At 42.5% G+C, this 60,948-nt stretch overlaps 9 protein-coding genes across 10 annotated transcripts; 6 read left to right on the plus strand and 3 right to left on the minus strand.

Moving 5' to 3' along the window:
- Positions 1-379: 379 nt before the first annotated feature.
- Positions 380-3,846, minus strand: LOC102718584 (rhamnogalacturonan I rhamnosyltransferase 1-like). Its single transcript, XM_006661280.3, has 8 exons — positions 3,265-3,846; positions 2,792-2,859; positions 2,608-2,696; positions 2,356-2,521; positions 1,966-2,255; positions 1,680-1,884; positions 1,438-1,592; positions 380-1,012 (listed from the first exon to the last, which is right to left on the minus strand). Exons 1-8 carry the CDS (start codon positions 3,563-3,565, stop codon positions 769-771), a joined length of 1,518 nt encoding a protein of 505 aa, XP_006661343.3. The 5' UTR covers positions 3,566-3,846; the 3' UTR covers positions 380-768.
- A 2,515-nt stretch (positions 3,847-6,361) lies between these two features.
- On the minus strand, positions 6,362-14,790 carry LOC102718867 (protease 2). Of its 2 annotated transcripts, XM_040527632.1 has the most exons (14): positions 14,360-14,790; positions 13,124-13,281; positions 12,772-12,994; positions 12,526-12,667; positions 12,216-12,419; positions 11,681-11,815; positions 11,261-11,389; positions 9,402-9,793; positions 8,661-8,871; positions 8,266-8,459; positions 7,793-8,081; positions 7,451-7,547; positions 7,207-7,307; positions 6,362-6,567 (listed from the first exon to the last, which is right to left on the minus strand). In XM_040527632.1, the coding sequence occupies exons 1-11, from the start codon at positions 14,716-14,718 to the stop codon at positions 7,871-7,873; spliced, it is 2,358 nt and encodes a 785-aa protein (XP_040383566.1). In that variant the 5' UTR covers positions 14,719-14,790; the 3' UTR covers positions 6,362-6,567; positions 7,207-7,307; positions 7,451-7,547; positions 7,793-7,870. The 2 variants fall into 2 exon arrangements, with proteins under 2 accessions (XP_040383566.1, XP_040383565.1); XM_040527631.1 differs by lacking the exon at positions 6,362-6,567 and having other exon boundaries at positions 6,857-7,307.
- A 5,034-nt stretch (positions 14,791-19,824) lies between these two features.
- LOC102719145 (dof zinc finger protein MNB1A-like) lies at positions 19,825-21,013 on the plus strand. The gene has a single exon (XM_006661282.3). It carries the CDS (start codon positions 20,026-20,028, stop codon positions 20,743-20,745), a length of 720 nt encoding a protein of 239 aa, XP_006661345.2. The 5' UTR covers positions 19,825-20,025; the 3' UTR covers positions 20,746-21,013.
- Positions 21,014-23,995: 2,982 nt separating this feature from the next.
- Positions 23,996-26,757, plus strand: LOC102701936 (protein MICROTUBULE BINDING PROTEIN 2C-like). The gene is made up of 5 exons (XM_006660678.3): positions 23,996-24,319; positions 24,416-24,464; positions 24,757-25,041; positions 25,928-26,149; positions 26,288-26,757. The coding sequence occupies exons 1-5, from the start codon at positions 24,237-24,239 to the stop codon at positions 26,435-26,437; spliced, it is 789 nt and encodes a 262-aa protein (XP_006660741.1). The 5' UTR covers positions 23,996-24,236; the 3' UTR covers positions 26,438-26,757.
- Positions 26,758-27,291: 534 nt separating this feature from the next.
- Positions 27,292-32,016, minus strand: LOC102719422 (death-inducer obliterator 1-like). The gene is made up of 2 exons (XM_006661283.3): positions 29,914-32,016; positions 27,292-27,859 (listed from the first exon to the last, which is right to left on the minus strand). The coding sequence occupies exon 1, from the start codon at positions 31,901-31,903 to the stop codon at positions 30,089-30,091; it is 1,815 nt and encodes a 604-aa protein (XP_006661346.2). The 5' UTR covers positions 31,904-32,016; the 3' UTR covers positions 27,292-27,859; positions 29,914-30,088.
- A 1,492-nt stretch (positions 32,017-33,508) lies between these two features.
- Positions 33,509-34,273, plus strand: LOC121055295 (classical arabinogalactan protein 11-like). Its single transcript, XM_040527341.1, has 2 exons — positions 33,509-33,738; positions 33,883-34,273. The coding sequence occupies exons 1-2, from the start codon at positions 33,509-33,511 to the stop codon at positions 34,271-34,273; spliced, it is 621 nt and encodes a 206-aa protein (XP_040383275.1).
- A 5,270-nt stretch (positions 34,274-39,543) lies between these two features.
- Positions 39,544-40,565, plus strand: LOC121055357 (fasciclin-like arabinogalactan protein 1). Its single transcript, XM_040527767.1, has one exon. The coding sequence runs from the start codon at positions 39,621-39,623 to the stop codon at positions 40,410-40,412; it is 792 nt and encodes a 263-aa protein (XP_040383701.1). The 5' UTR covers positions 39,544-39,620; the 3' UTR covers positions 40,413-40,565.
- Positions 40,566-47,594: 7,029 nt separating this feature from the next.
- Positions 47,595-48,103, plus strand: LOC121055382. The gene has a single exon (XM_040527851.1). It carries the CDS (start codon positions 47,717-47,719, stop codon positions 47,939-47,941), a length of 225 nt encoding a protein of 74 aa, XP_040383785.1. The 5' UTR covers positions 47,595-47,716; the 3' UTR covers positions 47,942-48,103.
- A 3,899-nt stretch (positions 48,104-52,002) lies between these two features.
- Positions 52,003-59,127, plus strand: LOC102719703. The gene is made up of 9 exons (XM_040527342.1): positions 52,003-52,165; positions 52,771-54,675; positions 54,770-55,419; positions 55,844-57,089; positions 57,205-57,542; positions 57,624-57,815; positions 58,100-58,203; positions 58,631-58,722; positions 58,809-59,127. Exons 1-9 carry the CDS (start codon positions 52,003-52,005, stop codon positions 58,844-58,846), a joined length of 4,728 nt encoding a protein of 1,575 aa, XP_040383276.1. The 3' UTR covers positions 58,847-59,127.
- Positions 59,128-60,948: the final 1,821 nt, after the last annotated feature.

Consider the following 60,948-nt stretch of genomic DNA (forward strand, 5'->3'; position numbering starts at 1 on the left):
CCCCTCCTCACCCCTCTCAAAACTCGGTGACCCTATCCAAACAGCAGAACTAACAACCTTTATAGCTTCAAACTATCGCTCTCTTCTAGAAAACCCCCCAACCAAACATAGGGGTGATGGATTGGTGAAAGAAAAACGTTATATTTACAATTAAAAAATAATTTACAAATAATATATATATATATATATTTTAATGATCTAAAAGCTTATGCTAGAAAATAAACTTTGGTGAAAAAAATCCTAAAATCAACTATAAATTTTTAAGATTAAAAATTTAAAATTTAACCTATAAACATAAACAGACACGAAAAATGAGGTGATAGGGAAAGCAAAGAGTTTCTGTACGAACAATGGAAGAAATGTATCGCACCTCAGAAATCAGAAAAAAAAAAAGCCAATGCATGAACCACCAACTACCAGGATGGAGTACAGAGACGTACAGTGGAAGAATTTTCGGCAAGTCTGCATCTGTATGTATATGTACTGTACACGCATCGCCCGAGAGCTCAGTTACAAACAGGACAAACAACTCTACACCTGTGAACACCTATGTTTATCTTTACAACAAGAAAAAAATTACATGCTTATCTTCGGGAAAAAACCGGTAAAAAAATATGTCGATGTGTATGTCTGACAGTCGCCTAAGAAAAGGAGGCCTTTCTCTCATCTCGTGTGCTTTTTATTCATCAGTACAACTGGGGGCCTCCATTTATTGCCAATTCAATCTGCAATATAATCTGAAAGAATGTGTATAGTCGGAGGAGGGTGTCACAAAACTGACAGCGCTTCAGGTTGGTGCAAACACTCATGAGGATTCGCGTAGAAGTAGTCCTCTTCCTTAGGTTTGTCAGGAATCATCTGCCTCCTGGATGGCGCGCCCATGCGGCTGCTATGTGACACCTTCACAGCTGAGGAGAAATGGTTCCAGCTCATTGTGCCGTTTTTGTACTGATCAACGAGCTCAACTATAAGCTTCCTATCTAGCAGTACAGTCTTCTTGAATCCTAAGTATCTGTGCTCATAGGAATAAGAAAGAAATGGGTTATTCAGAGTTTTAGACATAATGTTGGAACGGTTTCAGCTTACAACATAACACAGTTATTAAGAATGCAATGACTATACATACAGGGTATTTCCATAATGTTGAGTGGAGTCTTTAAGTGTGACATTAGACGAGGGTTTAAGAACTATTGGAAGAAAGGGGTGAGATCATGCATCATCGATATGGCCGCCATTTAGTGGAGGTGCTATATGTTTCATAGTTTGATAACAAGGGCCTAACTTCTGTTTTTGTGTTACAGCAGTATACTATATTTCAGAAAGGGATTGTGTAGATATTTCTCATGCATTGTATGAGTGAATTTATCGGTAGTAACAGAGTACTGTGTACTGACAAAATATCTGGAGTACCGGAAGTCTGTAACTTGTCAAAATTACCTGCGATGGCCTTCAACAACTTTTGCCATGTTACCATCATAAGTGGGGATGAAAATATCACTCTCCAAGGAAACAATATAATCTAATGCTGCCATCTGGGAGGAATGGTTCTGGAAGAACCTGAGATCTGAAGGCAATAATGTCTCTTTTCTTACCTGATCATCAACAATAATGAATAAATTTTAAATATAGGAGACATGAAAAGAATGCAGTATCAGGAGCATTAGAGATGCTGAACTGACCACATTGGGATAAGCTGAGGTAAGGGCCGCCATTCTTCTTTGTCCCCCATAAATTTCACCAGCTGCAATGTATATTTGATAACTGCTATCAATGTCCAGTGCCTTCAATACCATTGCAGTCTCCTCTGGTGTTAATGGACAGAGCCCATCTTTCCTCTTTGCATTCGAGTCAATCACCTTCTCTTTCCACCATGGGTAAGCATATCTTCCGATTTTCAAACACAATGCAGTTGTTAATACATATTGCAAGAATTTCTCAAGAAAATTTTAGACAAAATTTAAATACCTCATTCTTGTGAGCTCATCAGCCTCCTCATTGCTGCAGCCATGTGTGCAGCCAGAGAAGGCGAGCATGTCCATTTCATATCGCAAGTGAAGAACCACAAAGGGCCCACTACGACGAAGAATTTGGACCACACGCCTACCCAGCTCTTCTATTTCAGGGGTAAATCTCAATGCAGCAAAATTGACACGGCATCTCAATTTCTGAATCTCCATAGGCAGGCCATTATTTGCAAGGCGAGCATCAGTTTTGTTCAGATGAAGGATCTTGTACTTCCTTATCAGTGGTAGAATCTGTTTTCCACAAATAAACACTTACGATCCTCCCCTGATTTTGCACACGATTTTCAGTTCATGATGAATAAATCAACGAAAGTGAGAGATGTAACCAAACCTGATTGTGGTAATAAGATATATCAGACCAACTGACAGGTGGCATGGAGCGAACATATCCCAGTTCAACTCTTCTTTTCAGCCTTGGAGGAAGCTCTTTCAGTATCCGGACCTCGTCTCTCAATGATGCTATGAAGTAATCCACATCAAATATATCCTTGAACTCACTGTAACAAAAAGAACCAAAAGAGGTTGAATCAGGACCATTCTCAACTGAATTCTGGTAAGTGCCAACTGCAAAAAGAAGGCTCACCTAGGGTCATTCCAAAATGAGGTCTTGTCCAATTCTGGCACGATAAGGGTGACGTTCAGGTATCTTGCAATCGTCACCATATCGCATATCTGACGCACAAACAAATCAAAATTTCAGTACTTTCCCCAACGCATTCAGATATTGACTTGCAATTGATGTATAATGCATTCACAAACAGACATACAGCTGCTCGCATCTGGTTAAGCCCGCCGTTGCAGGAGACCATCAGATAGCCATTGTTCTTGTAGATTCCTGGACATTAAACCAACTAAATCAAAATTATGTCCATATTTCCACGGATATCTTACAACGGTAGAAGCCCAAACAGAGTTACGGTTAGCAGAACACATGCAAGACATGACATGATTATCCCGATCATTCAACCGAATTAGTCTGACATGAACTGATCGACCGAAACTAAACAAGAACATGGTCATGAACTGAATTGGCCCCCAAACAATATCAGCAACCTATAGAGGAAATTGGGAAATTAAATCTCCTAAATTGGAAATGAAATCATTTATAATCGCCCCGAAAAGGAAGGGGAAAGGGGAAGGCATTTGCAATAAATGCTGAAATATTCCTAACCAAAGTAAGAAGGGAAGCCCAAAGAAGGAAACAAAAGCGATGCCAAGAACAAAGAAACGGCCAACTTACTCTTCGGCGGGAGCGCCGCCACCGCCACCGCCGCCGATGCTGATGCTGCTCTCTCGCCGCCCGCCCCCGCCCCCACCGCTGCCGATGCCGATGCCGCCCTCTCGCCGGCCGCCGCAGCAACCGCCTCGAACCGGCGCTCCACGACGATGAGCGGCTGGGTGAGGCAGCCGGACCACCTCCCGAGCTCCCGCGACGTCGCGAGCAGCAGCGCGCAGCACAGCCAGAGCACCACGGTGGTGCTCGCCCGCGCCGCCCACAGCTTCACCCGCGCCGCCTCCCGCGCCTTCCCGCCCTTCCGCATCTCATCCGAGCAGCCGCCGCCGCGACGCACTCCCCCCCACCCCCAAGGATCGCCGCCGTCCAAGCAGCACGCGGCACACACACACGCGGACGATGGTTCTCGCAGCACGTCGCGATCTTGCGTGATCAAACACCTCTCTCCCCCCCTCTCTCTCTCTCTCGTCGCGCTTATCGCCTTCCTGTTGCTCCTCGGCTCCCCGCCAAAGCCTGCGTGGGCGCGGCGGAGAGCGATGGAGAGGGGGACAGCGCCGGCAGCGGCGGCGACGGCGAGGGCCAAGCAAGCCACCGGCGGCGAGGCGAGGAGGAGGCCGCCGCGGCCAGGTTGGCTTATTTGTACGCACACGGAGACACGCGGCGCTGTTCGTACAGAAAAGAGACGAGGCGGACGTGTCCCGCGTGGACAGAGACCATAGACCAGTATACGGAGCCTGGCAAGTGGGCCCAGAATGTCAGTGGGTACAATCGTGTTGGTTAATGGGAGCGGGTGCATGGAGGTCCGAGTTTTGACTTCCTCACGGCGCTGTGGACCTTTTGATGCTCGCTTACACTGACATGCGGGGCCACGGTTAGACACCTGGCCCCACGTGTCAGTAACGTGCTTAACGCCTTAATACTGCTGGGTTCTCAAATGGGAAGAGGGATTTGGCGCCGAAACTATTGTCCTTAACTGCAAACTGACGGGAGAAATGGAGGTCTCGATTCTCGCTGAAATTAAACATTAGCAAAAACGGCTTATTAAAGATTGAAAAATAATTCATAAATAAAGTTATGTTTTCAGTGATCTAAAATTAAAGCTTAGAAAATAAACTAAGATAAAAAATCTCATAATCAACTTTAAATTTAATTTCTAAAATTAAAATTTTAATATGTAAGCATAAATATTAACAAAAGGACGACGAGCCAAATGTTCCTCTCCAAAACAAGCTTCCACAAGAAGGTTTTTTCTTTTCTGTTTTCTAGAAGGAGAAACTGGCTTTTAGATGGAAAAGTCCGGCCCCGAAACAAATTCTTGCTAATATGTGGATGCTAAATTTGAGTGCTGTTGATAACGACTAGTCATTTTGGTTTGCAACTTGACTAAATATGTCAAGATTGTGGTCATATAGGAGTTAGTTTAGTCTACCGTTCAAACCGGCATTCCACACTTTCAACGCGTGCGCTTATCGTATGCTTCTTTGCTTAGCAGCCATAGCTAAATTTTAATCGTTAAAACTTAGGTTTTGTTCGGTTTGCAATTTTTTTTTCACAAACAGTACATCGGATATACGGACACACATTTGAAGTATTAAACGTAGTATAATTACCAAATAAATTACAGATTCCGCTAAGAAACTACGAGACGAATCTTTTGAGTCTAATTAATCTATCATTAGCATATGTAATTTACTGTAGCACTTATAGCTAATCGCGTGCTAATTAGGCTCAAAAGATTCGTCTCATGATTTCTCCCATAACTGTGTAATTAGTTTTAATATTCATGTATATTTAATGCTCTATTTAGTTGTCCAAAAATTCGATGTGATGTTTTTGGGAAAACTTTTTGAAAATTAAATAGGGCCTTAATTCTAAGTTGATTTTTAAGTTTTTTTACATAGCAAGATATTTTCTGCTCTTAATATTTTCTCCCCGTAAAATATTTTTGGTCGATCCATTTATTTGTTCTGTATTCTTTCGTTCCATATTACAAGACTTTCTAGTTTTACGTAGATTTATATATAGTAATAAATCTAGACACATATATAAAACATATACATTAATACATGCATGAATTTAGATAAATTCAGAAATACTTATAATATAATACGGAATGGAGGAAATAGAACCTCATAAAAGCATCCCTAACAGCTCATCTATCCCATCCTCTATTCTAAAAATAGAGGACGAAGAAATTGAGTTCCAACAGAACGACTATCTTATCATTTATTTTTAGATGTCATCTATATTAGGAGAGAACCTTCATATTTGGATGATTTCTCTCCATCCTTCAAAGAGATATAGAGGATATCATATATGGATGATTTAGTAGAGTGCAAAGAGATATGAAGGATAAAACTAGTTTAGATGATCATCCAAATATAGATATAGATAACTAAATTTGGATGAGCTGTCGAAGATGCTCTAATAAACCACCAGACAACTATTTCCGACCTGCCTTACACAATGTAATGCTGATGTCACCAGAAGAGTGTATCGAGACATCGAGACACGTTCCAATCCGTGATAATATTCGCATAGCAACCAACACGGCGTCGTCATCACCAAGCAAAACGGTGTCCTACAAGTGCCAATGACAACTACGCCCTGGAGCCGGAAGCAGGCGCACGCGAGAAGCAAAGTAGCTACGCAACCAAATGGTACACTAAAAAAGATGTTTACACATCCAATCTAAAAAAAAGTTTGTGTCCTCTGGAATTCTCAAATCAAGTGTATCGACTTCCGTTCAAGAAAAATCAAGTGTGTCAATCATGGCCAGCCCAGCCATGGGGTGCATGAAAAATCATGAGATCGAAATCAACTAATCAAGTGAAATACTTAGTAGACCAGCACTACAAAACTGGAGGCAATCAGGGGACGTTCATCACATTTCCAACAAGGCCATGATGAGCGGAGCATCAACCACCGCACCAATGGTGCAAGTGTGGATTGTGGAACCCATGGAGAAACACGCTTGGTTTACTTACAATTATTCATATCTTTTCGCTTATGCTTGCTGATAAGCTAGAATTCAAATTTTAAATCTTAAAATTGGAGTTGATTTTAATTTATTTTTCAGCTTTGGCTTTTAGATCGCTAAGAATACGCTATAAAAGTTTTATTCACAAATTATTTTTTATTTGTAGATAAAAAAGCCAAACAATCACCCCCAATGATCTCCCACAATGAATCCCATGAATATACGCCATTGAGTACTCCATGAGAAAATTTGCAGAAAGAACGACTAATCTCATACTATTGAAAATGGCTTGTTTCTCGGAGTCTCCCAAGAATATACGCCATCGGGTACTGCATGAGAAAAATTGCAGAAAGAATGACCAATCTCATATTATTGAAATGACTTGTTTCTCGAAATCGCAAGTAACCAAGTAGAATATCAATTTAGATTTGGATGAGTTGGTTAGAGGCTAGAGCACCTGCAAGCACTCATGGAGACATGAACTCAGCAGCTGTTTGGGCACTTGACATTGGTGTGGAGTGTGAAGGGGCACTTTGACAAAACGGTCAATGGTGGGTATGGATGGATAACTAAGCTCGTGTTATAACTCACCCAGACAAGAGGACAAAATGAATTGAATGATTTGAACCTTGGGACTTGTAGTTGTTTATATCACAGATCCATACACAGCAAGTAATTACTGGTAAGTGCACCATGCACTACAAGCCTTAATAATGTACATCACTATAGAAAACTGGGTGGATAAGATCACAAAATGTGACCAGTAAGTTTTAACAAGTCATATGACTCATATTAAGCTATTATGTAGTTGTATTGGCCATGTGTATCTTGCAGATGTGGACAAAAACGGTCACAAGAGACCCCCAAAAAAATGTGCATATGAATGTCACATGGATGCAATCTGGTCATGCCTCAAAGTTCTTAAAAGATGGTTACAAGCAAAAAATAAGAAAGCAACATACACTGACCAGATACGTCAGGCAGAAGTCAAAAGTGATGTCCACGCTCTACTTTTGTAATGGGCTCAAATAGCTCTGTATTTAGCACCATCAGCATCAACAAGCATGACCTATCATGTTAAACGGTCAACTTGGTCATAATTCATCATGAATTGGTGATTGAGCTGGTTCGAAGAAATCTACTCCACTTGATATAACCAACAGTTTTAGCATAATATTTATTGCAGGTAGTGCAGCGCTGCAGGCTACTGACCTTTGATAGACGGAGCAGTTGATCTCCTGTTTTAAGGAAACACCACAGCACAAGATAACAACAATCTGCTCCTCTCAGAAAAGAAACAACTAACAGTCTACAATGCAGGAAATATCAAAAGATCATGTTCTTCAACCAATAATCATACAGACCATGAGCTATTTAATACTCCCTCTGTTTCATAGTATAAGATTTTTTGGCTCTACCTAGAGAGTATCAATGTAAATGTTTTATATATGTGCCTAGATTCATTAGCATCCGTATGAATCTAGAGAGGGTCAAAAAATCTTATAATATAGAAAGGAGCTAATAAATTGCATGAGGCCAGAAGCCAGATCTTACCACAATGTAACCAGTTTCTGCTATCGTGTCAAACTCACACGAACTCTTGCAGCGTCGAAAGCCCTGAAAACTACCCCGTTATTTTGCAGCTGTGTCATTGCCATCCAACCCCAAGGCTTTCATGAGAAATGCATACTCAAAAGCTGTCTCATCGCAATGCATGAAACGTCCACCCTCACCAAAATGACCACTTTGCATATTAGTTTTGAGAATGATAGACCAGGAACAGGACTGGCATGTAATATCTCTCACTTTTGAAACCCATTTAGCAGCTTCCCAGACTCCCACCCTTAAAGTAACAAAAGAAAAAGGAAAAATCAAGGATCCACAAGAAAGCTTATAGTGATTTGAGCTGAATGAATGGAGGAACAATACAAAAGACGAGCTAACAGTCATATATCGGACAAGCAATTACAAATGATCCAAGCGTATGGAAAGAAGTATCAAGAGTAGCAAATGGAGTAGAGCAAAACCTTGTATCATTAAATGAGGCAGTTACCAGAACCGGTGGGTAGCATAAGCCAGGAGTTAAATTGTCATAAGGAGAATAACTACGGATAGCATCAAATTCGGCAGAGATATTAGGGTCACCAAATTCTTCATAATCCAAGACAGTTAGAGGTAAAGTAGAATCCATCATTGTATTGCAGATATCAAGAAAAGGGACCTGTTTATGAATACATGTTATTAATAATTAATAATATATGAAAAACCAGGCACATAACTCACTAGCAGAAAATGCATAGCAACAATGGAAATAAAATGCATAGCAAAATTCCATTGTTGCTTGAGTTATTTACAAGCCCAAGAATTCTTTTTTTCTTTTGCGTAGGAATATACAGATCGGAAGATGAACTCAAAGATTTACCTTTAGAACTGCAGCAGAAAATAAATCCGGTAGCATATTAATAGCTGCACCAACCAACAAACCACCAGCACTGCAACCTACAGCACAAAGTCTATTTTTGTGAACAAATCCTTCCTTGATGAGATGCATACCACACGCAGCAAAGTCTTTGATAGAATTCATCTTGTTAGCTTTGGTGCCTGCCAGATGCCACGATGAATCCCCACCACCCCTACACGATTAAGCTAAAGAATTACAATTAACATGGAACACAATTTGCAGTTTCCGATGAAGAAGTGCATTACTTTGTTTTAATAAAAGCTATCTCAAAATAAAATGAATTAAAACAATTACATTCTTCTGTTGTTTTCTGATGAAATATGGAACATGCTGGATAAACGGCAGCTAGGATCATGCTACATAGAACTTATCAGGTCAAAGTCCATGCAGACCATTCAAAGATTTGTACCTTGGGAATCCACTGGATTGAAAAAACTAGGATTAGAATGATCTAAATTAGCTACTTTCACAATTCTGGCAGGTTACTATTGAGCCCTTGAGAGAGGGATCACCAGATCAGGAACCAGGAACCTACTCTATTACTAGGAACAAGGGAGCTGGGATTCCTTGCACGAGATAAAACAATTCCTAATTATCAAATGCAAAGGCACGACTCAAAATGTAGCAACAGGGCAAAAGGATGAAATAAGAAATACTGAAAGATGATGAAGTGCAGATACATAAGCTGAATACAAACTATACCTAACATCTGCAAATGCAATGACCCAACCTCGAGCAAGTAGACTTAACCTATCAGAACACCAACTCTTGTCCAGATCTTCTCCATAAGCTCCATATCCATACAAGATGCCAGGTGATTCTCCATGACGATGCGCTTCCCGTGAATACAGGATCACTAAAGGTACTGAGACACCATCATGTGAAAGAACATGGATCCTTTCACAAGAAAATAGCTTGGATAGATCACTCCAACTCTGTGAGTCTTCAATAAGCTGAAGGCTTTGTTGGATGCCTGTGATATTGGATTCCAGCCCAACTGTGCATTGATTTGAGGTAAGGTCAGTTACTTCCTCTTGGTGAAGGATGGCAAATGCTTTCATTCCCATGTTATAGTCCACTGTTAAGTCTGGAAGCTACATTAAGAAAATTAAAGGTTATAGAAACAAAACTTATCTCTAGCAATCCGGTTATGCATCGCCTGCATTGTAATATACACTTGCTCAATTAACTCAATTAACACAACTAGCATGGTGGTCCCCCCATATTGTGTGGCTAGCATCGCTATAAATTGTATCTGTATAGGGTTTCTTATCTTGATAATAATTATCTTTTAGTTGTTAATTCGAAATTTAGATTTTTCTAAATTGTATTTCTACATGGAACCTTATTAACTTCTATTCTAAATTGTACTTGTACAATTTCATCTTTTTGCATCATATTTATTTTATAATTCAAATTTTAGATACTTCCAAATTGTATTTATACGAATCGGAACTTTAGATGTTTCCAAACTATATTTATACATGGACCTTTTTTACTTTTTCTTTATTTTTAATTCCGAAATTGTATTTTAATTGGATTCTATTTTTTGTTTTTCAATTAATGTGGGATTTTTTTTTTGCCCATGTACTTGTACATATACTCTTTTCTACATAATATTTAGTTTTAAATTCAAATTTCAGATAGTTCTAAATTGTATTTACACATCGAACCTTCCTCTTAATATTACTTATTTTTAACCAAGATTTTAGATATTTCCAAATTGTATTTACATAGGGGCTCTTCATTCAATATTAATTATTTTTTAATTTGTAATCCAAAATTTGGATTTTGTAAATAGTATTTACACATGGACTCTTTTTTGCATTTCTTTAATTATAATTCCGAAATTGTATTTCTAACTGGATTCTATTTTTCCAATTAATGTGAGAATTTCTAGCCTATGTACCTGTACGTAAACACTTTTCTGAGTCATATTTATTTTTTATTCAAATTTTAGATACTTCTAAATTGTGTTTATGCATCAACTCTTTGTCTTAATATTACTTATCTTTAACCAGAATTTTAGATGTTTCCAAAATGTATATATAGATGGAGTTTTCACTCAATATTAATTATTTTTAAATTTTTAATCCGAAATATGGATTCTTCTAAACTGTATTTACACCTGGACTCTTTTTATTATTTTTCTTTATTTTTAATTCCGAAATTGTATTTCTAATCAGATTTTTTTTGTTTTTCAATTAATGTAGGATTTTCTAGTCTATGAGAGTAAACATGGTGGCTTGTTTTCCTATTACTTTATATATATAATAGATAAGTAATTGCAAGTAAAGAGAATTTACTGTGAAATCCTATGTTTTTTATATTTTCGGTTGTATGGTTAGTGACATTGTGCGACACTATGTAAACATAAAGAGATAGCCCAAGTTTGAGTGAGCACAAAAAAATTTCATGGGATCTGTATTAGCAGCATGAAATCCTGGACAGTAAGTTCTCAAGAAAAGAGGTTGATCCGTTAATGTAACCAACATGGGCATAGAATAAAAGTTCTCCATTCATGCAGAAAATATAACAAAGTAAGAGCATGAATGATGTACCACTGGCGATGACACGACAAGGCGATAAGTAGATGACATGAAATCATTGTTGGGTCCAGGAACAATGCTGCATAAATCTGATGGTACTGGGAAAAACCATGGATCAAGATCATCAAGTTCCTTTCGCTCCTATAAATCTCATCAGTGACATTATTAATGCAAAATACTGCTAACAATTTAAGGGTGTTCAAATATTTGATCATAATAAAATAATCAAAGAGAATAATAAAACAAATCTAACACTGAAAATCAAAGTACAACTTGTAAGGTAGAAGCCTGGAAGTGTGATAGATGAAGCCACAGGATCCTAGATGATTCATTGCATTCAACTAGCAGGTATTTCAGTGAGCTAAACATTTAAAAAGGTTGTCTATTAAATCGTATCACGAAATTTAACATGAAAAGAGCCAAAGAATATACCAGAAAGTCAACATCAGTTGGCATATTGATGGAGCAAAAAAGAGGAAGTCCCTTTTTTCGAAGAAATAGGACTAAATGTTCGTGAAAGATGTCCATATCCTGAAAGGCATAATCCGAGCCAGGGAGTGCAAAAACCTAGAAATAGCCATAGAAACACCAAATTTAAAATAGTGAGGAATCTGATTTATTATGATATCAGAATCAATCTTTATGAAACAGGAAATAAAAAACCCATAATACAGATGGCTAGATTAGTGTAGCGTTTGATGGGAAGAAGTCAATGTTGATGTATCAAGCTACCAAGCATTGACTCTTGTTCTACTTCCTGCCCTAGTTAGTAAGTACTCCAATCAATGCAACAGATTTCAATGTGTGATAGTCGATAGGGACAATTCCTTAAATTTGAAGTCAATTTTGAATTCCTTCATTGGATTTGAAGTATCATCAGCAGGTGAATCCTCCCTCCCCTATTTCCCAACAAACACACACACATACACATAAATACACAACTAGGCACAGAGACAGAGAGATAGACCTGCCATTTATCCATCATTGACCTTTCAGCCCTGCACCTGGCCAGGTAGTAGCCACCAGCTGCTGCTTCAGCACCTTCTAAGGGTGCATTAGTAAGGATGTAGAAAAACCCATTATGATGCTCCAGAAAGTACTGCACTTTGTCAGCGCGTTTCTGTACAGGCCATAAGCCACCTCTTGCATAGCCAGACTCCATCACATACACCTGCAGTGACATAAGCACATGGGAAGAAAGAAAAGTAAAAGAGAAAAAATGGCATTAAAGTGGCAAAATGCATTTCAGTTGAAAATAGATGAAAAAAAAAACCTTCCTCAGATGATGTCCTAGTGTTCGAATTGACAGTAACATACTTGAAATCTTTTGTGCTTGTGATGTCCACACAACAGTTTATATCTTTCTCCATGAAAACCAAAAAACCTGCCTCTTCTGATTGCACATTTTTACAGAAAACCCTATAACATGCAAACATATCAAAAAAAAAAAGTCAAATAGATCCCATGAGTATTGAGTTTTATGACCTTATCAGATTTTGATCTTTTGAAGGAAGGGAAATTACTGATTAGGACGTAGAGTCTCATCACAGACTGTGTAAAATAAGTTATCACTGTTGCAAGACCAAGCCAAGCTAACAATTCCCTTGTGGGGTGAGCTAAAAATGGTATTTGTTGATTGAATATCGTTCACTTCTAAGGAAAAGAATTCATCCCCAGATGTATCAAAAGTATATGCAAGGTACTTATGATCAGGAGACATTCGACAACTCCCGATGTGCACATAACCTGCATAAGTTACAAACCAAATGATGAACTTTTCATATCTAAGAAAATTAAAAAAAAAATCCTTACTACGATGATCAATAATCAGAAGCATGTGGACTCCAGAAAATGCTGCATAAATATAGCACACACCATATTTTTCTGCAATCTCGTTCCAATCGAGCAACACCTGCTCCTTTTTCAAACCGGAAATTAAATCAAGGGCTGCTCTTGCTAGACCACCACAAGACCTCAATCTTCTGGATAATACTGGGTATTCCTTACCCTCCGGAACATGTTGGTAATATAACCTGGATCCACAAAGCAAGTTGTATTCTAAATCTGGATTTACAATATACAACGTGCAATTCGAACAAGAACAGTATAGTTTATTTCATGATACTCTCCTTGTTTAATATTATTACTTTGGTCTTATCCTATGTCAAACCTCTTTTATGTTTAACCAAGTCTATAGAAAAATATACTAATATCTACAACAGCAAATTAGTTTTATTGCATTCACTATTGAATATGTTTTTATCATACATTTATTCTGTGTTGAAAATAATGCTATATTTTTCTATAAACTTGGTCAAAGTTAAATAGGTTTTGACTTAAGATAAGTCCAAACTGACTTATAATATGGAACGGACGGAGTATCATTTAGCCTGACCTAAATATTTCAGCAACAAAACATAATATAAATCTCTTTGGTTTCCTTTTTAATTTTACTTGTTTCCTTAATCATATACATATAACTGATGTTTCCAACCATAGACATAAACAGAATGTGGTATGTCCAAGATGACTAGGCCTAATCAAACTCATAATAAACATGCTTTAGCATGGCACGTGAAATTTTGATTTGCAACTCGGGATCCTATCTGATATAATCAAAATAACAACAAAAAAGAATCATTTCAATCATGCAAAGGCCAATGAAACAATGTTTGTATGTTACGTTACGGTATACGATACGTTACAGGGATCAGAAGACCAAACATACTGTCATACCAAAACAGTTATCTCATTAAGGAACAATAAGGCAAAAATTGCAATCAGAAAACAGATCGCTCCTCGGTGTCCTTCAAAATAACACTAATAAGTCTTAAGTCTCTGTGTTGTCAAGCCAAACCACAACCATATGAAGAAAAGGCAAACCACGACTAGATTGACTGTGCAAATACTTGCATAAATCCCAAAAAGCACAGAAGCAGCTAGAAATGTATGCCGCTGAAGTAACTGATATTCATCTAGACTTATGCATTGTGTTTCCATCACAGATGAATCCACGAAACTAACAAGGGGGGCCACAGCGATAGCTTAGATACAGTTTCAATTCACACAGCATGTGACCAAAGCACACAAACAGAAGAGCGCAACACGAACCAAGGGCCCCAGGGCTGAGGCGGGGAGGCGGCGGAAGGGGGCAGCCGCGCGCGCATCTCGGCCGCGAGGCGCGCGCGGAGGCCGCCCCCGCCGGCCGAGTCGACGAAGGCGTCCGCGTATGCGTTCTCCGCGCGGAGGAGCGCCGCGAGGCCGGGGTCGGAGGTGTCGCGCATCCAGTGGTAGAGGTCGCTCCACGACCTCCCGTGCGCAGACACCGTGAAGGGGACCTTCTTCGCCACCGGCGGCGGGGGGGAGGGGGGGCGATTCGGGTGCTGCCGCGGCTGCGCGATGTGGGTGTGGCGGCAGGAAGTGGAGAGGAGGCGGAGGACGGCGGCGAGGTGGTGGCGCCGGCGCAGCATCCTCCCGTGTCGACGGCTGCGCCGTTGCGAGAAAATGGACACTGTGCCACGATTAAACAGTTGTTTCGTTAGAAGAAAACGTGTTTCGTGCTTCCACTCACTTTGTCAATTTTTTCTGTTTTTTGAGTTTTTTGAGTTTTTTTGTTTATCGGTCAGGCAACCTGACGAAAATACCCCTAGTTCCAGTTAAATGAAACGTGCTGGTCGTCATCTGAGACGGCGTCTTCTCTCTCTCAGAACAGCGACTGAGCACGGGGCGGCACGGCAGCTAGGGATACGTTTCATTCAATTAGAACCAAGGGCATTTTCGTTACATCACCTAGCTGATAAGCCAAAACATTTGAAAAACTTAAAAAACTAGAAAAAAATGACAAAGTGGCTAAAAGCACTCACTCAGTATGGCATTTTATAGAAACATGTTTTCAGCATGACATTTTAGCGAAACCACTATTTAAACGTGGCAGAATGTTTGTTTTCTCTTGCTAGTGCGACCCGTGTTAGCAAATGGGTTTGACGAAACAAGAGGGTTTTGAAATCTTTTGATGGGTTTAGGGTTATTATTACCATAGAAAAATTAACTTTTTACTATTACATGTGGCAAGCGAGTCGAGCCGTTTGATCTCGGTAGAAGGGTCTATGATTTAATTTCGTAGGATAACATAAAAATAAATATATGTAGAATTTAAAACTAGACCAGCGAGGTACTGTCATGGTATGTAGAATGTTCATGCGTATAACATATCAAAACTTTGAAATGTGGGGTAAAAAATATAGGAATAGAAGATACGTGTGTTCTTTTACTCTGGTGGGAATAAAAAACACATAAAAGGAAAAGCACAAACATTTGTTGCCATCGCATGAACAAATGAGCAAAGAAAACTTTCGAAAAGATTGGAAATTGAGCTATATGAATACAATCCTATAGGAAATTATATTTCCTTTCATATAAATCAAAAGGTTCAGTAGGAATTTTTTTTACAGATAGTTGAATCGTCCAAAGTTCTTATGGCAATACTCTATTTAAAAAGGTGTGCAAAGACATGTCATGGTTCTACTGGCCCAGAGAATTAACGAAAACTTTGAATATGGTGAAAGCCATCAGAGATGGCAAAGACCACCGGATCTGATAAAGATCACTGGAGACCGTCAGGGATGACAGTGGGTTGGATTTTGGATGGGTTTTTGTAAAAACTCACCCATCACAAAATCCATGACCGTAAGGTAAGCCCATATCCATCAATCTTCATGGGTGTAAAACTAAACCTGTATCCATACCTACCGGGTACCCGAAACCCAATGAGTACCCACGGGTGAAACCATGTCAAACAAAAAATATCTTAATTGAGACATCTCCATGAGTATATTAAGGTTTTTTTGATATTTAAATGCAGGGAATAAGCAATAAACATAGTCGATTAATTAATATAGCAATAAGAAAATAAAAAAGGTACAATAGTAAGCAAGTAAAACTAAACTCGACGAATTCTAACATTCAATCATCCAATCATATCGACACAAACGACTAATCATGCATCAACAAATTCTCATGCTCCCGGCTTATAAAACTGAATAATAAGCACGCTTCATGTCGAATATTTCAAGGCGTCGCTAGATTTTTGGACCCCAATATGTACCCGCGGGTTAAATCTAAAACCAGTACCTAACCTATAACTTCACGGGTACCCATCCACACGAACCCATAGGTATAAATCTTCACCCATACCCGCATTCATTGGGTACAAAACCCGTTGGGCCCCGGACCCGTGGGTCCAATTGCCATCCCTAGAGACCGTAAACATTCCAGGAGGTGACGAATAACATTGGAGACAGCGAAAACCATCGGATGAAGCCAGTATAAAAACAATTATAACTGAAGCCGCAGATTATAAATATGCCCCATGTCTTTGTATTAAGCGAGTTTTTAAGAATTAAGAAATAGAATAACAGATCTGATGATTTAAGATATTTACTAAAAATATATATAAATGTATTTTCCCTAACTTTAAATAACGTATAATACTGTATAGATTTTAATGCGTCTAATCCGTCGGTATTTGTTGAAAGAAGGAAGAAACAAGCATGAGCAGTGGCGGACACAGAAGGCACCCAAAAAATCTTAACGCGTGTGTGTGTATATATATATATATATATATAATATATATATATATGTATGTATATAGTAAATATAAAATAAAATTATTATTTATTAACATACATAAAATCACTTTTGATTAATTTTATATTTATTATATATTATATGTTATATTTATGATAATTAAAAAATTATGTAAGTTAGACCATCCAAATAAAAATCCTAATACGTCACTGTGCATGAGCACCTTGCTTGATGCACCCGTGTATTGAGTTCATCAGGGTACGAACTACGAAGATAACTCGTTTTCTCCTATTCCCATTGCTAACCGTACTCATGAATAAAGTCATATATCTAGCATAGGTACATTGTGTCACTCTTGAACAAACTCATCACCAAAAATGGCGAAAATGTGCTCAGTGTTGATTGACACTTGCACCGCTTGAAGACCCATCGATTGCAACATTTAGGTGCAACACACAGTCATTGTTGTTTCCCACTTATTTCTCATTCACATGATTTGTTTTTTAGTTGTTGGATTTACGTGTAAATTTTTAACATTATGGTTTTTATATAAATACAATTTGTAGTAGTTATGAACCTATTGGTTGCCCAAGTTGATAAGATTTGATAGGTCGACGTGTTAGATGAATAAATGATCGACTCATGTTAGTAATTTTGAAGGCATGTAGGGGTACTTTCATTACTTTCAGCGAAAGTGCAAATGGTGATCCCTGTCACCTAGGATTTTAGATGATGCAACAAATAATTAAAGAAGAAAGTGAGCGAGAAAACGTCTTGCATGAAGCATATAGTTTACACATAAAGCATCAACTTTGGAATAAAAATTGAGTTGCTCGTCTTTACATATCAACTTAAGCTTTTGTTTGAACTGTTTTGGTGTGTACAACTCAATATTGGCATTAGAATCAAAAGTTTTGAGCTCAACTACTAGTCGATGAGCAATTAAGTAAAAATTACAACCCACTTTTGTTTCAGGCTTGAGGCTGCAAGGGAGCCTCACGTGAGGGAAAATGTTAGAATATAAAGCGAATTGATCATATGTTTTCATCGGCTTAAACTTTTGAATTGAGAAAAAAAATACAACCCGATTCTATTTCACGTTTAAGACAAGGGGCATCGTGTGAGGAAAAATTTTAGAATATAAAGTGAACTTCTCGTATTTTCTCATTAGTTTAAGCTTTTGAGTTTAACTGATTGGTGAATGCAACTCAATAATTATATTAAGAAAATGTCTCTAGTCAATAAATATGACCAACCGAGAAGCTAGAGAATAAAACAATATAACCACATTTACGTAGACACAGTATATATAGAAAATTGTTTCTATACTTGTTTTCATATGACATACACAAAGATAGACACTGATAGAGGCATTGGCTATCCGAAATGCTCCGACCGGCCGGAACTCCGCCCTACGACAGATAGTAAAACCCGGAGAAGGGGGATTTATCCGCTGTATTCCGTACGACAACGAGTTATGGTGCAAACAGTAATAGTACGGCACGTCGATTTCGCCTGGCCTTGGCTGGTAGCCGCCTCCTTTCGTTTCGGATCGTTTTAGCGAAAAAATTATAAAAATAATTTGTATAAATAAAATTTTTATATATGTGTTTTTAATGATAAAATCAAATAATACAAAATAAATTATGATAAAGAGTCTAAAATTAACTATAATTTAAAATTAAAAGTTAAATTTTTAGCTTGCAAGCGTAGGCGTAAACAAAGATGAAAAGAGATATTGTTTATATTTTTTTGAGTGAAGTGCATCAGCGGTCCCTAAACTTATATGCATGTGTCATTTAGGTCTCTGAACTCTTAAAATGCATTTTGGGTCTCCAAACTTGTCCGGGGGTGTCATATAGATCTAAACGGGCTTCGACCCGCTCCATTCGCTGACGCGGTATGCCACGGTGGCGCCTACGAGAAAAGAGAGAAAAGAATAAGGAGGAGAGAGAAACTGACACGTGGGATCCACGTGGCACCATCAACACGTAGGCGCCACCGTGGCATGCCACGTCAGCGGATAGAGCGGGTTAGAGCTCGTTTGGACCTATATGACATCTCCGGACAAGTTCGAGGAGCCAAAAATGCATTTTAAGAGTTAAGGGAGCTAGGTAACACATGCATACAAGTTTCGCTAGTACACTTCACTCGTGTTTTTTTTCCAACAAACTAACTACTACGGAAGTGGTCGTTACGGTGGCCGGAACAGCCGGCCCTCGCGGAGTTTCTGCACCTTCGCTGCGGGAGACGCGCCACCCACCTCGGCGACCGACGGCGGCGGGGAGCGAGAGCGTATGCCGAGAAGGAAAGCCGACGGTGATTCGTGCCGTGGCGGTGGACGGTGGTGGCGCCGAGCCGACCGAGCCAAACCAAACCCCGGTCCTAACTCCCATGCGCCACCCACGCACGGCACACACGCCGCCGCAAGGCCCGCCCATCTCCACCCCCTCTATGGCTCCCACGGCCCTTCACGTGGCTCCACCACCACCTCCCCCCCGCCTAACTCCGGCCCCACCCTGCAGCCGCGCCACCGCCACCCCCCATCACCGGCGCGCGCACACACGACGCACCAGCCATGGGAGGAACCATCGATCCGTGCCGGTGCCGGTGCCCCTCTCCTCTTCTCCGACACACGGCGACACGACGCAGGCCGCAGCCGAGCGAGTGGGGTGGGTCACGCTGTCGCATGGGTCCACGAGGCGGTTGGGTTGTGCAGGGCTGGTGCGGCGGTACGAGACGGGACGGACGCGTACGGCACCGCCCCTCTCGAAAGGACACAAACCCTCGGCGCCCGCGCGTACGACGAGCTCTAGTAGAAGCTACTCCCGGGTCGCAACTGTGGCGCGGTCAAGCGAAGGTGACGAGGCGTGCGTCCGTGCGGCGTGCGCCTACCTCTACCCGATCCACTGTTCCCGCCACGTACAGACAGTCGTCTGGTACATCCCCCGCTGAGGCCGACGCCCCGATCACGCGTCGCGCCCATGCGGCGAGCGGCGAAACGCCGTAAAAAATGCGCGCGACGCGCTGCACCTGACCTGAGCATGAGCCTGACCCTGACGGCCTGACCTGCTCCCTCCCACCGACTCGCGCCCGTGCGCCCGCCTTAAGACCGGGCGTGCCCCCGCGCGCGGCTACGACGGACGGGCAAACTCGCGCTTCTCGCACGGTGTGAGTGCGTGCTGCGGCAGATGCAGGAGGCGGGGCGCAGGGCGGTGCCGCAGTTCGCCGGCGTCGACCTCCGTCGGCCGAAGGGGTACCCGGCGGTGGTGGCGGTGGCGGTGGTGCCGCCGCCGGCTAAGGCGGAGGTGGCGGCCGGCGGCGGCGGCGGCGACCCGTGCCCGCGGTGCGAGTCGCGGGACACCAAGTTCTGCTACTACAACAACTACAACACGTCGCAGCCGCGGCACTTCTGCAAGTCGTGCCGGCGCTACTGGACCAAGGGAGGCTCCCTCCGCAACGTCCCCGTCGGCGGCGGCTCCCGCAAGAGCTCCTCCTCCTCCTCCTCGCCGGCGTCGCCGCCAGCCAAGAGCCCCAAGCGCTCCAAGAACTCCAAGCGCCGACGCGTCTCCCCGCCCCCGCCGGAGCCCACGCCGACGCCGCACACCACCACCGACACCACCACTACTACTACTACCGCTGCCGACGTAGCCGCACCGACGGGACCGCAAGCCTCAGCCAAGGAAGCCCCGGAACACCTCGCCGTGGCACCGACCCAGCCGGCGGAAGGTGGTGGTGGCTTCACTGACCCGTCGGTGGCGCTCGGGCTCGGCCTCGCCGACGCCGGCGGCGGGAAGGAGCTTCTGGACTCGAGCCCGTTCGAGTGGCCGTCGGGCTGCGACCTCGGGCCATACTGGCCTACCGGCGTGTTCGCCGACACCGACCCGTCGCTCTTCCTTAACATGCCATGAGGAAGCCTCCCGGACAAGAGGATGGTCAGCAAAAATCTTCAAGCTTTATTGATCAAGTTCTTGATTTCAGCTCTGTTTCCAGCTTCTGATTTTAGTTTTCCCGGCTTATAATTAATATAATCCAAATGCTAACTTAGGAAGAGGAAGATGAACTGCGTATGTAAATCTGTGCGTGCGTTCTTGGCTTTGTATTTCCCGAATGAAAACCACAACAAGATTTGCTCAAGTTGCAAGGACAATCAACCGCTGTTCTTCCTCTTTGCAATCACAAAAACGGCTTCTTTGTTTTTATCTCACTTGTCTATGAGTGTGAGTATGATTTGGCACGTATTGAGTTGGTGATCACACGACGGCACGAGTTCATCCAGTAGAGGAGGATGACGAAGATAAGCCTACGAAATGACTCAAAAGCGATCGGCCATGGATCTGGTCGGTTAGACGTCGGCGTCGGGGAGGGGCTTTAAATTCCGGGGCGGCGTGGCGGAGGCCGACGGCCCTTGATTCCGACGGCGACGCGCGCGCGGAGGAGGAGGGTGGGGGGCCGCCCTAGTGTGATTCCGACGGCGACGGGGCGCGCGCGGTGTCCGGGGTGTGGTCATGGTCATAGCCGTCTCGTCCGTTCCGCCGCCCGTGGCGCGACGTGCGGGGAGGGGGCGCCACATCGCCGCGGGGACGGCGACGTGGCTCTGCTCGTGTCCCCGCCGTGTATTCGCTCTCTCTGCCGGCTCCGGTGACGTCGACCGTGCCGACGCCGGCTGGCCGCCGGTCTCTAGAGGGTGTCGCCGAAATGTTTGCCACCAGTGTTGTCCATACTCCTACTCCGATTTCACGTTTGAAAATATTTTATTTATCTACCGTCACATATTCATACGAATCTGGAATGAAGAGAAATATCAGTGGTTGTTTGGGTCAGGGACTTTTCCATAGTCATTTGTCAGATCGGATGTTTAGACTTTAATTAGAAATATTAAATATAGGCTGATAACAAAAATAATTGTATAAATAAAAGCTATTTCATTAGATAGATTTTTTAAGCCTAATCAAGCCACGATTAGCAAATGTTTACTGTAGCATCATATTCGTTAATTATTGACTTATTAAGCTCAATAGATTAGTCTCGTGAAATAGTCTAGAGTATAAGGTGAGTTTTATTAACATTTTATATTTAATACTTATAATTAGTATCCAGATATTCAATGTGACAGGTACTTAAAAAGTCTCTGGTATCAAACAAAACTCTTAAGTACTTGAGCTATAGATGGAAAATAAATGTTGAACATATGACAATCGAGAAACGAAACGGGATCTTTTTAAATTGTGAAGAAACTTAGGTGAATTTCTTCCGTGTTCAACTGGTTTTGTCGTGCAATCGAGCCCTTTTGCGTGGCATTTATGCTAATCCTCATGGAGTGCGGTGTTCGAAGTTAGGCTTGAGCTGATCTCGCTCTCAATTACGCGAGGTTAATGTACATTTTTTTTCGATTACGTTGTACGCTGTAAATACACTTATGACACATGCACAACACAATTTGTCCCTAAAACACGTTCGAAAAGATATAAATCATCGGCACATTATTGATCTTGCTAGATTGGTGTCGATAACTCATTAATGTGTGCGTGCAATATCCAAGATCAATATATTTCTTGGTTTTTAAAATAAGTTTGTTCCAAATTTCAAATTCTGAGATGGCACGATTAGTGGTGTAGACGTGTAGTTGTAGTAAAAATGAAAATGTCGTGGTGATCGTTTACGCCATTACGCTATTGGATGGAATGAGACGATAAATTGTGATAATTATTTGAGCATACAAATAAACAATTGGCTATTGTAAAATTAAAAATAAATTTAAAAAATTCATAACAAATTCATGTATATAATATATTTTTTAAAATCTTACTATTTATGAGTTTAGAAAGAGCGTGCATAAATCCATTCACTATTATAAAATAAAGAGCATCTGCGTAAAAAAATGGTTGGCTTTGATTTTAAGTTACCTAGTAACTTTAACAATCCCGTTATTTAGCACAAAAGGGTGCATCGTTAAATTTGTAATTAAAATGTTTTATTGGCATCTTACTTTTAAACATATTCACTTTAAAGGTACTTTTAATTGTTAAACTAGAGCAAGTTCAATAGTATAGCCACCTACCGGCTCCAATTTATCTATAGTCAATCTAATAGCCAATTCATATTAGCTAAAAAACAAATACTATTATGTCTCACAAGTTTTACACACATCATATCTTGGAGTACGTGTTATAGCTGGCTATAAATCTGTAGCTCACTGCTCTTATCTCTTATCTCATTAAAATATAATTATAACCAGCTTATAGTCTGCTATTGTACTGCTCTTAACCTTTTGTCCTGTCAAACCTGATAAGTAATCGTTACCTTCCAAAATATTGCGAACTAGTATTTTTAGATTAGACATAACTAGCAGTACGAATCTAATCGAACAGACATGGTCATCTTTAGAGTGTTTAGAAGAAAATATCGAACGACATGTTTGTAAACGTAAAATAATTTACGAATAAAACTTTTATATATGTGTTCATGATAATCTAAAAGTCAAAAATTGGAAATAAATACTAATGAAAAACCTCAAAATAAACTTTAAAATTAAGATTAAAAAAATCAAATTTGGTATTCTAACCCAACCCAAAACCGAAAGATAATCTAAGAGTGTTTACCAGCTAAGGGAACATTACATAAAACATAAGTGAGAGTTTTATATTTTGCTTCCGAAGCTAGTGCAGCGTTTTTTTTTTTTGGGGGGAGTAGGGGGCGGAAGCTAGTGCAGTGTTGCTAATAATTAAGCATGCAAAATAACTGTTACCTTCGTTCCCTCTTATAAAACTTTTTAGACTTAGTTAAATTTATTTATATGCTAATAAATCTAGACACATATATAAAATATATATACCAATACATAAATGAATTTAGATACTTACAGAAAGTTTTATAATATGGAACGGAGAGAATATATCGTAACAGAATAATTCTACACATACAATATTTATATTATAACAATAACATTCATGCTACCTCCATCCAAAAACAAGACATTTTTTAGTTTACACAGAAATACTTATGGCCATATCATACACATCCATAACAACCCATTTTCTACCCATAATTTTTTTAGCCACTATACACAATGGAATGTTGGATGTTGACATGACTAGAAAACATTTGCCACTATCCCCCACAAGCAAAGATTTTATTTTATCTTACTTTTTAAAAGAACAAAAGAATCAAACAAAATCTCCTAGACAGGGCGATATGCGCACCACTACAAGAACATCCCCATGGGTCCACGGCGGCGGTAGTGGCCGTGCAGCGCAGTGAAGAGCCCTCCCGCGCCGCGCCACTTCACGGGTCCACGACGCGGCCTGGTGGAACCGGTCCACCGCCACCGCCACCTCCACCTCACGGACGCCGAGGGCCGGGCCGGCGCGGCGGCATCCGCCGCCGGAGGAGGAGGAGGAGGATGGCCGAGAAGGCGGTGGGGAACGGGCCCAGGACGAGGGCCCGGGGCGGGCTCGCCGCGGCCTCCGCGCCGCCGTCAGCCAGGTCTCGCTCCACTCGATCTGCATTTCTTTCTAGCTTTCCCACCTCCGCGGGGTTTCGGTTTGAAATCTGTTTTTGTTTCGGCGTCTCGTGATGCAGGAGGCTCTCTGCGGTGTCGTACACGGCGGCGCCGAATCTGACCAAGAAGGTGCGTGTTTTTTCTTGTGATCCTTTTTTTTCTTGAAAAATCTTTGATTCTTTTTGGGCTTTTGGAATCGCTTCTCTGTCTGTTCAGTAAATGGTGGGTTCTTGCGTTCAAAGCGCGAATCTTTACTCTCTTTTGTTGGCTTGGTTGCCAATGAGTAGCGTGATATGTTGCAAAATCTTGTGTCACTGCACACAAAATATATACTGTCTACAGTCTAGCGCAATCACCAAAAGGATATGATTCTTAATGCTGTTTCGGTGATTGATCTCTACTGACCATCTTTCATGTTCAGGTCCCTGACCCGAAGGTTGTGAAGCCAGCCAGAAGAACGACACCGGTCAAGAAGCGGCCGCAGGTAGATCAGGCGCAGAAGCAGAGAGAAGAGCTTGCCGCTTTGCAGGAGCAGCTTGGTGGCCTGCAAAAGAAGTTGCTTGAGAAAGATGAGGCTTTGAGATCTGCCGAGCATCTGATTAGCCGGATCAGTGCGGCAAACGCCGCTGTTGATGAACTGAGAGGACAACTTTCTGAGAAGGAATCGCTGATTGAGTCCACTGGATCAGAATTGCATGGTGCAAAGGTGAATTAAGATCTGATTGGCAGTTTTGGTGCGCTATGTTTTATTCATTAATATACTATTGATGCATCTCACTAGTTGAGGAATGAGGAGGACGTTCTTCTAGAAAGCACCACCTTAGCTGCCATTGTCTTTAGACCCCTGATGACAGCGAAAATCGTGATTGCTGAATGGCATTAGCTTATGTCTGCATTACCTCTGAGGCTCTGACTGCATTTTTTGTAATATCTACAAGTAAAATTTTCTCACACCATAATATTTTCATAAAAGAATGTGATGTAGCCCAAGTGCCCAACTGTCTGAGTATTATCTTTAACACACTCTAATATGATATAAGCTGTTAGGTGTGCATCATCTTTTCTAAGCCCATCGCAGTTTAGTTAGTCTGTCCATGTGTCATCAACAGTCGATTGATGATTTGAGGTTCTAACTATATTCTAACTATACTACTGCCTGACATTCAATGTGGATTTCATTTTCCTTTGGATTCAACACATATAAATGCAAAGCATGGAATTGGTCTCTATCTTCACATTTCTACTTTATCAGACATGTCTGTTCCGACCACTGTGTATTAGTCCTGTGCACAAGATTTGTACATGTTTGTCCTTGTCTTCAACTTCAGTTGATAGACTAGAAAGGAGATAAAGAATAGCACTTCTCTTTGCAGTTGAGCTTATCTGTGCTATAGTGCCATTAATATCAAGTCCGATCCTTCTGGATTGCATATTCTGATATTCATGCCAGTTTGCGCAATAAAATAAACTGCTAACCCTGTAATGTAACATCATGTGGAACCACCTCTGTATTTTTGTGGGCATGTGTTCTTATTCGATCACATTTTTAACAATAGCAGTGTTAGTGTTTGCTGATTGGCTGTTTATTGTAGATTCAATTGGCAGAGAAGCAAGCTGCCCTGGAGAAGTTAGAATGGGAGGCAAAGGTGTCAAGTACAAAGGTCGAAGAACTCCAAGTAGATGTGGCCTCCATGGATGTTGAAATCTCTGCTCTAATGAAGCTATTTAGAAAAATAACAGAAAATGATCGAACCCCTTATCCGAGGGAGAGAACCGATGATTCATCTTTGGAATGTGAACCGGTTCAACTTGATGTAAGCTCATGTTTTCCTTGTTAGTATTTCCTTTTGGTCTTCAACTCAATAGTACACCATGCAGTTTTATCCATTCGTTGATGAATGATTGCTGTTTCTCAATATACTTGGCTAAAAGTCCTGCGTGATATGGGGCAGGAAATAGCTGGCGATATCGACATGGAGAAGATGGAGCACGAAATGTCGGCGTATGTTACAGCTCTAGCTGCCGCGAAAGACAATCCTACTGACGAGTTCCTGAAGGCAGTAACCGAAGCAAGACTAAAACTCCAAGCCTTTGTACTCTAACTCAGGTGCCTGGAATCACTGACCATGCCCTTGAACTACCCGAAGGAGCAGCTCTATTACGCTGTGCCAATCACTGTGTTAGGCCGATGACATGATGCATCGAAGCTGACAGCTCTTGCTTCTGGATCTCACATTACAGAGGATCCATGTTTGTGTTGTGTCGTTTTGGGTCTGGTCGATGATGTCTCTGAGCTTCTTGTTGTAACTTTGTAAGCTATAAGAACTGTATGACCGAACATTTTAGTAGATGTCACACGTACCATTTTAGTGAAATGAACACCAGGTGGGTTCAGCTTGCCTGAACGACCCAATTATTCTCATTCTCGGTGGTTCGAAGCCAGCTGAAGGATCTGCTTGGTTGAGCTTCCGATAGCTGAAGGCCTAGAGCTATTTGCAAAATTTCTTGTAGCCAGAAGCTGGGTTTTCCAGCCAATTGCTTCTCAGAATCTCCGTATATTTAAACAGGGCCAACCTGTGATGCAGTATTTCCAGCCGGTTTTGTTTGCGAGTCGCATACCACATTCTCCAGTTTTTGGTCAGCTGGTAAAAATCTGACAAACGAAAGCCAGGACCAGGAGCTAGCGCATAATGACACATTACACATTTTACCGATTACGATTTTAACATAAGCGCCAATAGTATTTCAGACCATTCCAACCATAACAAGCAAGACCTCCGGATCGAACTATTTCAGAACCATTCCAGCCATAACAAATAGGACCTTCGGATTGAAGGATTTTCGTGGGACCTCAGAGAATTCTATTCCATGGGTTTTAAATTGGAAAACAAGCTTAATTCGAATGAACACTGGATTTCAAAGGGGGCAAAAATGCTGTGAACTGTAGAAAGCAAAGTGGAATCAACTATCAAGTGTGTAACCACCAACATAAAGAGCGCATATACAGTTGGTGTTCTCAGACATCTAACAAACCTAACAGAATTCTCTGCCTGGTTACATTTCTAGAGTTACAACATCAAAAACAGCATTTTTTGGGGGTCAGATACAGAAAAAGCGCTCATGATTGGCATGATACACACAACATATAAAAACAAGCAAAATCAGACATTCCCAAGCTACCTTCAGTGAAGGACCACAGGAATGTTGACTGTCGAGTCCTCTGTCCGCCATCAGCAGAAGGGAAAACTGAGCAAAGCCAAGTCACGAGTTACAACTCACAAAACAGACCAGAGGATCATCCTAATACAAAGTAATAGTACAGAGTTCTCTCATCCCCCACAAGAAACAAAATTAAGGAGAGTACTTAGGGGAATCACGATACATGGACAGTTTTTATGACATTATGTCACTTGAGCACTATATTATGGTTAATGGTAGGGGTACGGAGGCAGCAGCTACATCTTTGAATCAGAGAAGGCAGGAAGTCGAAGTCACAGCCATACTTATTCCAACTGCTTTTATAACTGCAAACAAGAGAACAAAAGTCAGTATTCGTTAGTTGCGTAGAAACAAAAAGGGTGAAGAAATAACACCAGAAAATTAGTAAATGAGTGTTCCTAGTATTTTGTATAAACTACTGGTATGGCACATGTGTAACATTAAAGATCTCGCTAAGCGTAACATATGAAACCTGATACATAAAAATGAACGTGCAAAAGAGAAGCATCTGACTAAACATTTTGCAACATATTATCTAATGAAGTGATGATAAGATAAACATCAAAATATTGGTTGAACCCTCCACCATAAATTTTACATAAGGAAAAATTTTGCACTGTCCCGATGACCATATTAATACCCAACAAGACATATAACCATCTCGACATCAACTAGAACTCTACGAAATGCTAATAAATGGGCAGATGACCCAAATAAGTCTATGTGATGACCATCATGGGTTTCGGTTAAAAAAAAGAGTATTTGAACAAAGAAAAGGAATGGTGATTATTGTTAGTATTTGAGATAGTCAAAATTGCTCATATATTCTTTATTAGGATTAATTAAACAATACTAACTTGTTATCACTGTAATGCTCCAGATTAGTTTTTAAGTCATTCAACTATGGGGTTACAAGGTAAGTTCTACACACCATAAGGGATTAATACCAGATAGAGAGCAGATTGCCCCCTAAAAATGACATTCCTGAAACCCAAGAAAGTTTGTGCTAGATCATACATGCCTATGGACAGGAAATAAACTATGGAACAATTGCGTTCATGCAAATTTCAAACAAATTTTGCATTTGAGCAATACAAAAGAATGTAAATGACAAAATAAATCTATCCAATAGTAATGTGGTACAGATCAGTTTATCCTGGTGCATATTTTAATTATGCAAAACAGTATGTGTATAATATAGTTATATGGCTAAGGTACACCCCTTTCCCAAGTTAATCTTGTTTAGCTAATGGAGTGGCAGAAGTGCAAATAACCAAGAAAGCACCGATGCGCAGTATAATTGTACAAGTATTGACTATTGAATCGCCATATGCTAACAAACATATTTAAATATGAAAACCACTGACACATTGAAAACACAACAATTGAGCTTGGATCAGTACAGCTGTAGCATGGAAATTAAGTTAGTGAACTTGATTTTGGTACTGGAGTACTGATCAGTGCTAAGTACAACTGCCAAAATGTAGCATGCTCCATGAAGTTAAATTGTGCATGATTTCACATATTTGAAGAAAGAAATTTTTTTTTCTATCAAGCACAGCTAAGTTCAGTTGCATAAAGATGATGGTGCTCTTTTATGATTTCCGTTGTTATACTTGCAATTGTGCTTGTACACCTTGCATACTAGACTTCAAACATTGGCATTTCAATATACACATGTTATTATAGGATTTTTATCCCAAGACTTACTACTATCTTTATACTTGGATAATACGTTAATTTTTCATCGCTTGCTTTTCATGTGATACTATCCAGTCCGTAATTGTATACTTCCAGAGGTACATGTTTAATATTTCAATGTGCAAATACTATGTCTGCTACTGAAGAACTGATGGCAGGTTGACCTAATTGGTAGTGACTTCTCTATAACCAAAAGGAAAGGGATGATACATCAATTCCAGATTCCATAATACTACATATATATCTTTTGACAAACTTACAATAAATTCAAAGGACACCTGCTTCGATACTAACCCAGTTTCTGGAGCATATAGACCACTTGTTACAAAGCCATTTGCAGAGCTGAGGATGAAACCTTTACATTTTGTTTGAGAATACAAATGATCAAAAATTGGATTACAAAAAGTTTCCTTCCTACATTGCTATAGTTACATGTTAAAACTTACAAACTAATTACATTCTCAGCCTGAGCAATTCCTTTATGCTACAAAAAGAATAAATGAAAAAAGAATAAACTATACACAACAAAAACTGGTATACATGATGGGGTTACATGAATATGAGGCTATACACTAGTACCCAACAGGAAATTATATACGGGCATAGAACAAAATGGAAGAATATTTACATAAAAAAGGAGAACGGATTAAGAACTTACATCTCAATTAATGCTACAACAGATCCTTGGAGACAGGCAGGTAAAATCCACCGATGCTATAAGCAGTAAACAGTTGACAGTTGCAAGCTGATTCGCTAACCAAAGGGCATGTGCAAAAAAGATGCCGCCGCGAATTGCCGATACCCCTACACTAAACATATGCCATACAATATTATTACTCAGGCGACATCCGCCGCCGCTTTGAGTGGTCAACCTCCCTTGATCTGCTACGCCGTCCAGATGATCTTCCCCTGTCCCAGTCTTCATTGCGATCTGACTCACGCTTACCATGCCTGTGATAATCACCATGGCGATCTCTATCATCCCGGTACCGTTCCCTCTCCCTGTCACGGTCTCTTTCCCTTTCCCTGTCTCGGTCTCTTTCCCTTTCCCTATCTCGGTCTCTCTCCCTCTCCCGCTCCCGTTCCCGACCCACGTCCCGTTCATCACGGTGCCTCCTCTCTGGCCAGTCTGGTGGTGGGGGCAAATCTTTCTCCCTCTCCCGCCTCCTCTCCGATGCCCCCGACCATTCCCTCTCTGGCGGCCTCTCCTTACCATGGCTCCCACCTTCACCATATTGCTGGTCTGATGCTGCATCATCACCATAGCTTGATTGTTCCTCCCCACCCCAACCACCACCCATGCTTGGGTCTGGCCACATCCCAACACCACCGGCACCCATACCACCTCCTCTCCCAAAGAATGCTGGGTTTACATGAGGTGCAACTACAGGTGGGAATGGCTGCATTAAGCCAGGGAATGGAGCAGCCCCAGGTCCACCAGGGAACCCGCCAAACCCGCCACCCATCCTCCCCATGGCTGCACCATATCCAGTTGGGTCAAAGCCCTGCCCTAACATGCCCCCAGGATGAAGCATAGGTGGTGGTGGAGCTACCATCCCTCCGTTCCCCATTAGACCACGTCCACCAACCGGACCCATCCGATTCCTCATATTCCCAGGTTGACCTCTACCCCCCATCCCCCCGCCGCCCCTTCCCCAGTTCCCACCACCACCTCCACCTCCACCACCACCCGGTCCACCTCCTCCGCCTCCACGACCACCACCATAATTCCCACCAACCTGAGCCCCACCCGGACCTCCAGCTGCACCACCTCCTCTACCACCCTTCTGCACACCTGAGTTTTGCTGAGCCATCGATTGCTGGTTCTTCACCTGAGCTTCCCCCATGCGGCGCACGGTGTGAGGCGATGCAAAGGCCACAACACAGGGGCGTCCATTGAACAAGTGGCCGTTCATGCCCTCTTTGCAAGAGGCAGCAGCTCCAGGGTCATAGAAATCAACCTGGCAGTATCCCTTAGACTTCCCACTCGCCTTCTCGTCGAAGAACCTCACCTCCTTGACCTGTCCATACTTGCTCAGCTCCGCCTCTAGATCGGCGTCCGTCGTCCACCAGTGGAGCTCCCCTACGAAGAGCGTCGTGCCCCCCGGGCCATCGCCGCCCCCACCGTTCCCAACCACAATCGGCCCCCCGCCGTAGTTTCCCCCTCCCTGGCGGTGGAAACCGTCGCCTCCTCCAGGCTGGATCTGGTTATGTGGAGGCGGCGGAGGCGCCACGGCCACCGGAGGCTGAGGCTGCGGCGGGAGATGCGCTGGGTTGGGCCGGTCGGGGACGGGGGCGGGGACAGCCGCAACTCCGGGGATGTGCACCTTCTCCGGCTGCCGCTGCGGCGGAGGAGGCGGGAGCGAAGGGGGGGCCTGCAGCTGTTGCTGCTGCGGCTGCTGCGGCGGCGGCGCCTGCAACGGGGGCGGCTGTTGCTGCTGAACCGGCGGCGGCGCCTGCTGCACAACCGGCGGAGGGGGCGGCTGGGACTGCGGCGGCGGGTGGGACGACTGGAGGAAGCCGTCCCCGACGTTGACGTCGTTGTAGAGGTCGTCGTAGTCGTCGTCGTCGCCGTAGTACTGGTCCACGTCCTGGACGGCGGAGATGGCCTCGTTGCGGTGGAACGAGCCGTCGCCGTCGGGATCCATGGCGGCGGCGGCGGGCGGCGGCAAACCCTAGCTAGGGCTGGATCTACAAGGGAGGTCAGGGGAGAGCGCGAGGAGGAGGAGGAGGAGGGGCAAAACGCAAAAACGAGCTCAACTAATCCGGCGATTGATTGGGGGGTTCGGATTTTGGAGGAGGTATCCGTGAGTATGACGGGTGGGCCCGGCCTCCGAGATGGTTCGTCGCAGTGGGGGAAGGGGACGTGGCGGGCTCGGAGTGCACGCGTGGGTTTTGACCTGACGTCACGCGTATCGTCGTGGATCCCGTTCCTTTTGGGCCTTGTTTTTGCTGGGCCTTAATCCTGGCCCACGTACAAGGGAATGGGCCTAATTTCGGCCCGAAAATAACAAGGCCTTTTACAAGATTAACATGGTATTATCCCTCCATCTCGGGAAAAAGTCTGGCTATAAACATATTGCCCCATTCTTTTCCGCGTAATAAGATTAGCCACTCTGTTGATATCTGTTAACACATCTCTTGAATTACTAAATATAATGCATTTCGTGTGAAAATTTATATATATATATTTGTTTTTAAAAATTAAATAAATCTATTTTTCAACTTTTTAATATTTACTAATTCTCAAATAAGCATATATGAAACATATTTCTCGTTTTGGATCAGGATATTTGGCTAATTAAAAGAGTTAGTAGTCGATTTCTTTAGCTGCGGAGAGAGTATGTTGACACACATAACCTAAGACTGAGTATCTTCAAAAGGATTTACTCCAACGTAGGACTGACTCCCCATATGACATTTTGGTTTGAACAACTCCAACAGATTGCTATCCCTCCTCTCCATCATTGATTTTTTTTTTCTATCCATGCTCCCCATCATTGATTTTTAGCAATTTAAGAAAAACAATCTTCAATTGTTTGTCATTCCTCCTCCCTATCTTTGTCAAATTCGCCTAATCCCCTCCTCAGCACGTGTATATGAGCGCTCATGATCTGCGCACATCCAATTGCGCGGATATATGATAAACTATTGGAGATTAATTTTTTTTCTTTGGTATAATATTTGGGGAGTTGACAAACTTCAATATTGAGGAAACAAAAAAAATCTCAGATAGTTGGGGTTGCTATGTGGAGTCGAATTACGCTTTGTGCCGTTTGCATGGGAGAAATGATTAAAAAAAAATTTGGACAAAACCGGGTCACGTACTCGCACCGTACAACGACCTCACTTCATCCAAACCGCCCGTTGCCGACGGAGCACAGATCGAACGGCTACCTACCGCCGCGCGCCGTCCCTGCTAAGTATGGGGCGCTTCTTCCCCGCCGCTTGGCGCGCGCCACCTCCCGCGCGCGCAATGGCGCGGCTCGGCCATGCCATGCCAGCGCACACGCGCCGCGCCAAAGATAGCCACCGGCTCCGGCGCCTCCCCGTATAACTGCGCCATCGTCTCCGGCCGGCCGTCCCTCCCCTCGATCGCCTCCAACTGATCGGTCAGCCCCACCACGGCGTGAACCGCCGCTCGTCGGAGTCCTCGCCGCGCAGCCGACACCGCACAAGCAAGCGTCGCCAAGAAGCGGCCGGCCGGGACAGATCGCCGCAGCGGGTTTTGCCGCGTCCGTCTCCCCTGCACGATGGCCCGAGCTCCCGCCCTCGCCGTCGTCCTCCTCCTCGCCGTCCTCCTCGCGATGGCGTGCGCCGTGCACGCGCTGTCCCCGGCTGCCTCGCCCAAGAAGTCCGAGGCCGAGTCACCCGAGGCGTCCGAGTCCGAGCCCGAGGAGGACGAGGACGAGGAGTCGCCGGCGGCCGCTCCGTCGATGGAGTCCGAAGAGGCCGGGACGGCCAAGACGATGGACATGGACATGTTCGACCACGCTCCGTCGAAGAGCCCAGCCGCTAAAGCACCTGCAGGAGCCGCCGCTCCGCAGGAGGAGGAAGAAGAAGAAGAAGAAGAAGAAGAAGCATTAGACGAGACCGCCACGGCGCCAGACGTTGCGCCCTCCGCGAGCGAGGAGCCGGAGGAGGAGGAGGAGGAGGCCCCGGCGGCCGCCCCGGACGCCGAGGACGAGGAGGCCACGAGCCCTTCCGCCGCCTCATCCGAGGAGCCGTCCGCCGCAGCTCCCGCACCAGAAGAGTCCGGCGGCAAGGTCAATCCCGACCCGACCGACGCCGACGGGAAAGCCTCAGGGGAGCCCCCCTCTGCCGAGGCCGCCGCCGCCAGCCCGGAAGGCGCCGCCGACGTCTCCGCCCCGTCCGCGGCCACCGTCACCGAGGGCCCCGCGGGGGCTCCCGGACCCGCTGCGGCCGACGAGGAGGAGAGCGGCGCTACCGCCACCCAGCGTGGCAGCCTCGCCGCCGCCGCCGCCGCGCTGCTCCTCGCAGCCGTCTTTGCCCCGTGAGACGTGTCCGGCCGGCGAACCGGCGGTGGAGCTACCTTGGAAGTGCGTGCGTGCGTGCATGCATGCACTTCTTTCTCTCTTTTTTGTTCCACTACAGGTCACGTGTACAAATATTGTACGACGAGTTGTTGGTTCGATGAATCCATGCTTTTTTGCTTGCGTTCTGCCCTTCGGTGTAGCCGCTACTTCAAATGTCTATAATTATTTTACAAATTAGCTCGTAGCATTTTTTAATATTATGGAATAATCCATATTTAGTTTGAATAAGTAATATTAGTATAGTTAGTAAAAAATTCTTATAACATTTTATAATACATTTTCATAGCAAAGTATGTGTATTTTACTAGTCTTAGAAATGGACCTAATAGGTCTCTTCGTGTAAACGGTTGTAAACTTTTTAAGACAAAATAGAGCATAGTGACGTACTACCTCTGACTGTTTATTTGACACGAGTTTTAAATTTATTTATGTTTGACTATTCTCTTGTCTAAAAAATCTAAAACCTATTGTGATATTGTTATTATTAAATATACTTTAAGCATGGATTATAGTTTATTATAATTGTAAAAAAGTTAAGTAAGTTGAATCGTAAAATATACATTCAAATATTAACAGCATCAAATAAAAAAAAGAAAATCTACTTTATACCATTAAGTTGGCATCGATTCAACGATCTGTCATTGACTTTGTCGAGTTCTAAAATATACTCTTGGTTAGCAGTTTTCTCTACAATATATCCTTAGATCCTACGCATTTATAATAAATATCCAAAATGCTCTTTAGACATCAAGATTAACTATTAATTTATATTAATTTATCGTGTTAGAAGATCGAGAAAATTATGAAATTTTTTCCTAGCATCCTAACAAATCATTATAGTTTGTTAGTATGTTTTAAGATCGAGAAAATATTTTTCCAAAAAATAAAATATGAAAAATAATCTTAAAACATATCCGCAAACTATAATGATTTGTTAGGATGTTAGGCAAAAATTTTCATAATTTTCTCGATATTCTAACAGGATAAATTAATAGTCAATCTTATATGTCTAAAAGGTATTTTGGATATTTATTATAAATACATAGGAGCAAAAGGTATATTGTAGAGAAAAATGATAACCGAGGATATATCTTAGAACTCGATAAAGTAAATAACATATCTTAGAACTCGACAAAGTCAATAACAGATAGTTGAGTCGATGTAAACTCAATGGTATGAAGTAGATTTTCTTATAAAAAATCCTTAAAATCAATTAAATTTAATTTTAAGTATACAAATATACTATATAATAAAAATAAAAAGAAAAGGGTGCTCGAGTGATTTTGCCGTCGCCCCCACGCGCAGGCACATGAACACAGAGAGAATCAGTAGCGCCTGACGAGAGGCCTGCGCTGCCGCATGTCCTTCACGACGTTCACGTCAGCGCCTCACACACTCCTTGTAGTAGCCGACGGCCCCGATGTCGTGGGCCTACGCTACACAAGTGACAAGTACCAGTAATACACGCACGCCTACGTCGCACTCAGCCTCGTCCGTCGGTGCCATTTGTCGCGTCGCACGCACTCCCTACTGTTCCATCTCCCGACACTGGGTGCAGCATTTGTTACCCTTAGTCCTTTTTGTTTTGTAGATAGAGTACATGGTAGATGAGATGCTAGTCCTGTTCTAAATAAGATTAGTTATTCCATTAATATCTGCCATCATTTTCTTTAACTGTTAGTAATTCATTTTGTGTAAAATTTCTTCGTGTTTTTAGAAAATCAAATAAATTTAAGTTTTATTTTTTTAATATTTAATTTTTAATTAATCATACGTCCATCACCACATAGCTCGTGAGTGGCTCCTATCATTTCGTTTTCTGGAGAAATATACGAAAACGCGTTGTTGTAAACGAAAAATAATTTATTGATAAAACTTTTATATACGTATCCATAGTGACTCAAAATCGAAACGTGTAAAAGAAACCATGATGAAAAAACCACAAAATCAAGTTCAAAATTAAGCTCTAAAATTTAAATTTTGGCTTATAAGCAGCTGCAACCGCGAAACGATGGAGCCCATTAATTCTAACCGCGGAAAAGAGGTGTAGCGTGGGGCATCTCGAAGCTTCCACGGTGCCCTTTTTCACGTGGTTGAAAGCTGGTGCAGCGTGCAGGGCCGAGGCCGGCAGGCACGCACAGCCGTCGGATGGTGGGGGTACGCGCGATCGGTTGCGTGCGAGCCCCCTCCCGGTTGGTTCCGCCTGCGCCGCGACGGCACTGCGTGCGTACACCGAGGTTAGCAGAGCATCAGATTCGTGGAGCCCTTTGCGTCTCGTCAGCCTCGCCGCGGATCCGAATTCCGATGGACGGCGACGCCGGCACGTGCACGGGTGAGCCGCTGTCTACCGTTGCTGCTGACGCTAATGCTCTCAAAATGGTAATCACTCGGTCTTCATTTCCCTCTTGAACGTAAATCGTTAATAACCCTTAAATAATTAGTTGAGAGTTAGCGAAAGTTGCACGGTTGCACATCACACACCACTAATATAAAATACCTTTAGATATATGTAATATATTTTAGAAAAAGATGAGAGATCGAAGTTAATAAATAATTAGTAACAGATGATAATTATTTGAAACATGAGATAGTAGAAAAATACACATCTTTTCCTATAAAAATACATTTCAAAGTATCATGTATTTTTTATCAACCATGCTAACATTATTTATATGAATAAATTGTGGACAATTTTATAATATCAATAAATACCATGAGCTAATATGTAAAAAAAACTATAGAAAGCTATAGGTTGTAGATTCATTGTTACATCAGCGGAGGCGTTCAAGGTAGTATAGATATATTTAGTAATTAGTATAAGAATTTACTGTGCCAACATACGTGAAAGTATAATTGTAAAAGGTACTTTCGAATATTGATATTAGTAGTGATTTCATGTTATAAACAATATATAATTATAATTGAGTAATATTTAGTTAACTAAACAAATACACAGTATATTTAAAATTGGGGAGTACCAAGGAGTAGCTGATGGACCCGGTGTATGGACAGATTTGTTTGGAATCAAAAGGGGTCGTCTGCCAATTCAACTCTTTCAAGTGCAAGAATTCTGCTCCAACCGAAATTCAGTGGCGCGAAGTTGAGAGTTGGGACCTGCGTCCGGTCCACAAGCGGTTGATGGCAGTTGCGACTTGAGGAAAAGCTCGCTCTCACCGCCGTCCTGAGTTTATACTATCTAATTTTATAACCATTGACTTTTAACCCAAATTTTTAAATCTACGTTTAATCATTTATTTTATTAAAAAGTTCATGTAATTATTAATTATTTCATTTTAGATTATTTTTTATTAAATAAAATTTAAATATTACTTATAATTTTACATATTTACATAAAAAATTTATAAATAAAATAAAAGATAAACATAAATAAAAGTTAACCACGTCTTATAAAAAGACTAGAGGAAGTAACTATTTAAGATATAAACTACGGGATCAATTATCAGAAAGTTAAATGCTGCTTAAAAATTAGGCACTAAATTTTTAATAAAATACTCGTTAAAAAACTTAGAAAACGTACTATGCAAAAAAAAATCTAAAAATCTTTCGTACCAAACGAAAACGGCCTTACTCGGCGTTGGACTGATCCAGGGCCAGATATGACCTTTTTCCCGTAAGCTTTTGACCCACGAAATACGATGCCTCGGTATCCGTCATACCAGCTTCTCATCTCAACACTAGTCTTGAATTTTGAAGCTTTTTTTTTTCTCTTGGTTGGTGTTTAGGTTGAGAAGATTTTTAGGACTGTCAAGTTTGATCGGATATCGGATTGGACACGAATGAAAAAACGAATTTCACGACTAGCCTAAAAACCGCGGGACGAATCTTTTGAGCCTAATTAATCCGTCATTAGCACATATTGGCTACTGTAGCACTTATGACTAATCATGGGCTAATTATGCTCAAAAGATTCGTCTCAAGATTTCTTTCATAACTGTGCAATTAGTTTTTTGTTTTATCTATGTTTAATGCTTTATTTAGTTGTCTAAAAATTTGATGTGATGTTTTTGAGAAAAATTTTGGGAACTAAGGCCTTAGAATCCCTGCGGCTAGAACTACTGTTACATGTGCAGTGTTCATTTGTCCCCAGCTTCCTTTTGTCCCAGAAAAGAGCAAACCATTAGCGAAGATGGGATTAGGCAGGCAGGCTCTGCAATCCGTATGACCATTTCATGATGCGTCTGGACATCAACCGGCCATGATTCTTCTCGACTGCAACTTCGCATGCTGCAAAAGAACATCAACTTGTCTTTTTTTTTTCCCTCTTCATTTTCGGTTCCAGGTAGATGAGGACATCGTCGCATCAAAACAAGATCCAAATAAAAGAGGATGAACATAGAAGATGATGAGTTGGGAAAAAGGGTATTCAGCAGAGTGCAAGAGCAATTAAGCAAGACATAAAAAACGAGGAATTTCAAGAAAAATGTGTGTAAGAGCAATTAAGCAAGACATAAAACATGAGGAATTTCAAGAAAAAACATATTTTCGCTTATGCTTATACTGATAAGCAAAAATTTAAAATTTTAATCTTAGAGTTGATTTTGGGGTTTCACCAAAATTTATTTTTCAACCTGGTATTTAGATTGCTATAAATATGAATATTAAATTTTTATTTATAAATATGATATTTGACTTTTTCACGAAACACCAAAACAATAACAACCATGCACGTAGTGGATCTATCTTCTGGGATCAAATCTTAATGCCTGTATATACCACACACACGCAACTAATTATTTAGTAACTCTAAAAATTTGTCGTTGGAATATTATATCCATCTAAGCGTGTGCCAGGGTTTAGTCGCTCATATATACAAAGAGAGTGTATTCATGTATACATTTTCCATGTAATCAAAAAAAAATTACAGGTTCACTATTTATCAACTGTTTAAAAATTTTTAATGTATCAATCAATTTTTTATCCATTAGATTTACGGTAAGATCTATGCTTGTTGTCTGTATGTTAATTTGTTTGATTTCCTTAGTTGCCGTTTAATTTCAATCCAACGTCTCACAAAATCAATCTATGAATTCGGGTTTTTTTAAACAATGTCCATTTAAAAACCACGGAAAAAGAAGGTTCACTCTCAAAAAAAAAAATCAAAATGGCAAGCGCTGCAATTGCGTCGGAACCCCAGGGGCATCACGGTTTGCACGGCCAGCCAAGTTTAAGTGAGCAGCAATCTCTATACTGCGCCCACTCCCCTCACTCCCACGCGGCACGCACACCGCTGCACCTGCACCGCGCTCCACTCCACCCCGCCCGCTCCGCGCCGGCCACCCCCCGCACAATGCGCCGCCTCCGCCTCGCGGCGCTCCTCGGGGTCCTCCTCCTCCTGCTGCCCCTCGCCGCGGCGGCCGGGGCGGCGGCCAAGGCGCCGGCGGCCCCGCCGGCGCCGCCCAACGTGACGACGGCGATGGCGAAGGGCGGGTGCAAGGCCTTCGCCGACCTGATCGCGTCGTCGCCCGACGCGGCCTCCACGTACCAGTCGGCCGTCGGCGGCGGCGTCACCGTGTTCTGCCCCACCGACGACGCCGTCAGGGCGTTCATGCCCAGGTACAGGAACCTCACCGCCGAGGGCAAGGCGGAGGTGCTCCTCTTCCACGCCGTGCCGGTGTACTACTCCCGGGGGAGCCTCAAGTCCAACAACGGCGTCATGAACACCCTCGCCACCGACGGCGCCGCCAAGAACTACAACTTCACGGTGCAGAACGAGGGCGACGCCGTCACCATCAAGACGGCCGCCTCCCAGGACGTCGCGCGGGTCAAGTCCACGGTGCTCGACGCCGACCCCGTCGCCATCTTCACCGTCGACTCGGTGATCGAGCCGGTGGAGCTGTTCAAGCCCGCGCCGGCGCCCTCGCCCGCGCCGGCGGCGGACGCTCCCAAGGCGGCCAGCAAGGCCGCGCACCACCCGGCGCCCGTCGTGGCCGACGCTCCCGGCCCCGCCGCCACCGACTCGCCTCCGGCCGACCAGAAGAAGGAGGCCAACAAGAGCGCGGCGGCCGGCGCGCCGTCGTGTGTCCGGTGGTTCGCCGCGACGGTGGCCGCCGCCGTCGTCATGGCCTCCACGTTGGCTTAGGCCTTTCCTTCTTTTTTTTTTTTTTGCGGTTTCTTTTTGTTGATCCATTGGTGTGATTGTGGTGTGATGGCGTGTTGATCGATGTGCTTGCGAGATTTGTGCTTCTTTCATGGAAGAACTAGTGGCGTGCTTAAATATTTTGTTAGTACTTTCCCCTAGATTTCTTCTTTCTTTGTCTGCTGCTGCTACTTGTCAAATTGTTATTACTGCTAGACTATGAGAGGTTGATATCTTATCAGCATTTTTGGTTTTTGATCTGTTGATGCAATTAAAATTCCGAGTAACTAGTGAACTGCTCCCATACGAACCATTCATTTTAAAACAAATTTTCAGCTTTTTTTTAATACAATTTCTGAACAGAGTAATTTGTCACTTAAATTGTTGGAATGTCTTTCATCTCGACCAAATCACACCCATGCCACTCAAATTTACTCTGCATCAAGTGCAACTTCTGCAGCTCATTTCGTGAGGCTTCATTTGTCGGTGGATGCACGCCTACTTGCTCCAGAGGTCAAAACAACACAAGCCAACCATCAAAAGCAACAGTACAAAACCCCTTTAAAAAGGACACAGTAAAAATAAAGAAATCAGGAAGCATCTGTTACTACTCCTGGAAGATTAACCCTAGTTGCGTTTTGTTCTTTTTTTTTTACCGAGGAAACAGCACACGAGGCCGCTTCCATTTCGGCCCAAATTCTGGCGACGAGGGGGACGAAAACGAGCCTTCAATGGTAGCACTGACAGGACTGTGGATCTCCGGACAGACATCGGCAGCACCACCCACAGTCAGTTACAGTGCTGTGCTGCGATCTCTCCCCAGCAGGCATTTAACTTTTTATCATTTTTAAAAATAACATCTAATATATTTATGACACGTACATTCTATGATAAATATATTAGCACTACTTCTAATAGTGGTAAAAAGTGAATTATTCCCTTCCTAGCCTAGCATCTTTTGGCACGAGAAAGCGCTTTGGACTGTGTCCATTTCAGACAAGACAATGAGCGGCAACCTGTTTCGGCTATTCCCCTCTTGGCCCCTTCTTTTGATGACTGGCGCCATGCTTCTCCGATCGGTTGATTGTTTCGGTCATCCACCAGCCTCGTTCCACGCAGGTGAGACGGGAACGTGTCGCTAACAGGTGGGTATGGGCTCTACGTGTCAGTGAACTGTATCGCTCGGACTTTATGTTAGAGAAAATTATTCTTTAGGTCACTACCTTGTGGAATTCTCATGGAAATAGCAGGATTTATGAAAATGTGATTATCGCAAAAAATCACGTGTATCATGAGGGGACAACTTTGGGGCGGTAGGGCTTAGGAGATATTATGCGAGTTCAAAAAGTTGAAAAAGTTTGGTAGAGAATAACAAAATTTCTCGGTGAGAGTTTATGTAATTCTTGAACTTAACTTTTTTAAAAAGACATGAATCAATCAAAATAAATCGCATACTGACTTGGAGTTAGTTAAATTAAAAACAAATAATTATGTAGCATGTCTGGCAATAAATGACAATTATCTCGGTGATAATAGCTCCTGCCGCCGTTATTTTGTCACGATATTGTGTGAATTGTGATGTTCTCCGTGATTGTTCATGGTAAACCGCCACAATTATCGTACAAAATCGTGCAGTTATCGTGCCAAAATCGCATGATGTCCCTTCTCAAACCATGGCGATATTGTTCAAAAAGTTGAGATTTAAATTTGCACATTTTCTCCGCAACAATTTGGGTTTCCCTCCGCAATGAATGAAACCTGAGATAAAATGATTTACAGTATAAGACAAAGAGAGTATTAAATAAAATTATATGAGTCTTAACAAATGCATTTTGTCCAATTTATTTTAAATGGAAACGAGAGAAACAACCTTCCAATTTACACAAGATTTGGGAGGTTTCAGACCGAAACTAACCGAACAAAAGGACGAAATGGGCCACCCTGGGACGTTGGGTGGCTGGGCGCTGTGTCGTAGAAATTATATGCTTCAGCCCTCGGCGACGGCATGCCCGGCCGGGCGACCGGTTCTGGCCGCAGGATCAGCCACGTGGCAGAAATCTAACGGCCATACCCCCATCGCCACCGGAAAAATAGCGATTAGCTACAAGCGCGCGCCACCGCCCGGGCACGAAAGGCCAGGAAGGCGGAGGCCGCCGCCTCCCGCCTAAAAAAAGCCCGCGAACCCCCCAATATATACCGCTCCCGCCACCCCGCTTCGCCGATCATCGCACCACCGCCGCCGCAGCAGCAGCAGCAGCTACCCTCGCACGCACGCACGCACCAACCAAGCCGGCCGCCCCCACCTCGCAGCGTACCGCCGCACTACCACCACCACCATCCATCACATGGCTCGCGCAAGCGCAGCGCTCTTCCTCGCGGCGCTCCTCTTCGTCGCCATGGCGGTGGCGCCGCTGGCGAAGGCGGAGGAGCCCGCCGCCGACGCGCCGGCCGCCGACGCCCCGTCCGCCGACTCGCCGGCGGAGGGGCCCGGCGGCCCGGCCGCCGCGCCCGGCCCCGAGGGGATCGCCGGTCTCTCCGACAGCGACGACGACGACTCCTCCAACTGATCCGACCGACGGCGTCGGCTTTTTTTTTGTCAACGATCCGTTTGCTTGATTTGGAGCAAGCTAATAAGCAATATGGTCGTCGCCATATGATTATGAACATGTTCTCTTTTCGCTTTTCATCTCGACGAAATGCCGCCATGATCTCATCCTATATATAGTTTAGTTTGTAATTGCAACCTATCATTGTATGTTTCAAATTTAATTGATCATACTTCCGTCTCAAACATTCTAATGTTATTTAGATTTATATAGATGCTAATTAATTATATATACAATTAATATACATTAATCAATAAACTAATCTAGATATAACTAAAATATCTTACAGAATGAAACAAATGAAGCATTATATTAATAGTTCTAGCTTTGCATGTTTGATTAAACCAATACAATGAACACATTCACGATACAAAGCACAAGACCTTTTTTTTCAGAAAAAAACACACCCATAATTTTAGAGAAAAAACCACCCATCTTGGGTGACCAAACGAGGAACGAAGGAAAACATCCTGACAGGACAATAATTCGCCTATAAGGGCACCTTCAATACGGCCCAAACTAATCGTTAGATAGAATCGATACAGCGATCCATTTTTAGTGGGCCAAAACTAAGCCCATTTTGGGGCATCAGGAGAACTATCCTATATACATAGATTTTTCAATGCATATTTTATATACACCAATTAACAAATATTAGCAAAAAAACCTATAAAATTACGCATATACTTTCAAAAGGACTACACCCTCCATTTATAAAGTATCATCTTCAATTTATTATAATAGAGAGAAACAAAAAGATAAAATTTTGATATGTTTGATCTCTAGTACTAAAATCAGAGTCCTTTGTCCCCCCCCCCCCTCTATGGACTACGCATGCAACACGTTCACTGCGTAACGACTACATGATATAATCTTTTATCCTCAGCGATCCTCCTAAACTATTCTCATTCATATGGGCCAGGCCCATTACAATACATGAAACTACCATGTTCTTTTACAACTAAAATAAAATGAATTTAAATATGAGAATTTATATACATGTAAATATCATTAGAATTATATGTATAAATTTTATAAAATTTTTGGCGATATTGTTAATTGGTGTGCATGAAAAGCTCCTGTGCATAGAATATGTTATATACAAAACCACGTGATACATTCAGACTACATCATCCACACCATAGCATCATGGTTGTGTTCTTTTTTCATATGAAAGATAAAATATAAAAGATTATCTAATCTTTTTTATAGTTATTTAATGATATAAATATTATGATTATCCACTATAAAGTTTATTTTTTTAGAAATATAAGATTATAAACTTCTATAGAGAAATTTTTTACCGAAAGTATACTATTAGGAGTTCGAAAAGTGTGCGCATAAAAGCCAAAAAATAATCTGCAGACAAGAACGCCATCTGTATACTGGAATAGTTCCTTTAGTGAGTACACCACAAGAATCATATTGTGTCTATTTCTGTTGAGAAAAAAATGGTCACATCATATTAGTACTCCCTCATTTTTTTATTTGATGTAATTAATTGACTTTTGGATTTATCCTTGACACTTCATCTTATATAAAATTTTATATAAATATGTAAAATTATAAATCGTGTTTAAAGTTTCTACAGGAATAAATTAAACCACATAAAATAATTAATAAATATATTTTTAGATAAGACGAATAGTTAAACATTGATATAAAAGTTAAAGACGTCAAATAGAAAAAATGAAGGGTGTATATGTCGACTACATCACCCACACTATCACTCTTATCCTTTCGCTTATGTTTATATTTATAAGCCAAAATTTTAATTTGAGTTGATTTTAGGATTTTTTTATCAAATTTTATTTTTCTTGGATTTTATATCGCTAAGAATATAGATAAAAGATTTATTTAAAAAATATTTTTTTATTTACAATACAATCGCCCCCAGTACTGGCCAAGCGATTACTCCAGCATTCTGTGCCTATCCTTGCCCTTCCAATCCGTTTCGCGCGGGCGCGGCCACCACCGCAGCGGAACCTACGCCTCAGCTCGTTCCCCCTCCCTCCCCCTCCTCCTGCTCCTCCTCCTCCTCTCCCGCTCCCGGCGATCGACCTGCATGGCCTCGCCGTCGAGCATATATATACACCCGCGCCACCGGGCGCCCTCTCGCGGGAGCTAGCATTGATTGCGAACTAATTAATCAGCCGGGTCGCGACGTACATCACCAGCTAGCTAGCTAGCTAATCAAAGCCGTGTAGCAGCGGAAGGAGACATGTCTCGCGCGCTCGCCCTCCTCGCGGCGGCTGTCCTGCTGCTGGCCGCGCACGTGGCCGTCGTCCCGCTCGCCGCCGCGGAAGGAGCGGCCGGCGGTGGCGACGACGCCGGCGCCGTCCCGGGAGCCGGGAAGCTAGCGAGCGCGGGGTCGGCGGTGAAGTCGGCCGCCGCCAACGCGTTCGGGGTCGGCTCCGACATCGGCGGAGTCCCGGTCGACCCGGCGGCGGGCGGCGCCACCGCTTAATACGAATTGCGAGGTTGATCAATCTCGCCGCTGTTGGCTGGCGAGGTTTTTGTTGCGTCAAATAAGCTCGATGTCTACACGATGACACGTTCATTTTGTATGGGTTTTATGCTTTTATATGTGTACAGGATAATACTAGCATGATCGACATTATTAATTTCTTTTGGTCCCTCGTTGGATGTCCCTAGCTCGTTTATTCAAACACCATCCAAATATTCTTTTATGGATATCAGAATACTCCACAAACAACAAATTCTAACTCTCTCACACACAAAAACAAACCTAACGGCTTTTTTTTTTTCCAAGTGAATTTTGGTCGAGCGAAAGAAGTCTGTTTTCTTTTTATAAATTTTACAACCATTTGACGTACTCATCAAGATATATGTAGTGAGCTCTGTCGATCTTAAGATATATATATTGGTCCAATCTTCTAATATGCTTATAGAAGTAGGGTATGTTTATATGGGTGAACATATTTGTGTCGGGTGTAAAAGAACATTAGTGTCGAGCATGGAACCGAAACTAAAATCCCTAGCTAGCACTAATGAGGGGAGTAGATCTATGTTAAATTAGGAACCTGTCGCGTATGAGGCTATTTGTGCCACTTGTAAAAGTACATTAGCACCGGGTATGATCAGAACCAGCGCTAAATCTCTGATACTAATGGGAGGAGTACATCTATGAGAGACCGGGGGCTCAACACATATGAGATTATACGAGTAAAAAATAACCAGCTCATCGCATCGGTCATATTGCTTTACTGCTCCTTTCCCTCGCTCAGAATATCATCCACATATTGAGAACAAAGGAACATCCACATATATAAAAATGAATATCCACATAAAACTCTCCTTTCCCCTCCCCCCAAAGAATAGAATCCAATAACGTAGGGACAGAGACGAGGGAGAGGGCGGTGAGGAGGAGTATATCTTAGATCCAAGGTGGATGGCACGACCCCCCATCCAAGAAAAAGTAACCTTTTGTTACTCTTACATACCAGTGACAATAAATTTATCACTCTCCTCTCGCAAGACTTGTGAGAGAATAAACTCTTTCAGTAAAAAAGGCAAAAAGTTAAAAGCTCCCCCGTCGCAAGATCGCAAAACGGTGCTACAAGTTGTAGCCGATGCGTGTGTCAACTGGCGTGAAACCCCTTGCCACAACGCCTCCCCACGTGTTCTAGTGCTCCACCGATGCTGACCCACTCCTCCAAGCCAACAACAACGATATATCTTCATATCCAGCTTATGTTCGGAGAGCGGAAATATATGAGGAAGAGAGGGAGAGAGAGAGTTGTTGAAGAAAGAAAAGAGATACTCTGTGGTAGAGAAAAAGAGTGGTTGGCGGCTCAGTTTCAGTTCTATTGATTGGTTTCGCTTTAGAGTTCCATCGTCAAAAAAGTATATTAAGTTACCATACACTTTTTAGTGCCTTGAGATACATTATATCACGAGGTACTAAAAATTTGTACTAAAATTTTTATACAAATTTTTGATACCTTGAAGTACTTTTCAAGGATGAAAAAAAACCCTTCGCTTTAGTGGTACATGTATTCCCGCCTGATTTGTTGGGTTGCGAGACAAAGACACCTATCTGTATCCAATATGAGCTCTAATGTAATCAGCGCTGATGAGTACTCCCTCTGTCCCAAAACAAACCAATCTTTTGGTTTCTATGTCAAGCGTTTGACCATCCATTTTATCTGAAAAGTGCTATTAATGATTTATCATCTAATAAAAACAAATATATCAATTGTAAATTTTTTAATAAGACAAATAGTTAAACATTATAGGTAAAAAATAAGTAAAAAGTAAAAGATTGGTTTGTTTTGTGACGGAGGGAGTAGATCATTCGTGTTGGATTTCGAGCAACCGGGGACACCGATGGCCCGACGGGTACGAGTGTAGCGTTTGTACAGTGTTTCTATTAAAAAAAAAAGACATTTCCGGCGTTTGATCCTATTTCCCGCTGTGCTCGATCGAGACGAATCCTGCACATACATTCCCATGCATCCTGAGAATCCATGACCATCGGGACGTCGGATCACCGAACACCTCACCCCAACCATCGCCTTCTTCGCTCCTGTATATATGCACCCATCCATGGATCGATCCACACACAGACACACTCCACCAGCGCAAAGAGTCACAGCATCGATCACTCACTACCACCGCGCGCAAGTCGATCGCTCGCCAAGACGACGTGCCGTGCCGTGCCGTGCGTGCATTCCGGACATGTCTCGCCGGCCGCTCGCCCTCGCCGCGGCGCTCCTGCTGCTGCTGCTGGCCGCCGCCGCCGTCGCCGTCGTGGACGATGCCGTCCGGCCGGGCGCCGGGGAGGAGCTCGCGGGCGTTGGGTCGTCGGCGGTGAAGTCGGCGATGGCGGCCGGCGCCGACCCCGACCCTTCCTCCTCCGTCGACGGCGTCCCGGCCGACCCGGCGCCGGACGCCCGCGGCTAATCAAATCATTAAACCGTGCTTCATTTGTTGTTCTATGAATGATTATGCTTTTGTTGATGTCCTTTGTGCGTTCGTGATCGACTTTAATTTGTCAGTGTGGTGAAGCTAGCTAGCTTCGGATCAAATCCAAGAAAAGCTTGAAATTGATCAGACTTAACACCACTTTTTTACTCGTTTCTGATGTGATAATTAATGGGCCACCTAGTGATCAAATGTTTGAAAATTTTAATTCCATCAATCACCTCTAGTCACTACTCTTCGATGATAATTTAAAGTCGTGCACCTAAGTCAAAAAGTCTGTACGCGTCCTCTCCTATGCATTGCACACGTGTTTGATAGAAAAATAAAAAAACAAACGTTTGATCAATAGCAAAAATGGATAATTAAACTTGGTTCGTTGTTGATCGCAGCATGAGTGCACTGTAGTTTTCGTTTTTTAAGAAAGAATGATTGATCGATGGTAATTGTGATGTTTTTAACGATGGGCATGATGGCAAGAATTGAGTCATGTTTTGTATGTTCCACACATCTTACTCGATCCAGTCATTACCTTTTTTCCGTTTACGAAGCGACTGGTTTTTCCAACCACCGTTTGTATGAACATCCAACAATTCACACACTTCAGTGCCTAAAGAAGTATGCCCATACTTAAAAAGAAAAACGCACTCTAGTGAATCCCAACCTATATGATCGAAATGAAAAAAAAAATCTCATCTAGAGAAACACAAAAGCAATCCAGCTGAGCAGCGTGCCCAGGTGGAAATACAAAAAAGAATATCAAATACATATTGGTGCCGGTTTTAGACGCAACTACAAAAATTTGACGATACCAAGGAGTTGATCTATGATGCATGCCGAAAGCTTGAATCTACCATCATGCAAATCTTTGCGAATTTTAGCTGGAGATTTAGCAACAGGATTTCTTCTTGATTTGTTATTCTCTAGTTTGTTTATGTTTAGAGTTCATTGTCTAGAGATTTGATCAATCTGGTATTGCTCTAATGTGTGAACCTCGGACTGTAATAAGTGACTGTAGTTTCTTTTGAAGTCAAAGCCGGATTATCCATTATCTAAAAAAAATAGAAACTGAAAAATAAGGAATACCAAATAGAAATTAGGGAGTAAATTTATATATTAGAAATGTGCCAAAATATAGGTCGTTTCCTCAAGGAGAGAGAGTATGAGTATCGTATTGCTTCAGATCAGTGCACGCCATGCGATGTGTGAAGATGTAATGACATCTTTTCCATCCAGCCTAACCTCCATATATGAATCATCTATTATATGTTCTATAACAGCTGCATTATCCACGAGCTTCATTAATCAAATGGCCTTCACTGATGTTGCATCGGCCTTTTCTCCCTTTAATATATGAACAAAATCTTTTCGAGTATCATCTCATATTCTCTCGTTGATCCCACGCTAGATGCTCACACATACCCTGAAACTATGGTGGTGTTTAGATTGAGAAAATTTTTGGGAGAAGTGTCATGTTAAATGTTTGACCGCATGTCGGAAGGGGTTTTCGGACACGAATGAAAAAACGAATTTCACGGCTAGCCTGGAAACCGCGAGATGAATCTTTTGAGCCTAATTAATCCGTCATTAGCACATGTTGGTTACTGTAGCACTTATGGCTAATCATGGGCTAATTAGGCTCAAAAGATTCGTCTCAAGATTTCTTTCATAACTGTGCAATTAGTTTTTTTGATTCATCTACGTTTAATAATTTATTTAGATGTCTAAAAATTTAATGTGATGTTTTTGAAAAAAAATTTAGAAACTAAACGAGGCCTAAATACCACCTATATATACTCTGCACGCAAACGTACGGCGACACTCTTCTGTAAAGTGATCGTGTACAGGAATATAATACACTGGTAAGCGTGGTTTTCGGCAGACCGTGGCCGCGTTCTCGCCCCCCTTAAGTTAACTTATCCGTCGTTTTCCACGCGTACGTTTTTAAAACTGTTAAATGTTATATTTTTTACAAAAATTTTCTATACGAAAGTTGTTTTAAGAAATTATATTAATTTATTATATATTTTTTTAATAATTTATAGTTAATTAATTATATATTAATTTATTACTACGTTTTCCGTGCCACACATAAGTTAACTTAGACCCTCTTGGCTGAACGCGGCCTATGTCTAATTATGTGTCTAATTATTTAACAGACGGTTCAATCCCCAGCTACATACACTTTCTTCTTTATTTTTTTACCTTTTTTAAAAGTATCTTAATGTACCGTATATTTTTTAGCAAGGTATAATGTACTCTAAGATACTAATATTTTATACTAAAATTTTTAATACCTTAAACTTTTTAAAGACGGTAAAAAAACTACATATAACGCCGGCGAAATGCCGTGATTCTTCGACAAAATAAAAGAAGTTACTTTTTCGGCGACAATCAAGTAGATGGAATATTTCTGTTCACCTTGTGCTTGGCTCATCTTGACCCTCGAGTCCCTATATTTTTCAATGCCCAAGATTAGATCTGAAGTCCAGTATACTTGGGGAGCTGATAACAGGAAGCGTTGCAGTGAGCCCAGTGATCACCATGTCTGAAGCTAGTACTGGCAACAACGTTTACCGCGTGCGTGTGTCTGTTACTCGGAATTTGACGTTCCTGTACGGTGGTGTCCGAGAGAAAAAAAATGAAAATATATAATAGTTTATCTTATTTTGCATGTATATACAAAGTTAGTAAAAAAAATCTCTAAAATGCATATGTGATGCGGTATGGGTTTGCTGCACTTGGTGTGTCGCGAGAGATCAGGTGGGTAGAATGATATTTTTATACATCTCCACCATCTGTGAATATACTCACTATGTGATTTCTCAGACAGATAAGAAGTTACCGTTGCTGCCGCGGTTTCCCTTGAGAGCCATATCGCTGACTTGTGGTTCGGCTTCTTCGTGCCTTGACTCATGAAGCCGAAGCCACACTCAATTTGTTTTCTAACCTTAGAATTTTAAATTTCTTAAGAATACATGTATACATATTTTATTTATAATTTTTTTAAGTCAATTGTAGGCCAAACTTTAGCAATGCCTACGCTGATCCCGGATGCTCTCTTCCGACGAAACCATGGGTGGCCATCTTGTCCACCCGTCATTATCGAGGCCCACAAAAGCTGACTGGAATTAGATCGCTAGCTACAAATGACCCATTTTCTTGTCTTGGCCTAGTGGATCAGGCCCACGTGAACAAGTGGAGCTATATGTAAAGACCCAGTATAGACCGTCCATTTCAAGCTGATGGAGGTTGTAGCTTCTAAGTATAATAATAGACAAACATTCGTGTGCGTTAAGATGCATGAACATCGCTACATGCCTAAAAAATCTACACATACAAACTTTTCATAATTCATATATATATATATATATTTCTCTTTATATACAAAGTTTATATATAGAAAATATATACCTAGAAACAAATATAGCATATAAAGTATATGGTAGAAAAAATATCTACTTTAAAAATACCATTTTAAAAGGTTGCATCTACAAATATTATAGACTAAAATCGTATATAAAATACGTGTATATGTAATATATATATATATAAATTATGTACACGTAAAATGTTCGTGCGGGTTAGCGGTTGCGGGTGTTCGTCCATTAGTATTTTTGGTTTATAGCACTTTGTCTCGGATTCGATGATATTGTCCCACGACACTCTCGATGATTCGATGATATGTCCCACGATACTCTCGGTGACACTCAGGGGGCAGCATCACCGAATCAGGTGGGTCAACGGAACAGCCGAGCGTACGCAGAGATCCTGGCCGTCCGATCAATTCCCGCATCGGCATCAGCATCGTCCTCCGCCGCAGCGGTAACATCACCGGCTCACCGCCCGGGTTCGGTTCGCCAGATCTCTCGCCCTCGTCGCCCTCCTCCCCAAATTCAAAATTTCGAGCACTCCCCCTCCCCCTCCCCCTACGCCGTCGTCTAGCCGTTCCTACCCACCCTCAAGGATCCGCCTCCCTTGATGCCCAAACCCTAGACAGCCACCCCACCCACCCACCGGGGCCTCGGAGCGGAGCGAGCGCCATGGAGGAGCTGTTCATGCAGGTGTTCGAGCGGCGGGACTGGGTGGCGGCGCAGATGCGGCAGCAGGTGGACTCCTACGACCAGTCCCTCGCCTGCGCGCTCCTCGCCGCCGGGCGCCGCCCCCCGCCGTGGCTCCTCCCGTCGCGCCCCGGTGCGCCGCAGGGTGAGTTGCTGTCCCTTTCTCTCCCCCGCCTCCGCTCCCGCGCGCATCCGGTCGAGCGGGTTCGTCAGGGCGTTGGGTTGGGTTCCAAATTTCCAATCGAAGTAGCCGTCGATGGGATTTTTTGGTAAATTTTCTGAAGCAGACTTAAACTCACCTACGCTAGCTATTAGTTGGTTTTAGTTTAGCGTTGCCAACATTTCGGGCCTATTCAGGAATTTTACATTATTTTGATAGGGGACAGTTCAATTTCTCCAGTTATCCTTTGAGAATCCTCCAAACCGAAGAGGCCATTCGTATGTTTTATAGTCTAGTTGGCATTCTTAGTCGCTACAGTCGAAAGATTTGGGTTCATGATGCCCACATTTAGAGCTTGCTATTACTAAAACTTGGCAGTTAAAATTGGCTTTAAGGCCACATTTCCCCCAACTGCAAAGATCAGAAGATGTCCTCATCTTGTTCCCAACGGGAAATAGCCAAATAGGCCTCAAGTTGGAAGGAGCCTTTATCGTGTTTAGCCTGTTGTCCGGGGATGCTGTTTATTTTCGTTCTTATCCACTTTTGCTATAGAATTCGTTTAAATTCTGAAATACCTTGTTTACGTGCAGAGCTGAATGGCAGACCGAGTATATCAGAGTTTGTTTTCCTTGGAAGCCATATTACTACACCAGCAATCGATAGAACTAGCTATCAGCCTCGAGCTGTTCATAGTACTTCCTTAAGAAATGTGGGAGTTCCAAGTGGATATAGCAACCTAGGGACTGCTTGTACTACTGTGGATACTGACCAACACCAAGAGGTCCAGCCAAAGGAGACTAAATTTAACGAGGAGTTTGGAAACAATAGAGCTGAAGCCAGCATGTTTTCAAGGATTCAACGTTCCAGGTCGAGGCAAAGGAATATTGAGGACCGTTTACGTGAAAAGGATCAAGCTGCAAATGGTAGTAGTGGTGGTTTGCAAGACGTGACAGAGGGGTCTAAGCTTGCCGGTGTGGGGATAAACAGTACCACTGAATCGTCATCCTCTGAACCTTGTGGTGCTGGCGGTGCAAACAATGCTGGAACTACATCATGTTTTCTAGGCCAGGAGAATGATCTTAATGCCAACAAGAGGAACTCAACTGAATTCTTAAAGTGCAGTAATGGAAATGAAGGAGTTCGCTTAGATTGTTCCCCATCGATGGTTCTAGAAAATCACATTACCAGTTCTGACAATAATGCCAAGGTTCCTGATGACTGCTCTGCAAGAGATTCATCAAGAGCACAAGTTGCAGATAGCATATGCCATCCCCTCCCTGAAACTCATCTATTTGTTGAACCCAAAATTCTTCAGTTCGAAGGTGTTGAATCAGTATGCATGAAATTTTCGAGCGAAAAAATGAGGCAGTCACTGGAAAGTGCCCATCTTGATGTTTCTGAGGCACATCCTTTAAATGAAAGCCCATCTTCTACCGGCTGTTATCATGTACCTTGTTCTACGGGAAGCTCATCGCTTGCTGGTGTTGAATTAGGATTTTTAAACCCTGACAGTGCAACATTGAAGCAGCACCCGCAATATAGCAGTCTTGATCTTGCAACCACGCGTTCTCGAAATGTGGACCCATCTCCGACCATTTCCTCTAAAGTACTTGATTACATGAGTGATCCATTAGTTGAACGGAATGCATATTGTATTCCTGATATTAATTCTCTGGAAGGACAATGTTCTAAGGTTGGCCAACTGCTTGAAAAGGAAGAAACAAATGCATTTTCTGTTGCCGATCCAATGCTTGAAACAGATGCATTGCATTGCACAGAAAATACAGAAATAATAAGAAATCTTGTCACCCATGATTCCAAGCCTCTTGAACAACAAACCACTGATTCTCATGTTTTGCCTCATCCATGCAGTGGATCTGTGCAGCTAGCTGATATTAGTTCTGGGCCTCCTTCATTAGGAATACTGCCAAATAGTTTCTTGGAAGAGGATGGTCTTGATCACCTCTCCCATTCTGATACAAATGATACAAATAGCCAATGCTCCCCATATAGGGCTGCTGAAAGCCCAGATCTGCTTCCACCTCGACACGTTAACTCTGGTGATGTTTATCGACAGAGCCTCTCTTGTTGTAAATCACAAAAGAACAACAAAAATTCCAATGGTTGTGCTGAAATTGAGGACAGCACTGTATCCATAGAAAAACCATCGTCATTCCATGAGCAATATTTATTGGATAGACCACCTATGGAACTCAATGAAAATTTTGCAGATCAGGATATTCCCTTGGGACACACTCTGGGCACACATAGTGAGACTCTCAAAGGAAAGATGGTAGCCGTCTTGGTCAACTGCCATTCAGGAAAGATGGTAGCCGACTCTCAAAGGAAGGGTTTGACTGAAGCATCTGTTTTTTCTTACAGAGAGAATGAGTCCACGGGGCAAAAGGTTGCGAGCAATATTTCAACTGGTGCGATGCACATAACAGAAAGGAGTGGGTATTCCGCCATGAATTGCACAGGTCCCCAACAAGATGGTACCATGCTTTTTACTTGTAGGATATTGTCTTTAGTTGTCTTTTGTACCAACTGTCACTCTGGCATGTGCTTACATAATCTCTAATTTTGCAGGAACAGAACGAGAAACCTCTCTTTTTGATAGTGCTGTTCAAATAAATGCTAACCGATGCACCGTGGAGAACAATAAGCACATGAAATCTTCACGACCTTCTGTTCAATACTCTTTACGGAGCTTGATGTCACATGATAGAAGCAATATGCTCCAGTCAGAAGGAAGAAGTGCTGCAAGTGACCAGAAGAGGTCAAATGCAGATGGAGTTCAAGTAAACGGTGGCTCATCATCTAAAAGGAGAAGAATAAATCGTCAACCGGATACTGCCCTATCCATCTCTCCTGACACAGATTCATTGTCGGCGAACCACCAAGTTGACATTGATGGTCATGTGTTAACTCTGGAATGTTTCTCAGGGAAGTCTCAGCCTTCAGGCCATTACTTCTTAAGAAGTTTTGGATCCTCTGAGTGCATTCCTGACAAGTCAGTAAGGAAGAATGCTGCAAGTCACTGCAAGATACCAGTGTCAAATACCCATAATAAAAATAGCTGTTCTTCTCCTGAAAGAAACAAGAAGGGTAGTCTAGATAATGAAAATGGGACTTCTCCAGGACAATTACAAAATACATTAGATGTTGTGAAAACAACTACTGCTTTGCCCAGCTGCTATGGTACCCTAATTGATAATGAGGCATCATGCACAGAAGAGGTATGTGTTCATCAAGTGTTATGTTTTTTTCTGCACTGAAATTTTACAAATTTTAGTTCACCTGAAGGGCTCAATCGTCCTCTTTTATTGAGATAATATGCAGCGAATTACTGAACTAGTGATGCTCAGACTGGCTGTAGGATTATTTAAACTTTATCTTTGGATACCTTGGTCTAACAATTCTTGAATATACAGCCATGTAGCCTGTCCATTTTGTTTTTTCCTAAGTGATATGACTACAAATGCTTCAGACTAAATATAGCATATATCAGGGCAACTGTAATGTAGCTTTGCATATTATTGCACATCTTCATCTAAAATCAATTTATTAGCATCTTTAGCCAGTATGTTGGGCACCCTGCTCACTATTTTTTGTAGTGAGTCAGAATCTAATGCACTGAAAAATCATCCTCTTTGTTGTCAGGAAAATCCTTGCTTAGAAGGTAAACACACAAATGATGCTAATTCGAGTGTGGCACACCAGCAGATGACTCTTCAGATAGATAACATTGCATCTCAGAGTGTAATTTTAGATTCAAAAAATTATTCTAGAGTGAACTCAACTACTATGTCTCCAAGCTGTGTTTCGGATCAACATGGTGATCAAGCGTATGCACCAAGTGCATTGGTTCATGAGAATTTAAGTCATGGCTCCAGTTCAGAGGTTGATAGGGGATGTAAAAGTAATGGTTCAGAAGGGTGTTTATTGTCTGCTACTGCTATTACAAGGCAAGAGGGGGATGAATATATCAACTGTGATGACACAATGCCAGAATTTGAGCGATTTGATGTTCCTATCCAATTTGACAGCCCAAGTGTAGATAGAAGGACATCTGAAGCCCTTTGTGAGTCCAGAAAACTAGTCACCCTCAGTTCAAAGTTCTCATATTATGACACTAACACAGCAAGTGGTGTACACCGGCTATTGTCAACCATGTCTGGGAAGCCTATAAAATGCCCCTTCCCTGATGATCTACAACAATACAGTGCAAATAATGATAGAAGCATAAACGACATTTTTGGACCATGTGGATTGGGATTTGATGATTCCCTTTCTATGTATGATGTCGTGGCTTCATGTTCTTCAAATTCTAGCAACAGACAAGAGAACAATGACAATCCATTGACCCCATCAGTTGAAAAATATGGCCTGGGGAAACTATCGGCTAAATCTGGATCTAGTTCAGAACAAATGGGCTCTATTCCTGAACTAGAATGCTTCCGAATTGATGAACATAGCAGCATCGCAGAAGAAAATGAGCACCAAGGGATATTACACGGATCTGTTGGTTTGAATTCCTCAGATCAGTTGCCATCTGGCAGAAAAGCACTGCAAGATATCACTGGATTATGTCAAAACACTGTAAATTCTGCCTCTCTTTCCTCAATATTCATGGATACAGGTAGTGAGCTCAATCATCCTGCAGATATCATAAGTGATCATGCAAGCGATAAGCCGAATGATAGTCTTGCTACTTCAACCAAGAGAAAAGGGAAAGTATCTTGTTCCCTTCGTCCTAGATTAAGGAGGACAGAACTGCATAACAGAAATGGAGGACATCAGAGTGAAGCCAATATTGACAAACAATCTAAGCCGAGCAATATTGTTGCAAATGTGGCATCCTTTATACCTCTCGTAAAACCAAAGTTGCAACCTACAACTGCATGTGGTAAGTGCTATTTTTAATATTGTTGTTTATTTGGTTAGTGATGATTTGAGCTTAAAAATAATTTGAATGGTGGTGCTGATGTATGGGTTTCAAAAATTGGATTGTTGTCTTGTAGTGAAAAAAGATGTCAGAGTGAAGGCACTTGAGGCAGCTGAAGCTGCAAAACGTCTTGAAGAAAAGAAACAAAATGAACGTGAAATGCGCAAAGCAGCTGCAAAACTAGAGCGTGAAAGACTGAAGCAAGAGAAACAGTTAAAGCAAAAACAGGAAGAGGAACAAAAGAAGAAGAGGGATGCTGATGTGGCTGCTAAAAAGCGGCAAAGGGGAGAGGAAGAAAGGAAGGAAAAAGAGAGAAAAAGAAAATGCACTGAGGAGGCTTGGAAACAACAGAAGCAGCCTACGGATAAAAAGCATTCTGTGAATGATGAGAAAGATGCTCATCACAAAACATCTGTGAGTAGAAGCAAAATATTTTATTTCTGTCAGTCTTTTGTGGGGCATATTTTTTTTGATTGAATATTTTAACTATTGCAGGATAATAAGGAGCTGAGAAACGATTTAGTTGATGCTGTAAAGGTCCAAGTTAAACCTGATGGAAGAACTACTGCACCTGCTCTTGAATATAGGACCACTAATTGTAACAACGAGAAGGGTGTGGTAGTAGATGAGAGACCTGCAAGTATTGGATCTCATGCTACGACAAGTATTCCAAACAGTCTTGAGGAGGTACCAACTGTTTATTTAACTTTGTTGAGACGAGGGGCATAACACCAAATCTTTATGCATTGGTAGCGATCATTTTATATTGCTACATAACTGAAGTCATAATTCATAAGCCTTAGAATGCGGGCAAAATATCTGGATTACACAAACCAATAGTTTTATTGCAGATGGAGCAAAACAACAAACATTGCCAAGCTGACCTGTTTGCTCTTCATAGCTTTTGTTGTGGTCTCAACAGTAGTTGTAACACTGAATTAATTCTGTGTTGTTACTGAAACTTATTTCAGCCATATCAAATGTCTCCATATAAGGATTCTGATGAGGAAGATGATGATTTTGAACATGAAGAAGAATCAAGACGTAAAAGGAAATTTATTCCTTCATGGGCTCGGTATGTATCCACCTTATCAAATCACCTATTCAAAGTTGCAGCCATTCTTTGAGAAAAAGTTGTCTGAATTGACGCACTGATGTCTAATGTGAACGCTTACTACTTGTGGAAACAAATATGGCTTCCGTATTATGCCAAAGATTTCATACATTACTTGTGGATGAAATGTAGCTTTTGTATTATAGCGCAGATTACATGGATAGTCTTTTGAGCTCAATGTGAAGTGATTATGGGCAGCTCCTTTACATAATTGTTAAAACGTCTATTCTATTCTAATACTGATTAGCATATTGTTGCTATGGTGGACACAGGGTATGAATCTTTTGTCATGTTTGTTGCAATAACTTGCATACTTCTTTTATCTTCTGTTATCATAATGAAGTACTGGTCCTCGAGTTTTGCTATAACAAAGTTGTCTGATTTGCAGGAAAGAAAACTTGGATAAGCTCTTATTGGCCAATCATACTTTAGACCCTAGAGAAATTTTTGCACAGAAGTGCTCCTTCAACTTATCTTATGGTAACCTCCAGCTCATCTGTGTCTATCAATAAATTTTTTTCAGTTATTGCTGCTGCTGAATTCTTTTCCTTGCCTATTCTCCACAGTTCTTCCAGTCCACACTCCACAACGTGGCTTCAGGTGAAGTTCCCATTTGACGGGCTATTGGCAATACGTCGTTGCCAAATTACATCATCAGAAGTTGTGCATATGCTTGGACGTCATTTTCCTGTATGCTAGAAAATTTATCAATGCAGCAGAACATTTTTTTTTATTTGGAGTAGAATGTAGCAGAACATTTGTTGCCACATTTGTATACATATTTGGGCATCAACAATTTGTACCACCCGAGTTAAGTTTATAAAGACCTTTCTGGGCAGTATATTAATTACCGAGATTATGGATATAAATCAGACTGCAAAGTGACCGAGATATCTTTTCGCTTTTGTTTATTCTTAAAAGCTAAAATTTGAATTTTCAACCTTAAATTTTGAGTTGATTTAAGGTTTTTTCGTTGAAGTCTATTTTTCAGTTTTAACTTTTAGATCGATAAAAATACGTATATAAAAATTTTATTTATAAATTATTTGGTTTTTGCCAAACACCCCCCCCCCCCTGATTGTGGTACAGATTTGGCTCTCCTCAAATGTCTACATGTGAACCGAAGTTAACTCATTTTGGAAGCGAAATTATTGGAGTTAAGGAATATGTGATTGGAGCTGGGGTCTAACCAACCGTTGCTGTTCTTTTGAGAAAAAAAAACAGTCCAATTTCGTTCATCCGATCTCCTTTGGAAAATACTCTCTCTATTTTTCTTCATTTGATGTTGATAACTTTTAATTATCCTTTTTTTTTCAAATATATAAAACTATAAGTTATACATGAAGTGTCTAAAGTAATAAATTAATTAATAATTATATAAATTTTTAAATAAGATGAATGGTTAAACATAGATTTAAAAGTCATCAGCGCCAAATAAAAAAAAATGAAGTACAAGTAGAAGATCAAAAGGTAAGCGAAAAGGATACTCCTTGCATGTCTCCCAGTTTTCAGGAAGACGAAATAGCCATACGCCCATACCTGTTCCAACGTTAACTATGGTCGTCGGCTCGTCGCTTGCTCCGGCGCTGCACCTGTTCGCCGCCGCCTCATCCGCGACCCGGCGATCGCCGGCCGTCGACGTGCCGGAGAATCCTTTCCAGCGCGACGGCGGCGTACGTTCGGGGTTCGCAGCGTGCAATAAGATCACGAGAGATATATCAACACACAACAAGCTCCTGCAGCCAGTATGGTTGCCGATCAAGATCGTCCCGGCCGGCCGGCGCCGGCGTACGTACCTATCGACGACGGAAGCGAGCAGGTAGAGCAGCTGATGTGTTTTCACGGTGAGCATGGCCGGAGGGAGAAGAGACGACGGCGTACGGGGGCGGCGAGGTTTTGTCACGCATGACAGATAGATGAGAGAGCACACGGCCCTCGCGGAAGCGACCGGCGTTCGTCGCTGCGGCTGGGTTGTGCTCTCTCTCTTCTGTCATCGACCACTCTCAGCCTCCCCCCTCCGCATCTCCTCCATGGCTGGCTCGACACCTCCCCGAACACATCTACCAAAAAGCAACGCAAAAACCGTGATCAAATCAGTCAGAGCAAACTCACGGAGAGCATCGTTTTGTACGACCATGCACTGCATGCACACAAGAAGGTGGGAACAGATGCAGCTTAGCTTCTTCTCCATTGGAGCACAGCTAGCTCGACGATTCACGCAACGGTGCCATCTGCCATGGCTGAAAGCCAGAAATAGCCGTGATGGGGCTAGCTTTTTTTTTTTTTTTTTTGCTCCGGGGTTTGCCAGGAACGCGCGCGGCGTGAACGTGGCCGCGGCAGTTGCTATATGCGGCCGGGGGCGCGGGTTGCGATCGCGGCAGCGATGGCATGGCCGAGCGCGACGGGGACCACGCGGGCGAGGCCGCGAGGGGATTAATTCCGGCGTGGGGAAGCCTGCTGCGCGCACTGTAGCGGCTCGTGCGCGCCGCAGGCAGGGCTGCGGGCTGCCTCCTCGCCACGCCACCTTGCGCCGCGCTCGGGCTGTCGGGCAGGGTTAGTTGCGAGCCTACCTGCGTGGGCGGGGGAAACTCATCCTTTGCAGATTTATCGCGCTGTTTTTTTATTTATTACTATAAGAGAAAATCTAATAAATAACATTAACAAATATTTACTTGTAAGAAAAATATCATCGATGAGTGCGAGTTC

This window comes from Oryza brachyantha, chromosome 9, assembly GCF_000231095.2.
Source record: "Oryza brachyantha chromosome 9, ObraRS2, whole genome shotgun sequence".
NCBI classification, from domain to species: Eukaryota; Viridiplantae; Streptophyta; class Magnoliopsida; order Poales; family Poaceae; genus Oryza; species Oryza brachyantha.

Coding starts and splice junctions, on each gene's coding strand:
- LOC102718584 (XM_006661280.3), bottom strand. CDS start 3,565: ATGCGGAAGGGCGGGAAGGCGCGGGAGGCGGCGCGGGTGAAGCTGTGG. Junction 2,697..2,791: donor TTAACCAGATGCGAGCAGCT/GTATGTCTGTTT, acceptor TTTGTGCGTCAG/ATATGCGATATGGTGACGAT. Junction 2,256..2,355: donor TATCTTATTACCACAATCAG/GTTTGGTTACAT, acceptor TGTGGAAAACAG/ATTCTACCACTGATAAGGAA.
- LOC102718867 (XM_040527632.1), bottom strand. CDS start 14,718: ATGCTGCGCCGGCGCCACCACCTCGCCGCCGTCCTCCGCCTCCTCTCC. Junction 11,390..11,680: donor CAACTGATGTTGACTTTCTG/GTATATTCTTTG, acceptor TGAGATTTATAG/GAGCGAAAGGAACTTGATGA. Junction 8,082..8,265: donor GCCTCATTTAATGATACAAG/GTTTTGCTCTAC, acceptor TGTTACTTTAAG/GGTGGGAGTCTGGGAAGCTG.
- LOC102719145 (XM_006661282.3), top strand. CDS start 20,026: ATGCAGGAGGCGGGGCGCAGGGCGGTGCCGCAGTTCGCCGGCGTCGAC.
- LOC102701936 (XM_006660678.3), top strand. CDS start 24,237: ATGGCCGAGAAGGCGGTGGGGAACGGGCCCAGGACGAGGGCCCGGGGC. Junction 24,320..24,415: donor TCCGCGCCGCCGTCAGCCAG/GTCTCGCTCCAC, acceptor CTCGTGATGCAG/GAGGCTCTCTGCGGTGTCGT. Junction 25,042..25,927: donor CAGAATTGCATGGTGCAAAG/GTGAATTAAGAT, acceptor TGTTTATTGTAG/ATTCAATTGGCAGAGAAGCA.
- LOC102719422 (XM_006661283.3), bottom strand. CDS start 31,903: ATGGATCCCGACGGCGACGGCTCGTTCCACCGCAACGAGGCCATCTCC.
- LOC121055295 (XM_040527341.1), top strand. CDS start 33,509: ATGGCCCGAGCTCCCGCCCTCGCCGTCGTCCTCCTCCTCGCCGTCCTC. Junction 33,739..33,882: donor AAGACGATGGACATGGACAT/GTTCGACCACGC, acceptor GCCCTCCGCGAG/CGAGGAGCCGGAGGAGGAGG.
- LOC121055357 (XM_040527767.1), top strand. CDS start 39,621: ATGCGCCGCCTCCGCCTCGCGGCGCTCCTCGGGGTCCTCCTCCTCCTG.
- LOC121055382 (XM_040527851.1), top strand. CDS start 47,717: ATGTCTCGCCGGCCGCTCGCCCTCGCCGCGGCGCTCCTGCTGCTGCTG.
- LOC102719703 (XM_040527342.1), top strand. CDS start 52,003: ATGGAGGAGCTGTTCATGCAGGTGTTCGAGCGGCGGGACTGGGTGGCG. Junction 52,166..52,770: donor GCGCCCCGGTGCGCCGCAGG/GTGAGTTGCTGT, acceptor GTTTACGTGCAG/AGCTGAATGGCAGACCGAGT. Junction 55,420..55,843: donor AGGCATCATGCACAGAAGAG/GTATGTGTTCAT, acceptor CTTTGTTGTCAG/GAAAATCCTTGCTTAGAAGG.